The sequence below is a fragment of the Salvia miltiorrhiza genome, chromosome 3 (assembly GCF_028751815.1).
Source record: "Salvia miltiorrhiza cultivar Shanhuang (shh) chromosome 3, IMPLAD_Smil_shh, whole genome shotgun sequence".
NCBI classification, from domain to species: domain Eukaryota; kingdom Viridiplantae; phylum Streptophyta; class Magnoliopsida; order Lamiales; family Lamiaceae; genus Salvia; species Salvia miltiorrhiza.
Window position 1 is genome coordinate 18,506,764 of NC_080389.1, and position 72,089 is coordinate 18,578,852.

Consider the following 72,089-nt stretch of genomic DNA (forward strand, 5'->3'; position numbering starts at 1 on the left):
ATTCAAAAACACATGTGCATACTCTGTTTATATTTTTATGCTTGCATACGTGGGTGTCGGTGTTAAAAGGAAAAGTAGAAAGGTAGAGTTTTGAGTTGGTTTTGGCTGTGTTGGGTCTGAGGTGCCGAGTCGGAGGGGATTGTTGCTGTCGGCGACGACCTCTTCGTCTGTCGCCGGAGTAAGAGAGAATCAGAGGTAGAGTAAGGGCGGTGGTGGCTGAATTTGGGGATCTAAGGCTCGGCGGAGGCGTGGCCTGTGGGTTGCATTTTCGTCAGATCTCGAGGAGAGGAGAGTGAGGGTAGCGGTCGTGGCTTGCTGCGGTCGCTGAAAACAGAGAAAAGTGACGGTGCTTCGCCGTTGCCAAGAAGGTGATCGGCGTGAGCTGTACTGGTGGGCTGAGAAAGGAGAGCAGAGTAGGAAGATGAGAGCAGAGTAGGGAGAAGAAAGCAGAGCAGAGATGAGTAGAGAAGAGTAGAGAGCAGAGCAGAGATGAGTAGAGAGCTGCAGAGCAGAGCGAGAGGGGCAGAGCAGAGCTGGAGGGGCAGAGCAGAGCGAGAGGGCAGACCAGAGCTGGAGGGGCAGAGCAGAGCGAGAAGGCAGAGCAGAGCTGGAGGGGCAGAGCAGAGCTGACTAGCAGAGCTGAAGAACAGAGCTGACTAGCAGAGCTGAAGTGCAGAGCTGACTAGCAGAGCTAAAGAGCAGAGCTGAGATGCCAGAGCTGAAAGATCAGAGTTGAATGCCAGAGCTGAAAGATCAGAGCTGAATACCCGAGCTGTAGAGCAGAACTGGGATAGCAGAGCTGAGATGCTAGAGCAGAGAGACCAGAGCTGGGAGACCAGAGCTGGTTGACCAGAGCAAAGCCGAGCGTAGTATACCAGAGCAGGGCATAACGTAGCAGAGCAGAACAGAGTAGAGCACTTGTGCATTTTAAGTAAACACTTATATGCTTAAGTATGAAATGAGTCATGCATTGCATCATGATTTAATTGGTTATTTATAATTTCTAATTACAAAAGAAAGATAAGTAAGAATATTGTTGGTGTTCTTAACGCAAGAGAATTATTTTCAATTATTTATTAATTAAATTTTGAAAACCCGGCTAAGTGAATCATTGAATGTTAAGCACTTTACCGTGACTTGAGTTTAGATTTAAGAGACCTATTGAGAATAGATTTCTTGTAGGCCTTGAACATCAGGAGGATTAGCACTGTTATTCCGATTCAGAGATAAGATATAAACGACAGACATTGCCTATTCAGGTGGGCTTATTTTCCAAATGTATGATTGAGCTAATGAGCTTAAATGTTTCATAAAATACAAACTGTTTATCCAATAAATATTTTTGTGCACTCTGCCATGTTTAAGGCTCGTACAGTTAATCAATTGAGGTTCTCTTATGACTTAACACGTTGTTTGAGAATTATGTACACTTGTTAGCTGACTCGGTGGGTTGATCTCCATCGGGCACTAACCAGAGGCGTTATAAGGGTGCTTGGCTGGATGTGTTCCGGAGCATGAGAAATATGAGGCCTGTCTGGGTAGCATCCCGAGGTCAAAGTAAACTTGTCTGGGTTACGTCCTCAGTTCAAGTAAGTGGGAGACAGAGATTCGTCGGTGGCTAAAAGGTCCGGGATCACAGCGAGTAACATAATAAAGTGTGCAAACACGCGTAAAATAATTAGGTATTATATGAAATGTTTTAACATGCTTAGAAGTTATTTCACTTCAAAACCTTCTAAGTCATGTCAGTATGATTGGATAAACTGTTCTTCAGATTATGAAATGTTTTAAAAGTTGCAGCCCACTAAGTACATTAGTACTTAGCCCAAAAATCTTCAAATGTTTTTCAGGTTAATGGCTGGTGCTGACGGGATGAGCTGAGGCTAGAATTCAACTCCTTATTTTGACTTCCGCTGTAGAACTAGCCAGTATATGTCTTTTGTTTCCTTAACTTAAGACCTTTATGTTGTGACTCTAAACAATATATTTTGCTGAGCCGACACTATTATTTTGCAAGTATTTCATTCTATAAATGTTGGTTATCTGAAGCATGACACTAAACTTGTGATCCTGAAGTTATTATGCTTGTTGATTGATTTGTATCACTTGAATACCTGTCTTTCTTCATCCAAATGGGCTAAGCCCGATTGTTATCTCTTTTATTCGGATTTAACAAGGTTTTTCCCTTGTTCATTTTAAAGGATGAGTCGTACCCCAGTTATAGTTATTGTTTCAAGTATTGGGGTGTGACAATTTTTCCACTCTTCCGCTCATATTTTCAGCTCCTGCTTCCATAGATCTTCCTCTCCTTGTTGCTTACTTTATCATGGATTCCATGTCTGCAATTTCACCAGCAAATCCAGCTGTGAATCTTCCCCAAATTCATCCGATAAGTGTCAAATTGGATCGAAGCAATTACAGCTTCTGGAAAGCGCAGATCGCAACAACTGTTCGCGCTTTTGGTTTTGATGATGTTTTGCAGAACAATTCTGCTCCATCACAATACCTCGACTCCGCATCTTCAGAAAATGTTCAAAATCCATCATATCTCGTTTGGCTTAGACGAAATCAGTTTGTTTTCAGCTGGATTCTAACTTTCATATCACCATCTATGATTGGTTATGTTGGAAGATGCACCTTTTCTGCTGAAATCTTGCTTGCCTTTGAAAAGTTCTTTCAATCGCAATCCAAAGCCAGAGCAATTCAACTACGTTTTCAACTTCAAACAATGAAGAAATGAAACTTTTCCTCTGATGATTATATTCTAAAGTTCAGAGATATCTTGGATCAGTTATACAACATTGGTCAACCGATTTCTAAGTCTGATCTAGTAACACATGTTCTAGCTGGACTAGGTCAAGAGTTTGAAAGTATAAGTGTCTTTCTACAATCCACATGTGAAGAGTTAACACTACATGAGCTTCAGTTTGCTCTCCAAACTCATGAAATTCGCATCCATAATCAAGCTATTGCTAGTGGAAATCTATCTCAATCTGTTTTCTCATCTCAAGCTAATACTGATATGAATAACCTGCTGATATGAATGACTGGTGGGAAAAGCTAAAGGAATGCTATACCAAGTGGATAGTCTTTGTGAATCTGGATCGGACTCCTGATTTCCAAAGACAGGCCTGGAGATACTTCATGATCAATTGGGTTGAAAGAGGCTTGATCGAAAGACTTTGGGCTGCTCAGAAGGAAGCAATGATTCAAATGATTCCCTATCCACTAAAGAAGATTATATGCTCTCCGAGAGTCAAAAATGGTGTCAACAGAGACATCATCAAAAGGAAAGTAAATTCTATACGCAGGATATGGAATGTTACCAAGGACAATAACCCAAATGACTATCAAGAGATCTACAAGACAGTCTTCTCTTTGTATGGTCAGATATCTTAGCTGTTAGGGTTGTCTTCTCCTGTAAATTCTGTTTTGTAATGTAACTGATTCTCATCAGTTCTCATGAAATGAAATGAACTTCTCTTGTTCTCAACCTGAAGACAATATCTTTTTGTCCAGACTCTAATTATTTACTTCAGTTATGTCTACGTTTTGTTCTTTTGAACTGTTGTGTGTTTTTCCTTCGAATGCAAGTTAATAGGTTATCTTGTTAATGGGGGAATAGTATTTACCCTATTTAGTAACTTATTGTTCGTGTTCAGTCTTTTCTTGTCTTAGAACTGTTCTGTGGTTTTGGCATCATCAAAAAGGGGGAAATTATTGGGAACTTAATGAAATATCCTAATCCTAGTTTTTATGATACCAAAATCAATAGGTTTCACTTGTAATAGACTAGAACTGTTCGAACTCAAGTGTTAGAGTTCTTTTCTAGTTTAGTTGTTGTTCTGAAGACTGAAGCTGGAGGACTGAAGACTGAAGTTGCTGACTGTTGACGAATTAAGGGAAAGTTAAATACTGATATTTTACTGAACAGTCCAAGAATCAGTTACGACCAATGTTTTAAAAATCGTTTGAGGCGTACGAACTGAGGCGCGCCTCAGTTCTAATCCTTAGAAAATCGCATCTGAGGCGCCGCCTCAGTTGATTGAAAAGAAACTTACGCCTCAGTTAATTGAGGCGCACTGAGGCGGTGAGTAAGAACCTGTTCGTTTGAGGCTTAAGCCTCGGTTAGAATTTGATTTTTCAGTCCAAATTGAGTGGGCTTTGTAAATTTTAACCTAATTACTAATGGGCTTTATTAATTTAGGCCCAATTTAAGTAAAGTCCTACATATTATTATTAATTAATACCTAATAGTCTAATATACTATGGAATACAAAAAGTCACGTAGGAAATATAACAAAGAATCAGAACGTCCCTTCATCACTTCACTACAACTCGCCAGTATGAACTTATTATATTTATGAACCTATAATTTTTCTTAAAGGCTTGCGCCTTGAATCGGTTCCTACGCCTCGATTCGAACTGGTTCCTACGCCTCATGGTACTATAAGAAAATGCCTCGATTCCCGATTTAGTTTTTTAAAACATTGGTTACGACTGATTACTTAATGCGAGCCACGTGGATTCAGCGGACTGATACTAAAGTCAAGTATCAGTTAAACATTCTTCGTCGGACTGAAGCTCCAAAGCTTAAAGGAAGACACGCATTCCAAACAGTACAACCGCATTAAATGCAGAGATTTTGAGGATCGTCCTTTCTCTGCAGAGCCTTCTTTTTTGGTGATTAACTTTTTCAGAGATGTCCAATCTCCTGCTCTCAAAGTAGCCGTTCTCACCAAACAAAGGAACCTCGAAGATTGAAGACTCAGCAAAGTTCAAATCTATCTCCAACGGATGAATTCTTGAAGACCATTTCAGCCAACAGATCTATTCAAGACCTCTCCTATAAATAGAGCTCGATGATCACTTCAATCTTCACCGATTCAACTACATAAGTTGAAACGCTACCGAATTCGTCACTCCGCAATTCAAAGCCCACAATCAAGGGGTTAAGCCAGTGATACCATTATAAAGTTTGAATCGAAGAAGAGAATCACAAAGCCAAAAATCAGTCACTGCTGATTACATACATTCTCTTAGAACTTAGGCAAATATTGTATATCCAAAGCCTCGGTATAACTGATTACAGAGAACTTGTTCTTTGTAATCTAGTTGGCAAGTTTTCGAACCTCCTTTCAACCGACCGAATTGAGAGTTTGAGTTGTAAGGAGTTCAGACCAGTGTTCTGACTCCAAGAGATCTTAGTCTTTGCGGAAAGGCATAGTTTTGTCTCAGTGGAGCTAAGAGTGAGAAATCCAACCCAGTGTGTTGGTACTGAAGATTAGATATTCGGTTGTTTAGGTTTGCTGTGCACCCGTAAGCACAAGTCCAGTGAAGTTGTCAGTCTGATCAACTGACCGTGGATGTAGGAAGTGTTTTCCGAACCACGTAAAAATCCCCTTTGTTGTTTATCGCTTTCAGTTATTACTTTTCTTATATGTGCACAAACGTTTTATCAACTGAAACTGATTAATAGCAAAGTGAAACATAAACCTTGACAACTTGCTTAATCACAAAGGCTATTTCGAAAGAAAAGTTTTCCGCTGCCAATAATATTAGTCGAACTGATAAATCTTCGGATAGTCAGTGAGATTCATATTACTCATCTGTTTTACAAACTCGACTGAAGCCTAACGTGTATCAGTTTAAGTCTTACTGAAGAGTATTCAGTATCAGTCGCCAACCTATGTCTTACTAAACTCTTTTAACAAAAAAAGGTTGTGTTAGTTTGTTTTCGTTTGAAAAATAGCCTATAGGTGTATTTCCCCCCCCCCATACACCTATTCGAGACCCCAAAGGACCTAACAGTATCACTATGCTCTATTATTATATTTATTATTTAATTTCTTATAGAAATAAAATTTGACATCTACCACTCTAAAAAGTTGACTTGAGGGGTGACCGCGCCTACCGCACCTAAAACTTTCCTACTTATTTTGAATTGCTAAGTTTGCTAACTTTAATAGACGTGCATCATTTGAGCTTTTCAATAGCGACAAAACTTGGAATCTTGATTTCTCAAACATTTGTTTCTTCTGTAAAATATTTTGAAACTTCCAATTAGTGTTCACTTCTACCAGCAGGAATGCGAGCCTAAACATTTTCCTAAACCAGATTAACTAGATCGTGACGGGTTTGGACTACATTAATATTCAAAAACCGATAATTAATCTAAATTTATATATGATGCAAGTCGAAAATTAGCTAAACATTTGTCGCCTCGCGAATTGAAAATGACGACCGACTCTATAGACACTAGTATCTTTTTTTAATCATTTAAATTTGAAGAAGCTCACCCCACACTCACCAACTCCCCACTCCAAGGCCCTATATATTTGACTCCACACATACGTAATCTACATCACACGATACTACTAGCTTCCTTCTAGTAAGACTACTCAATTTTGTAACATATCAACTAGTAGCAACTTACTAATTATGGCCTCTACATCAAAATTGAGGGCCATTTTCTTGTGCCTCCTCATCTCCGCCGCAGCAGCCTCCGCGCCCCGCGGCCGGAAACCCCACAACCGACAACCCTGTCAGCAGCTCGTCTTTTATTTCCACGACATTCTTTACAATGGGCAAAATTACAACAACGCCACTTCCGCGATCATTGGATCCCCACAGTGGGGCAACAAGACCACGGTGGCGACGCCCTACAACTTCGGCGACTTGGTGGCGTTCGACGACCCCATAACCCTAGATAACAATTTGCACTCGCCTCCGGTGGGCCGCGCACAGGGCATGTATTTGTACGACCAGAGGAGCATATACGGCGCATTGCTCAGCTTCTCGTTTCTCTTCAACTCCACCGACCATGTCGGCACGTTGAACTTCGCCGGCGCCGACCCGTTGATGAACAAGACAAGGGACATTTCAGTCATCGGAGGCACCGGTGATTTCTTCATGGCTCGAGGCGTCGCTACTTTGTCCACGGATTCATTTGAGGGAGATGTTTACTTTAGGCTTCGTGTTGAAATCAATTTGTATGAGTGTTGGTAGATTTGAGCTGTCTTTCTCGTAAGTGATTTAATTTAGCCGTGTTTTTATTGTATGCCTAGCTAAAGAATAACAAGCTATGGTTTTCGAATTTTATTGGGTTTTTTTTTTTTTTTTTTGGTTGGTGTCGAAGTTGTTAGGATGATGAATGGTTTTCATCCGTGCATGTATTTTCCTAGTGGCATGCACATGCGTAGTGTTGTTACATGTCGATTTTCGTTTTCTAGTAAGGTTTTCAATGTATACTATACTTTGGTTTCTTATGTGACTAATTTGCTATTTTTATGTAATGTTGGTTGTTATGTGACTAATTATTGACAAGGTACGTGCTACGTACGCCTCCTTTGTGTAAGGGCCAAATATCAACAATTATGACATAGATTAATTAATAATAAAAATATTTTTCGCTAAGTTAATATTATTTTATTTGAAATAGTGTATAATATAAATATTATCAACTCTCAATGAGTATAATATTAAACATCGTATAATTCTTATTAAATTATAAAGAACAAAATAAAATTACAATAACATTAACACAATCAAAATTTATATATATATATATATATATATATATATATAGGGGGTCGCATTCAATGGAGATCACTCCCTTAGATAAAGAATAAAGATTAAATCAAGGCCATTCATCTCACTCCAATCAATGATTCATATAATTTCCTGATTTGATTTTTCATGTAATTAAATATTGGTTTATTATATTTATTTAATTCGAAAAGGGCATATATGCCCACTCAAATCCACTGAAATCTGGGATCACGTTGAACAAATCTCGAAAATTCCTCTCTTCCCATTCTAAGACCTAATCCGTCAATGAACATAACAGGTGAACATTAGTATGTTCATTTGTTTTCTTACGAACATTAGTATGTTCATTTATTTTTCTACGAACATATCGACGGACATTAATATGTTCATTTATTTTTCTACGACCATATCGACGAACATTAGTATGTTCATTAGTATTTTCTACGAACACTAAGTCGATATGCAGATCTGCAGATCCGCCGCCGGCGCGGCAGTCACCACCACAAGTGTCCATGTGACTGCCCTGGACGGCCTGGTGAACGTGAACTCCCTCTTCACCAACGCCGTCGTCGTCGGCCGCTCCTTGGCGACGCCGGGGCAGCACAGCCTGGAGAACTCCTCCGCCTGCAACGTCGGCGGAGATTGGGGAGGGAGGGAGGCGAGGGAAGGGGCGGCGACGACGACTGCCAAATCTGGAAAAGAGAGGCGGCGACTGTGTGAGAGAGAAAGAGAGTGTGAGTTGGGAGAGAGAGAGAGAGAGAAAGCGTGAGTTGTGAGAGAGAGTGATAGAACGTGAGAAAGAGAGGGAGAAAGAAAATACAAATGACAAACCTAACCTTTATTATATAAAATAAATGAAATAAAATCATAATTAAAGATTAAATTATTACCCTTAGATTAAGCAAGATCAACGCACAGGATTTGGTCTTTATTCTTTATCTAAGAAGTGGTCTCCATTGAACTTTCCCCTATATAGATCTTCTTTTGACCTATTTAGGGTTCCCAACTTTAGTTTTAAGGTCTATAGCTTTTATTTTTCATTATTTTTCAGTTTTTAGAGCTTGGATTGGATTTCTACAAGGATTGAAGATTTAAGATCATTCTTCCAGTTTTATATATATAATTCAGTTTTTTCAATTGCTGTCTTGTTAGTTATGTTTATGTTTTCTTTTACTATGTCTAAATAAGTTTTTAATCTGATTCTAAGGGTTTGTAAATAGTTAATTAGATTCATGTGATTAATTTGTTAATGTCTATTTGCCTTCCAGTTTATGATTCATAATTCCTGGTGCTTGATTTCTTTTGGATTATCTGGCCAATAATTTGCATGTGTAGCTATTCGATTTGAGACCTGACGGAGATAACTGTTTAGCGGATTCAGGAATGCAAGATATGACGATTTTAACCTCGAGACCTGATGGAGATAGGTGGATCATAGGGAGCTATTCTTAGGAGCTATTACGAGTTAGTAGATTATCTTGAGACCTGACGGAGATAGATAATTTATTAATCTATGATTTTTCTGCTCTGACAAGAGTATTTGATTAAATGTGTGATCTCTCATCATAACTGGTTTAAACTGGTAAATAGGATTAATAGGTTGATTGTCAGGATTTAGTTAACGACTTTACTACCCTATAATCAGTTGCTTTATCAAATGATTTTTTTACCTGAATTTTATTTGTTGTTATTTGAGTTTAGTTTTATTTAAAACCTTTAATCTTTTGCTTTGCCTGAGTATTACTAGAGTTTACTTAGGATTACTTAGAGTGATTCGTTATAATAGTCCATGTGGATTCGATACTCTGCTTGCTGTTTTCGTGCTACAATTAAACTGTTTAGTTGCAGTTTTGTAGCTAGTTAAAATAGTGATCATTAAATCTGCAGTGAAGTCCGTTGGTGCAGAAAATTATAGTAGTGTTGATAAACAGGTGGAGCTGCAAGTCAATCCTGATGAGAGTGAATCACAACTCCAAGGTGGAGAAGATCAATATACTAGACCTGATCTTGCACATGTTGTTAGTGTTGTCAGCAGGTTCATGGGACGACCTGGAAAGGAACATTGGCAAGCTGTGAAGAGGATTTTCCGTTATCCCAGAGGTACGTCTGATGTTGGTCTCATTTATGGAAGTGATACTCATTGTTCTGTGACTGGTTATTCTGATTCTGACTATGCTGGAGATGTTGATAGTAGGAGATCTATGACTGGTTATGTTTTCACTTTTGGTGGTTCTGTTGTTAGTTGGAAGGCAACTTTGCAAGCTATAGTTACTCTGTCTACAACTGAAGCAGAGTATATGGCATTGACAAAAGCTGCTAAAGAGGGAATTTGGTTGAAAAGACTTGTAGGTGATGTTGGTCTACATCATGATCAAGTTATTGTGTTTTGTGACAGTCAGAGTGCAATCTGTTTGACCAAGGATCAAGTCCATCATGAGAGAACCAAGCATATTGATGTGATGTATCATTTTCTGAGGAATGAGCAAAGAATCAAGGTGATGAAAGTAGGAACTGCTGATAATCCTGCTAATATGTTCATCAAGCCGGTCCTACTTAGCAAGTTTCAACGTTGTTTGGACTTACTAAACATCAGAAGTTGTTAGTTGCCCAAGGAGGGGCAAATCTGAGGCAGAAAGGAGGAGTATGTTCATCTGGCATTGTAATGATGCAGCTACAGGGAAAATTCAATTCAAGGTGGAGATTTGCTGTTATGTCTTGAATTTCTCGCTTCGCGGTACGGGACTTTAAGCCTGATTTGGGTGTTTTATCTCAGTACTATATATACTTGAGATCTGTAATATGTAACTCTAGCCGCATAATAAAATCTGTTCTCCTCTCTGTTCGTGAATGTAGCCAAATTGGTGAACCACATAAATCTGTGTCTTTTTTACGTTTTCTGTTTAATTGTGCTCTTTAATCCTATTATGTTGTGTCACAACATTTTGTTACGAGCAAATTAAGGCAAATACTTTCTATTGAAGAATGAATTTGTAAATGATGCGACTATGACGATGTTCATCCTTTTTAATTTGATTCACTTGTCAAATAGTTAATAATGGACAAGAGTGAATTACAATGTTAGATTCTTTCAATTTTTTAGTAGAAATAATATTTTAAAAGAATGTTTGATGTTAAATTTGAAGTTAAGATTTTTAACTTCATATATTAACCATTTTATTATTAAGCCAACACACAAGCTTGATGTATATTTTGTATTTTGATTCAATTATGTAAATATTAAAAGAAATGATGAGTGATCGTGGTAATTTATATATCCATGGCATCAATAATAATAAAACAATTTAAAAAGTAATTAATAGAAAATTAAAAACAACATACACCGTAAATACATATATCTCATAAAGTGAACATTACAAGAAAATAATAGATAAGCAACACACAAAACAACATGATGCATGATTCAATCAAAGCACAAAAATTGAGAATAATCATAAATTTCGAAACGCAACATTAACCATAATCAACGTATTTTCCTAAGATGATCAATGAACTTCATCATATTCTCGTAAGAAGAGCCCCCTTCACCAACACTCTCCGCAGTTATCTCCTTCAACCTCGTTGCATTTTCCTTAAAACCATCATCACAAAAAAGCATATCAATCTTCTCCATAATTTCATGCCTCAACCTAATCCCGTTCTCATCAGGATCAATCCTCAACCCAATCTCCCATTTATCACATATATACTTCTGGTTATGAAATTGGTCCGAAAAATAAGGCCAACACAAAAAGGGCAAACCCCGACTCAGTCCCTCGAGAGTCGAGTTCCACCCACAGTGCGACAAAAAACATGCGACAGAAGGATGAGAAAGAACCTCCTCCTGAGGCGCCCACTCAACAATCTTCCCAACCTCACCCACTCTCTCCACGAAACCATCCGGGAACACGGCCCGCGACCCGTTGGCGAGATCCGACCTCACGACCCACAGAAAGGCCCGGCCCGACATCTCGAGGCCGAGCGCCAGCTCATCCAGCTGCTGCTGAGAGAAAACTGCCAAGCTGCCGAAGGAAACATAGATGACGGATTTAGGTGGTTTACTATCCAACCAGGTCAAACAAGAAGGATCTTCGCGGTGGAAGTTGCAGGAGGAGGTGATGGATTTCGGGCCGTCGGGCTCGAATAGAGTCAGCGGGCCGACCGGCAGGATGTTGGGGATGAGATCGCAAGCTGCGGGCTCGAGCTCGTAGCAGGTGTTGCTTATCAACAGCTTGGCTTCGGCTGCTGCGCTCAAGACCCTTCGCGAACATTCGAAGAAGATCTTCTGCGTTTTTAGGTCGATTGCAAAACTCCATGAGAATTCATCTTTCCTCCACGCGGGTATATCGTCGGATAGGCTGGTTGTCTGCCCATTTGTTACACTTCCTGCAATTTTTCAAACTAGTTAACAAAATGTACTATTTCATCGATCATTATGTGTCACAAAATTTGTTCATTAATTCAAATTTCAATGTTTAACTCAAATATATATATATATATATATATATATATATATATATATATAGGAAGAGGTTCTAATAAAAACCTCTGTTAAAATGAGAACTAGGAACCTAATCTTGACCTTTTAAATATTAGATCTAGTGGTTAGGATTTAGTCAACAAAAGAAATTGTGCATCTATTATATTTTACTGTGCAATTAAAAAATATGCAATTTATGCAATTGAAACCAACAATGCAAAATACTCAAGCAAATCGAAATTGTGCATCTATGCAATTGAAACTGTGCATCTATGCAATCGAAATTGTGCATCTGTAGTTTAATCTCAGCCCTCTATTTTATTTAAATCAATGGTTTTAAATTGGTTCCTAGTTTTCATCTTAAGAGGGGTTTTTATATTAACCCTATATATATAGGTAATGGCTAAAATAAGATCATTTTTTAAGATATATATAAAATAAGAATCATTTTCAACCCTTAGATCATCAAGATCTACGATTGATTCGTAATCCTGTTGGATGAATTTATGGTCCTGAGTTCGAATCCCAAAGGTAGCAAAAAATTATTTTTCACAATTCATATATTTTTTCAGCGAAATCATACGTGTTCTACATAAAATTCATACATTAAAAATTGCTCTTATTTCTTATATATATATATATATATATATATATATATATATATATATATATATATATATATAATTGTGTATGGGCCAACTTTTGAAATAATTTACAAAATGCAAAAAAAAAAAAAAAAATGAAATATGAATTTTCATAAAAGTTGTAAAAAAATGCCTAATTTATACTTAGAGAGACCCCATAGTTAACCTGTATTTTAACTGGAATTGAATGTCGTTCTAAGTTTAAAAATTGAAAAAATCTGCATCTTGAATACGGTGTTCCCTATATTTAAAACCACGCCCTTTCAACTTTATTTTGATAGAGAATTTTCATCATAACGTACCAACTTCGGACTTTCTGCATCATAGTTTTAGGCCTAAATATAAGTCCATACCCTTAATTATTAGTACAACTTTCGTTCATGAATGCTCACTTGTTTATTTATTTATTTTAGTTCATGCCATAAACTACAATTATTCTAATAAAAATATGGGTTAATTGTATATACATTATCGAATCATAAAAAATCTCATCAATTTGAGCACTATAACTTCAAAATTTGTATTAAAATTATTTAACTAATATGTTTTTCTCATTTTACTATCTCGCCAATTTTCCTATCAAACTTAGTGCTAAAGTGCCATCTAAAATGATGTTATTTCACTTATTTTGTTATTTTTGCAAATTGACGACGTTTTAGATATCAACAAAGTGTTGGATTTCAAACGACCACTTCAGCATTAAGTTTGGCCGGAAAATCAGTTATATAGTAAAATGAGAAAAAATTAATAGTTGAATAATTTTAATATAAATTTTAAACTTTGTAATTTTGTATACAAAATGAGAATTTTTTGACCTGCAAAATAATACGAATTATTTTTCAAATTTAGAATTAGGCGGGGAAAATCTTACCATTTTGATCAAGAATTCCTTCTTCCAGGAGCTTAGGAATGACATTGATGACGCCTACGGCCGCCGCGGAAGGTGGCGAGAAAACGACGAATTCCGCTCCCATCTTCTCCGCAGTCTCAGAGACATAAGACATTGTGATATCGGCAATCACACAGCTGATTCTCTCATCAGGTGTGGAGGCGTTTATCGTCTCGATCAAATCCGTCAGGGATTGAGGCATCGAGCTTCTCAGCGTGTCCAGAAGCTTAAACACGTCCTCGTGGTCATCGTCCGGACCTCGCCCGTCTCCCACCGATGTCAGCACCAAGTTGCCCTCGTCCTCGTCCTCGTCCTCGTCCACGTCCACGTCCACGTCTTCTGACATTTTGGCTGAATAAGAAACTATTTTGTCATGAACAGATTCGATGTTAGCGAATGTGACCTTAATCCCGTATTTGGCGATTTGGCGCGCCAATTTCATGAGCGGCTTGACATGGCCTTGAGCCGGGAACGGCACCGCCAATACATGAGGCTTCTTGCCAATCATTACACCCATGATTTTTAATTTTATTTTTGAGTGATTCTATATATGACTTTACTACATCGATATTTATAGATAAATTTATTTATGTCTTGTTACATTCATCGCTTTGATTAATTCACACTATGTTTGTGGTGAGAGTGACTGCATGCTAGATGTTATATATGCCACAAAAAACTAGGTACGTGGTCCAATTGCTTGGAGATGGGATTATCGTATGCTCGATACATACATATTAATAGGTTAAATACTAACAACTCAACATGAAAGGGTAAATTCGAAAGATATGAGATGCTAATTCATTAAAGCCTGCAGAGGCGTGGAGCCGTTAGTGAGAGAGTGAATGGAATCTTTCGTTATATGTTATGCTCATTGTATAGTAAGTAGTTCGAGTATCGAAAAATCTAAATGAGAGAGTGACAAAAGAGTATCGCCAGTTTGTTGCTTTATGATGAACTCTTACTCCAATTAGAAAGTGATTTGTGTATTCTTCCTGACAATAGAAAAGCCCAGCAGGCACGAGGCAAATAGAATACCTATGTAAATTCTTGAAACATACCATTTGAAATATTACCTCTCTGTGTATAATTAACAAAACTTACATTAAAAATTTATAATTAATCGATCATATCAATTGAAATTATTGATATAAACTAATAAAAATAAAATATAACTAAAAAGTCCGAATAATTACCTTGGCAAACGAGATCGAAATGCCAGAAAAAGGAAGATGTAAGAAGATATGATTAAGATTATGTTTGCAACCATTCAATCATGCATCCAACTATCTTCAATATTTAATTATTTTCTCTCTTTCATATCATCAATATTGATCACAAGCCAGCCACCTTTATTTTTTGTTAGTTTATCAATGATCATCCCAACCACCAAATCACAATATTATATATAATTATTTTATTATTACTTTTAATCGTAATAATTTTAATAATATTAAATATTGCAAATAAATTAAAATGAAAAAAAATAACAAACTAATAATAATTCGGATTACAACAAATTAAAAACATAAATTACAACAATCTAAACTCGAAATTGAAAAAAAAAATATGTACTAAGCATAATTCAAAAATAGGAGAATGAGTTGGATTATCCAAGGATTCAGAATTCATAGCATATGTAAACTCTGAAAAATCGTTGGAGCTTGGAATATCATCAATATTTGGATTATATAGTCTTGGGAGATATTGAAATTTTGAAAGTTGAAGAAAAAAGTATCGTCTCAATCTATTGGAGATAAAGAAATAATAGATGTTAATGGAAGAATTTGAAAGTGTTGAAATGTAGCAAGACTACGTGGTCTCTATTTACAGAAAATGAAAAAAAAAAAAGGTAAGATAATAATTTTATCTATTTATCTAAACAAAATCTTTAAAACCAGTAAAATAGAGACAAGTGTCTCACTATTATTGGTGAATTTTAGAGGAGATAGGAAATTCATGGTGGTCTTATTTCTTGGCTGGTCGAACATCTCTAATTCTGTCCATTTAATTTTATTTTTTTAATTTTATTTGCCTCCGTGGCCATCAACTCAATTGCATCAAATGCACCGATAAACTTAGTCCAAAGAGAGAATAGGGTTTCAAGGAAAAGAAGGATAAAAAAGGCTGATATCAATGAACTTTAGAAATCTAAAATTAAAGAAAGTAGGAAAGTTAAATATACTGTACAATTGAAGTTAAAAATGTACCGTGCCGACTAACATAAATGATAAAGAGAATTAAAACTGTTAATATAAAATATAAATGTCGCTGAAGTGTTTTAAACTCGCAAAACATCCAACAGAAAGATAATCGTTTACCAATTGTGATGCAAATACCTAATTGAATATGTTACATAAAAATAAAATAAAACATGAGCTTACTAGCTACCATCGTAAAAGACTAAAAGTGCAGTACAACATTTATATTAAAAATCTATTAATCATAGAAAACGTACGACTCTATGAGAGGGAAAATGGTTTTTCTGAAAACGACAGATGTGACGAGCCTGAAAAATATCGACTAGCTATTTTCTAACATACACAAAACGTCCAATAGTGTGGTGATAATATACACAATCTCATATCCAGAATTAAGTATTACTATCTCCGTCCCCAAAAAATTTCTCTCAATCTTCTTACTTTCTACTTTTGTACATGACTTTACTCTCAACTTTATAATTACAACCCTTTAAACAGTGTTTTATACATGACCCCACCATTAAATAATTTGCTACCAATTTTTATTAAAATCCATGCTGCTTTCCTTGGGGCAAACTTTTGAGGGACTAAAGAAGTATAATTTGTATGTTACGAAATCATGTACACAATTAACTATTGTAGAATGAACTTGATAAGAAAAAAGTTTGGTAAACATTGATCAATATAGGAAAAGTAAAAGCATGTCACAAAATTTAGAGACATGTGAAGGTGTTCACTTATCAATTTTTGTAAGTAACAAATTTTAATTACATTTTTATATGTAACAAAAGTATATAGATGCATGGGTGGATGTAACTAAATTTTCACAAAAGATGTAACAACTCGTGCGATATATCTCTTGATGTCACTAAAAACTATGTCATTACTAGATAACTAGTACGCTCTCCCATGCGATGCACGGGTTACGATTACACTAAAGCATCAATATAACTAAATTAATAGCCGTCATTTAATATAATAATTTTGGCTCGTAAAAGTCCAAATCATATATTATTAAATTGTTATATAAATAAATAAATAATTTGTACACATAATTAAATTAATATATATAATATTTTAAATTCTAATTTTAAAATATATAACTAATATTTTATTTACAAATTCATATCAAAATTAATACAAATTTCCTCCTCCTTAATTGCATTAAAAATTATTGTAGTTTAAATAATTATATTTAAAAATCATGTAAACTTTTTTAAAAGGAAAAAAATGAAATATGCTTATGTTTGTCACCAATAAACGAAAATACAATGAAAATAGAGTACGATATTCAACATTATAGATAAATGAGAGCGAACAAAAATTAATTTTAATATTTTAATCAATCATAACTTAATAATCTAAATTTTATTTTTTATAATTTTTATATCAAATTAAAGATCTTTTTACAATCTTTAATTTAACATCCATTTGCATTATTTTTATAATAGAAATTAATGATTTTTTAAAAAGAATTAAAAAAAAGATATAAAATTTGAAGGGAAAGTTTATGAGGAGAGAGAAAAATTGGAGGTAAACAAACTCCTCTTTTGTACTCCCTCCGTCCCAATGAAAGCGGTGCGTATTCCTTTTTAAATCGTCCCAACGAAAGTGATGCATTTTCTTTTTTGGTAATAATTTTACACTACAAACAATGTGGCCCCACACACCTTTACACATTTTTACACTACAATCTTATTCTCCTTAAATTCCGTGGCGAAAAGAAGAGCACCGCTTTCGTTGGGACGGAGGGAGTATTATATATAGATTATTATTTCAATAATGGTGTTATTGATGAGTCGTAAGTTTATATGTGCCAAGTAATTTGAATAAATATGACAATATTTATCTTTATATGCATTTAAATTTTAATTTGTGTTGCTTTACAAACAATTTTTTTTATTTTTTTTTATCAATCGATTAGTGGAAAAACAGGGGTTGAACATGATATAATTGTCATTCATTTTTAAATAATATACATGATCTTTTTAAATTTAAATAGACGTGCTATTATAAAATTAAGCAGTTCAATTTATTTTTTATTTTTAAATAGTATCAATACTGATTCTCCAATTAATAATTTTTCAATGAGCCATTTTGATGTTTAATATATAGTAAATGAAATATAATATAATATTTAATTAAAAATAGTAGTAGTAGATATGTTAATACAAATAAATATAAAAAACAATAAAACATAATTAAAGATTTAATAAATTTAAACCATTTCTGAAATATAATTTTTAAGATGATATAATTATTATTCAGCTATAAATTTATATTAAATTAATTTAAATTCTACTCTAAAAACAATACTTTTAAATTAAAGAGCTTTGAAATGAGCTAATATGATTTAAAAAAAATACTAACGTGACTTCAATATTAAAAAAAAGAGTGGAGAGTGGAGAGAGGAAATAGGAGAGAGGAGAGAGGAGAGAGGAATAAATTAATTTTATGATTTCAAACTATTATAACTTTTTTATGTCAATTTTTTTAAATATAATTTTTATATCAAATTAAAGATATTGTCACGATCTTTAATTTAACATCCATATTGAATATTTTTCACGAATCAAATTTGATGATTTCTAGAAAATAATCAAAAGAAAAAAGAGAAGGGAGATAAAATTTGGTAAAAATCATATAATAAAGATGGTGAGAGAAACGTGTGAGATGAGGGAGTTAGGAGAGAGAAAGTGTGATAAAATGAGTGATAGAAGGAGAGAGAAAATCTGGCGGTAAAAAGTTACCGTTAAAAACTGGTGTTTCATATATATATAGATTTTGCTGAAGTATGACAAAGAAATCTATCTATTATTTAATAGGATACATATTGGAGCATTCTCCATCATTCTCTATCCTATGTGGCACTCTCACAATGTAGTATTTACTTCATTCTCAATTCTACAATATAGGACATTTTTACATTTATTTTCATCCATCCCACATTGAATTTATACCAAACTTCATCAATTCATTACCTAAATAAAAGGCTCAATCTCCATAAGTACATTAGGTCATCTAGCTTTTCCCCATTAATATTTGATTAAATTTAATCATGGGAAATCTAGATAAGAAATACTTATAATATGTATTTCAAATAAATAGTTTTTCACATTTCTTATAGTTGCAATAGTTTTTCACATTAAATTTATATTAAACATCGTAATTCAAACTCTACAAAAAATTGTAATTAGATTTCAATATTTGCAAACCTAAATAAAATATAGATGTATTTAAAATAAATAGGTTCTTCAATTGAATGTGGTCATATAATACTTAAATGTATTTTAAATAAATAAGTTATTTAATTTAATTTCGTCATATAAAATAAAGAAAATTATATTAAGATATATCATTATGGTCATAATAAGTGTAGAATTGATGAGGTTTTGTAAGAATGTGCCTCATATATGACATTTATTTCAAATTAAATTATTTCATATATATTTTTGCACTAAAAAAAAGGCTTAATCTCCATGTATATATTAGCTTTATCATCGTTCCCACATTGATGTTTTATCATTCCTGCATTGATCTTAAATTGAACTTCACCATGAAAAAAACATAAATAAAAGGATACTTTTGAGATGCATTTAAAATAAATATATTCTTCAATTTAATTTGATCATAAAAAATAATTTCAAATAAATTATCATTCCTGAATTGATCTAACACATTCTCATATATATTGAATTTATATTAAATCTCACAATTCAAAATTTAAATAAAAGGATTATTAAACTTTGCCATTTAAAAATCTAAATAAAAAGATACTTAACTTTGAAAAAATAATAAAAATATATTTAAATGTATTTGAAATAAATAGATTCCTATTGTTTGAAATTTTATCGAGATTATCAACCAATTATTGATTTATATTTTATAAATTTAAACAAATTCAAGAAATTAGTTGGTATTATTATATGGGTTTGGGACGAGAATAAATATTAATATCATCACATATATAATAAAAAATGGAATACTCCTATTTTGCATGACCATATTTTTGTATTTAATTCTCCAAAGAATTTAATATTTATTCATTTTTATTTATCTAAATCTTTTCATCCCACATTGATTTTTTTTTTATGAGATTTCACCAAAATTAAACCTATGTAAAAGGATGCTCTTACTCTTCAAACCAAAATTTCACATTTAATTGGTGGAATGATTGATCAATTTTATTTGGTTAAATAAAAAATTATTTAATTTTATTTTTTAAAATTTATACTTGTGATTTTAAATCTAATTACAATTTTTTTTAGACTTTGAATTATGAAGTTTAATATAAATTTACTGTGAAAAACTATTGCAACTATAAAAAAATATGGAAAACTATTTATTTGAAATACATATTACAAGTATTTTTTTTATCTAGATTTTTTCTTGATTAAATTTAAAAGAATATCAATGTAGGAAAGATAGATGTAGAGATGCCCAAAAAAACTGGAACTGGGAACCGAACCGTCGAACCGAACCATGGTCAACGATTTCAAAACCAAAACTGTGGTCAACGGTTCCGAACCGAAATCAGAACCGTGGCTCCACGGTTTGGTTCCAGTTCCAATTTTTCCAAACCGGCGGTTCACGGTTCCGAACCTTGGAACCGTCAATTTTTTTTTGTTTAAATTTATACTATATTTTGAAGTGTTGTATGAAATATAAATAATGTTGAACCATTTATTTAGGTTATAAATGGTTGACATTTAGTAAGAATTAGATGTGAGGATGGGAAATGAGGATTAACCATTTTATTTAGGTTGTGAATGGTTGAAATTTAGTAAAAATTCGATGTGGGAATCATGTGCATTGAAAAATCATAAGTTCATGTGCTTTTTTTATATCCTTTACTTTTATCGATCTCAAATTCTTATTCTCACATCGAATTTATAGTAAACTCCAACCCTTTACCATCTAAATAAAATGGTCAACTCTCATTCCCACATTTAATTCATACTCAATCTCAATCATTTACAACCTAAATAAATAGTTTAACATTGTGTACATTTTATAAACTTCAAATCAACACTTTAAAACATAAAATAAAATTTTAAAAAAAACGGTTTCATATTTTGGAACCGTGAACCGCCGGTTCAAGGTTCGAACCGAAACCATGAGGGGACTTTCACGGTTCGGTTCCGATTCCAAATTTTGGAACCGTGGGACCGTCGGTTCGGTTCCGGTTCGAACCGAAACCGTGGCCACCTCTAGATAGATGAGCTAATGTATTCATGGAGATTGAGCCTTTTATTTAGGTTATGAATTGATGAAGTTTTGTATAAACTCAATGTTGAATAGATGAAAACAAATGTAAAAATATCATATAGTGTATAATTGAGGGTGAAGCAAATACTAAATTGTGAGAGTGCCACGTAGGATATAGAATAGTTATGATAAATAAATATTCTCGTATAAATTGACATGATATAATTTGAATCTCATATCAATTTTTTTAAGCCTTAGACGAGATGATTCTCAAAACTTAGTTATGGTCTTTCAAACTTCAAACAAGATGATGCTTACTAGCCAATTTTATTATTTCAAACTTCAAACGAAATGATGCTTGAAATGCAGTTATGATATTTTAATTAGCTTCAAATGAGATGATGCACATAAGCCTGTTATGTTTATTCAAACTCCATACAAGATGATGTTTAGAAGTTAGTCGATCTTATAAGCTTCAGATTGTATAATCTCATAAGTCAGTCCTGATCTTTCAAGCTCCTAATGAAAATAATGTTTAGAAGTGAGTTATGATATTTAAAGCATCAGATAGTGATGTTCAAACGATTGACGCATAAAAGTTAAATATAGTGTTTCAGGGTCCAGACGAGATAATGCTTAAAAGTTTAGCGTTCAAAAGTCAAATATTGTCTTTCGAGTTTTTGATGATCCTCTAATCTTACAGAGTTTAGATGAGATGATGCTTATATGACATATGAGATCTTAAATTAACTTTTATCCGTCAATATAGAAAAAGTATTAAAAAAATTTATATAAAAGGGTATTTTTATTATTTTAACAAAAAAACTAACATTTAATCGACAAATATAGTTGAGATTAATATAATATAAATTTTATTACATCAAGTTAAATTAATTAAAAATAATTATATTATGTAAAAATAATATATATAATTTAAATCATAATTTAAAGTCCCGTCGAAATTCGACGGGTTATATACTAGTATATAATAAAAGGGTACAAATTGAAGGAGGAAGATGAACGTAAGGACGATAAATATGCCTTGCATTCTGTTATACCAAATAGATCGAGGAAGATGAATATTGCATCCCATTTCTAGTGTTCAACAATGTACTTTAATATTGATACATATAAAGGGAATGAGGACCTGCACATGCTCATTTTGGCAAAATATTTTGTATGTCTTTCTGCATGAAAAAACAGAAGACAAAAAATGAGCACCAAATCAAGAATCAAGATGCAAATGACTGAAATTAAAAACCTAGTATTTGACTCCTAGATTTCTAGCTTCTTTAGCTCATTAGTCGATAAATCATTTTTAAATTTCTGATTGCCACTGGAACGAGCAAAACAATTAACATTCAGCTTGTTTCTTGCAAACTTTTATACCTCCATTGCAAGTGGTGATGTAGCTGGAGCATATCTCTCCACAACTTTTCCTTCTTTGTTCACCAAAAACTTCGTAAAATTCCACTTGATAGCTTTGACGAACAAACCACCCTTTTCCGACTTCAAGAACTTGTAAAGGGGCGTCGTGTTCTTTCCATTGACCTCAATCTAAACGGAGTTTCAACCATTATGCATGTCAGTTTTTTACTTGAAAGGGTTATTAATAGGATTACTTTTATCTATCCATCATATACCTCAAAGTAAATGCCTCATCATGGTAAGTGAGTACAGTGTAAGATGGTTCAAAATACGCAATAATACGAAAGGAATACCTTGTCAAAGATCGGGAACTCAGCTTTAAATCTAGTACATACAGTTTCCTCGATTTCCTCATTAGTTCCCGGCTCTTGAAAAGCAAACTGATTGCAAGGAAATGCGAGTATTTCAAAGCCTGGAAGAAGACACAACATAATGACACTTACAAAACACATACGGCAACACATTTTAGCTTTGTCCTATGAACCAAAGGAAAATATTGGCAAACCTCGATCTCTATATCTCTCATACAAAATATTCAACTCCTTGTAATTTGACTGTGTTAAACCACTATAAAAGAGAAATAACAACAGAGTTAAGGGTAATGCTAAGAAACAAGTTATTACGATAACCTAAAACAACTTAGAAAAAACTAATTTATACTAACATTGGTTCAATGAGACACTAACATTTTTACCCCGAAACCCTGGCATAAATTGGAGATGGAACAAGAAACTAATAAGGAAGAACATTATTCTCCAACTTCAAATCGCAATAACAAATTTCTTCTATTTCAGATAATCTTCTGTTCATTTCAAAAACTCAAGTAACACGGACAAATTTATCAAGAACTATTTCAATAATCTCGAACCAAATCATAGACCTTGATTGATACTACAGGTACCACTTGGTTTAGAAAACTAAACGGAGTAACTTATACATGTTATGTTAGTATGTGACACATGGCAATAGTAAAACGAATGGTGCTTATAAGTGTTTATTAAATTATAACTATGTTTAATGGCATTATCCATCATCAAACCGCAAAGAATGCCAATCTACTCGGTTATCTTGTACCAGAATCATCTAGAACTAACTTCGAAGTTTGCAGATTAGGGGACAATCTGATATTTTAGAGTAACTGAGTAAATAAATACTATACCAAAAGAAGGAATCTAATGAGAGATAAAACCAGACACCATCATAATGTAGCAATGATATAAAACTAAACTTTAAAAAAATAAAATAATATACAAGAGGGGGGTAAACTTAAATCAGCAGATGTAGTCATATACCATTTCGAAGCTACATTCACAATCAGAAGAACCTTCCCCTGGTAGTTACTTAAAGGAACATCATTCCCATGAATATCCTGTATTTCAGTTAATTTAGCATATGAAACATGTGTCAACTCTCCTGGTCAATAAGTGACAACTAAAATGCATAATTTCTAAAGAGCATAATCTCCTGATTGAAGAATAAATAATCAGCAAAACAAGAAAAAGAGCTTGTCTAGTGAAACAAATATCTTGTGGATACAATAAGCAAATACATAAACATGGAGATGGAAATGCCATTATACATGATGAAAGTGAAGTTCCCAATGCATTCTCTTGTATTATCTACTCAGGGAAACATGATAGCTAGCTTCAAATTCAAGTACCCGAGGTTCGTCTTCGACATAGAAATAAAAACTGTAACATTCTTGCACAAAACAATGTTTCGGTGTCTAAGGAGTGGCTTAGGCTTAAGGCATATCACAAAAGATTCAGCTGGCAACTAATGGTCATGGTTTTTCCAAACTCCAAAATAGAATCAGTAACCACTGTATGATCCTCAATGCATCATATAAATGAATCACAAATACATTCAGTAAGCAATGAAACATATATAGGGTTATCTGCTGCTAACATATCTAGCCCACAATGCATTCATCACAGAAACAAATCCAAGAGTTTCTTGTTAGTAATTTAGCAATGCCCAAAGAATCACCCCCAATTTTGAGATTACCCTTCCAAAGATGAAACACAAATAGGACCCTTTAATGTGATTTATGACATTTAAATCTCAAGAATTAACCAATTTTATAAATAAATCTAAATAGAAGAACATCCTTACTGCATCAGTTCTCATTTCCCAATAATATTAAGATATTGAAGCTAATCAGCATGCATCCAATTTAAGAAAGCAGATGTAAAAAAAATTATCACCGGAAACATCAACTAAAACTCCGAAAAAAAAAAATTGAAAAATCTTTGATAGAAATAAAGCGCGTACCTTAACAGTGAAGTCGTAAACTGATTTTGGGGAATCTGCTCCTGAATCTTTGAGAGTAGGATATCTGTTATATAACCATAGCGCAAGGCAGAGGAAGAGTATAGATGCCCAGTTGATTGGTCTTAGCAAAAACATGTTATTCTGCTCCTACCTTTTTCTAGTTTTCGGATAATTATTCACAGAAAATCTGATTTGTTGAAGCAGGAGGCTCAAGTAAAGTGGATGATAAGCAACCATTTTGGAGGCCGCCATCATAAAACTACTGGGTTCTCGGTGGTTGAACAGTTAATTCTATGACAATGTTTACTATTCACTCGCACCAAGAAAATTGTTCTTCCCGTCTCAATAATCTTGGCCTGTTTTACTTTTTGATTCTCAATAATATTGACATGTTTTTATTTTGAAATATAATTAATTTCTAATTAAAACTCACTAAATTATTTAATTTATATCTACTCTACTCTAACCCTAATCATTCACTCCACTCGGCTCTGCTCTCTATGCGCCACTATCTTAGAAAACCTTAAGTCATTCGGCACTATTCCACCGGTGCCGCTTTCTGTACAGTACAACTCGGGGTGTAATCGAACCGAGTCGAATTGAATAGTGATGTATTCAAGTTTGATTTGTTTAATATCGAGTCGAATCCTGAACGTTATTTAACGAATATTTTGAGGCTCACGAACTTAATCGAGCATATACGAACTTTCTAAATTTATATTTATATTCAAAATATTGATTATTTTTTTAAAAAAATAAATTATTTCATTCAAAATAATAAATATATTAATTATTTTAATAGATAAATATAAATTGTATCTACTAATAATTTATATTTTTCAACTTGAATTACTTAACGAACGTGTTCACGAGCTAACGAGCCGATTACTACTAAGCTCAAATTTGGTTTGTTTATTTATCGAACTTCCCTAAACGAACTTAAACGAGCTTTTTTTCGAGTCGAACTCCGAATAGTTAGCAAGCAACTTGATTTGTTTACAACCCTATGTACAGCCACCTCTCTCCCTTCGCCCTTTGTACAGCTGCCTCTCGCATATACCCTTCGGCCAAATCTAAGAGAAAATTTCACAGATCTAAACCTGTGTTTTCTTCGATCGTTGAACTCGCCTCCACCGCCGTGATGAAAACCACTTGAGAGGGTTACTTGAGCGGCGAGTACGTTCTAAACTCGGAGGACTCGTTGTCAACGTGGGGTCAGCACCAAAGGTGTACTTCCCTTTCTCGACCACTTTCACAGAGGATTACGACACATTGGACACCATGGAGGAGATGGAAGCCATGTGCGAGTGGCCACAAGCCCTAGCTTCACAGATAGCCCAGAGTTCAATCTATCGCCGCCCAGTACGCTCCAATTTTGATGAAATTTTTAAATTTCCTTCTATTGTGAATTTTATGTCTAACTCTTTTGAAAATTCCTTTCTTTGTGAGGAAAATTAGGACGACGTGGTCCGTTGCGAAGGTTTGGAGGAAGATGTTATTAAGTCTTCGAGCTTGGTTGAGAAATCCCCTCGTCTTTTGGCATTCATGAAAATTCTGCTCCATTTTCCATTTTTCTGGGTGAGATCTACCAATTTACTCTCTATTCTTTATCTGTGAAGAAATCCATGAATTCAGTGGGTTGGGCAATGAATTGCTTGTTTGAGATGATGAAATTTTGCTCATTACGTGCTTATTCTGTAATTTACATCTATGATTATGTTTTGGTGTATGAGATGTTGTCATATGCGACTATATTTGTTGTTATAGGCCATGTATGGACTTGGTTATGTGATGTGGCCTTGTTGGTGTGTGCCCTGAGTTTTGCCACTATATGAATGAATGTGCTCACCATTTTATTGTTGAATTTTTGCAACAGACCATAGACAGACTCACGGTCTATCGAGAAACACCGAACTTGACGATCGCTTCATGAATCTTGTCCTGTTTTGACTTCTCAGTTTTACTATCTTGAAGAAGAAATTGGACTATGGAGTTCCTCATGCCTATTGTTAAGTGTTTGCGCCTCATTTTTAGTTATTTATTTATTTTTTATTTTTTTTGAAGTGTTTTGGTGAAAGATAGGAATTGGCAGTTGTAATTTGAGATTGTGATGTTGTGTCTCATTTTATAGAATCTGGGAGTGTGATGTATGGTGAGAAATTCGAAATCTGCCCAAAACTTGAAATGAAATTTGAAATTTCAACCTTTTCACTTTCATTGAGTTTTTGTTGATTTTCATTTTGTTGAAGTTGGCGCAAGGTAAATATTGAAGGTTGCTTTCAAAAAAATCAGATGGCACAGAACATTTAATGTTGTTTTTCATTTTTTATTGTGAAGTCAAACACATTAAAAAGTCTAACAACTTTAGGCAAATTCTTCTGTCAGACCAAGTGTATGGAACAGATGGATTGGATCGGGGCGGGTCGTTGGACCCAACATATAAATAAATAAACAACCATTGTTCTCATTCCAAGCCCTAGCCACCTCTCTCTCTCTCTCTCTCCAAGCAGACTGCTCTGGCACCGCCGTCGTGCTTCCTCCTCTGATTTCATCCGGCAGGCAGCATTCATAGACCGCCTTCTCCTTCCTCTCTCGATTTGGCCAAAAGTAGGTCGCAGGATTCCTAACACTAGCATACATTCAAGATATCTTTCTCCCTTTTTTTCCTTCTTTCTCCCTCTCTCTTTCTCTAACTGCATTGCTCCGGTGCCACCGTCGCACTTCCTCTTCTGACTTCATTCGACAAGCAGCTACATTAGGCCGCCTTCCCTTCCCTCTCTCGATTCGTCCACTCGCAGGTCGTTGGAGCCCTAGCATTAGCAGACACTCAAGCCTCCTGCCCGCTTTCGCTCGCGACGCCGCCAATTCCACACGCTGCTTTCGCCTCCCTGAATTAGGTTTCTGATTTTTAATTTTTTTGTGTGGATTAATTGTACTCCCTTTGTTCACGAAATATTGGCCTAAGGAGGGAGGAGGCACGCATTTTAAGAAAAAATATATTATTTTATTTATTGAATCGAGAAAGGGGTCCATAAATAAAGAAAAGTAAAAAAGTTAATTAAGTTAGTAAGTGGAGAATGTGACCTATATGTTAGTGAGTGGAGAGAAAGATTCATAAATTATTACTAAAAATAAATTAGGATAATTTTTTGTAGATGAATTAAAATACTAGTAAATTAGGACAATATTTCATGACGGAAGGAGTATAATTTTATGAGTGGATTTTGAAAATAGCCTATTTCTTTTAGTAAACTTATAAATTACCCACTAAGATAAAAACTTACAAAAATACTCACACTTACCATTTTACCCCTTCAAACGCCACCCTTTAAAAAATTCCCGCATTTCACAACTCAGTAGAATTCACAACCAGAATTTTTTGGTTGTGAATTCAACAACCAGTCGAATTCACAACCAATAATTTATTTTGGTTGTGAATTTGAGTTTTAAAGTTTGAATTCACAACTAAAAACATTAGTTGCGAATTCAAAACTTACATTAGAGTTTGTTGTGAATTCGAGATTTAAAACTTGAATTCACAACTAACACTAGCAATTCAACGTGAATTCATTATTTTGGATAGAGCTACGAATAAAATCAATGTGCATTCAATCATTCTATAAATCAATTAAAAAATTAAATAATTTGCTTTCAATCATTCTGTGAGCAAGACTTCCCAAATTATTCTTCCTCTTTCTAAATTCAATTTCCATCTTATAAACTTTATATCCATATAGAAAAAAGAAATAAAGAAATTGGGGGTGGGCTACAAACCTATCCTAGCTAGCCTGTATGTGGCTCCCCACTGCATATATTGCGACTAATTTTGCATACCAACATTGAAAACAAATGGTACATGTCGAAAGTATTCATTTAAAGTAAAGTAATAATCACAAAGCAAATTCATAAGACAAACAACATTACACAAAATACATATTGAAGCCATGAAAAAATTAAATCTGTCATGGGCAACGCCTAACAATTTTATATCCTTCACTTTCTAAGATGATCGATAAATGTCATCAAATTCTTATAAGACGAGCCCCCTTCACTAACACTCTTGGCACACGTTTCCTTGAGTTTCAATGCATTTTCCTTAAATCTACTCTCAGATAAAACCATGTCGATCTTCTTCTTGATTTCATATCTGGATCTAATCCTATTTTCATCACAATCAATTCTCAACCCAATCTCCCACTTATCACAAATGTAACTCTCATCATGGGCTTGATCCGCAAAATAAGGCCAGCAAAGATACGGCAGCCCTTTGCTGACGCCTTCGAGAGTCGAGTTCCATCCACAGTGAGACACAAAACACGCAACAGCAGGATGAGAGAGAACTTCATCCTGCGGCGCCCACTCAACGATCTTCCCAAACCTAGCCACCCTCTCCAGAAACCCGTCTGGGAACTCGGCCTGCAGCCCGTTCGCAAGGTCCCGCCTGACAACCCACAGAAAAGCCCGGCCCGAAAGCTCGAGCCCGAGGGCCAGTTCATCTAGCTGTTGCTGAGAGAAAACTGCTAAGCTGCCGAAAGAAACGTAAATCACTGAGGCAGGGGGTTTGGTGTCCAGCCAGATCAAGCAGGATGTATCCAGAGGGTAAAAGTTGCCGGAATTGGAACGAGATTTCTCCTGAGTCTTCGCCGTCTCGACTAAATGCAGCGGCCCGACGGGGAGCATATTTGGGTGTAAGTCGCAGGCTGCGGGTTCGAGTTCATAGCAAGTGTTGGAAAGCAACCACTTTGCTCTATTAGCAGCTTTGTATGATTGTTCACAGTTAAAGAAGAGCTTTTGATGTTTGAGGTCGCCGGGAATGCTCCATGGAAACTCATCATTTCTCCAGCCTGGTATTTCGTCGGAGAGCCTGATCATATCAATATTATTCTCGAGTGATCCTGTAATTGCAGTAAAATGCATAAAATATGAGAGAGTCTTATGTCATAGACTCACAATGTTGTGTCCAAATTCAAATACTATTGAAATACAATCAAAATTATATGGTCGAATCTATATATCTATATACCTATTATAAAAGAGCTTTATAAAATTTAGTTTGCCTATTATATCCCTTTTTTAAAACTATTTTGAAGACAATAATTTAACATCATTATGTGACAAGCAAACTAACGGAAAATCAGTTTCAGCATAAATCAATTCGGTTGGCATAGGATGTAGATCAACATATATAGTTGAACGAGCTACTGATGTTGAAATAGTAGAGTAGACTAGCAAGTTGTAGTTTTCCGTAGCTGATGTATCAGCTGGAGCATTGATTATTCAGCATTGTTGAATATTAAGTCTGCTGACATGAATATGCTTACTGGCGGGATTGTTGGAGGACCGATGAAGTTTGTTGCTAAAATGGTGGTTATACGACGGGAATTTTAAGTTCTATAAATAGCGATAGTCGTAGCTCATACATTTAACAAAGAGTGCAAATCATATAACAATCTTTGAGAGAAACAAAGAAAAGTTCAAGTTTGAGAGATAGAGAATTGTAAAACTATGCGATTGAAATCATTTTCTCGTTCAATCTTATAATTGTACTTTCTTATCATTGATAATGAATCTTTTTCGATGACCTCCCGTGGACGTAGATCTTTATAATTGAATTAGGTTTTTGTTAGCGTTGTATTTGTTAATTTCTTTGTGGTGTCATCAACCATTAATTAAATCTCAACAAATTATGATACTACATTCAGGAATCTAACTCTAATCACAATTTTAGATTAATTTCAACACTTCAATATTACTCACAATATTGCCAAAAAATGAATGAGACATTTGTAATAGGACGCCCCATTAAGGAAAGTGGGACATTTGTAATGAGACGGATGGAGTATTTATTTAATAAAAATATTGCATCTTTATATCTCTAAGACTTTCATATTAGTTATTATGTAAGTCGATGTTGAAATGTTGCTTATTTATACATGTATTTATTTATTATAAATAGTATAATATTGTCAAAAAATATATTAGTTAATTTTTTTAAAATAAAATTTTGAGTCCGACTAGCCCAAAAACCTAATATTTAGGGTTACGGTTGAAAATTTCTAACTCGAAAAAATGTTCAACCCGATTAGCCCGCATCCGAATAACCCGTAACCTGATAGAGCTGGCCTGAAACCCCATGGGTTGGCCCGATTGACATCCCTACATAAATTTATTTGAGAATTGTTAATCTACTAATTTTCTTAAAAAAAATTAAGAAAAATAAATATTATTATAGAAATAAAATGAAGAATTCATCAAAAATATTATAATTTCTTTTTACGTGTGAGTATAATAGGGATATCATAGATTAATCAAATTTTTCTCTAAGCAATATATTTTTATATAGATATAGACTAGCTTATAAGGTTTGTAATTATTAAATCTTAGGGTTAGTCATGCTTCGTCTACCTAACTTTACGTGTTTTCCACAAAAATATCTCCAACTTTGATTTTTTCTTCAAAACATTGTTTTATAATTTATTATTTTGACAAATTTCAATCTTACACTTACTAATGAAAACATAATTTTTTTGAAATTTGTATAACTATTGATTTTTTTTCAAAAAAATGTATTAAGAAAAATAAGCATTATTCTTAAAATAAAAATGAAGAGTCCATAAAAAATATTATAAGAAGTTCATGGTACGTGTGAGTATAAAAGAGATATAATAGGCAAATTAAAATTTCTTTAAACAGAAAAAGTGTTATAATTAATGTTGAAAGTGGTAAATTATTATAATTAGTACTCCCTCCGTCCATAATTTAAAGTCCTATTTGCCTTTAAATTTTTGTAGACAAATTAAAGTCATATTCTGCTTTTTGTACCTTTTACCCTCTCTCTTTATTTAAAATTACTATCCTTTGCCATTAATTATCCCACCCCTTTTGTTATTTTTTTTTTAGGAATATCCCACCCCTTTTGTTAACCCACTTAATTATAGAATTAATTATTCCTCTAATAAATTCTAAAATCACGCAAAATCTGCCCTCTCCCTCTTGAAATCAGCCGTCGCGGCTTCTGCTCCGGCGAAGAGTCGCCGGTCGACTGCCCTCTATCTCCCTCGCTAACACTCTCTACTGTCTCTCCCTCAAACAGAACCTACGCTCCCCTGATACACCAACACAGACAGACACAGACACAGGTGGTGCCGCCTCTTTCTCTTCCCGGCGACGAGCGCCGCCTCCTCCCTCTCTCCCTTGAGTCAGTGACAGGACACACCCTGCGCCACTCACGGCCCCCGACATCACCTTTTTCAGTTTTCTTAGTTTTCGTGCCGACATTAAAGTGGGATATTAAATCGTGGACCGAGGGAGTATTAGAAATGATGAAAGGTTGAAAAGTAAGAATAAATTATTTTGGGGACATCCAAAAAAGGAAATATATGAAGTTATTTAGGGGATGGAGGAAATACATTTTATTCGGATGTAAATTGGCTTATAAGGTTAGTACTTAATAAATCTTACATCAGCTTAATCATAATTCAAGTATTTATCATAGCAAGTTTCATGTTAAATAATGTTATCTAGACTGTATATATATCCAAAATATTTTCTAAATCATTTGCATTGTATTAATTATGGAATGTCGTATTTAACCTAATTAATATGTCACTTTTTTTAACAATATTACGGCAAACTATATACATGTAAAAATTCCTTCATCTGAACATTTTATTTTCATATTTTCTTTTATCTAGCTAGGAACACAATAAATGGAAAAATTGGATGATAAAACAACATAGTTTTAGAAAGGGGTATATTTTTAGAGTAAAATTTTGAAGTAGCCAAAATGAAGCATAAAACACAATTTATGGCCACACATTGAAAAAACACAAAATATGGCCATTTTTATTGATTTGGACGTTTTTACCCTTAATGAGGCGGACCGGGTAGAATCAGGCACGCGGGTCGCGTGCCGGGTCGGGTTAGGCACTTATGGCACTAATAGTGCCATACGTGCAGCACAAATACAGAAACAACAACATCATTTAAACCCTAAATAGAACATCTAAACCCCAAATGGATAATCTAAACCCTAAATGGAATATCTAAACCCTAGGGGGAAGTGTGCACGTATGGCACTTATGGCACTAATAGTGTCATAAGTGCCATACATGCAGCATAGATCAGATCAGATCAGATCTGTCGATGGCTGAAATCGAAGGAGACGGAGATCAGATCTGCCGAGGGAGGAGGCGGCGCAACGATCAGATTAGATCCACCGTCGCGGCCTCATCAGATCAGATCCACCGCCGCCGCCGAGGGAGGAGGGAAGCACGCCGCCAAAATTAGAATCACGATCGATTTCTACCGATTTCTGCTCTTCATCGACGCGGAAGAGAGAGAGAGAGGAGAGAAGCACGCCGCCGGAATTAGAATCACGACCGATTTCTACCGTTCATCATTGACGCGGAAGTGAGAGAGAGCACGAAAGAGAGAGCGCGAGAGAGAGAGGAGGGAAGCTTGGATCACACGTGGGTTGGAGATGGGTTGGAGATGGATTCAAATTAAAAGGGTAAGTTAGTCATACCACCCAAAAAATGGCCAAATTTTAATTTTTTTTCAATTGAGGGCTAAAAATTGAGTTTGTAAGCTCAATAGGGCCATCCGGCCCTATTGTTTCATATTTTTATGTGTTATTTGACTTTTGTCTCCATTAGATACGATCACATATAATTCTTAGTTTTACTTCTTTCCCCAAGCCATTGTGTAATACTTCAAAAAACATACACACAAATCCTTATACACAAAAATTTGGGTGTAATCGATGGCACGATTGTGTAATACTTAAAAAAATATACACACAAATCCACTGGCGGATCCAGTGTGGTGCATGGGGGTGCAACTGTATCCCAAAAAAAAGAAAATTAATAATATTAATGTTCATATATAAATTATTTTAAATTTAAAGTTTGCACTCCCAAATAAAAAGTTTTAATCCAAAATAAAAGAGAAATTTAGTTTTTAAAATCCTAAATTCCATTGGCCGCCCAACTAAAATGAGAGCCCATCATCTCTTTCTTTTTCATTCTTTTGATCGAGCCCATCATTTAATCAATCCATTACCTCAATTCTTAATTAGACAAAACAGTTGCAAGTACACATTTTGCATTTGGAATGCAAAGTTATTACTATTATATTTATATTTTAGTAAAAAAAATGTCTAAAATATATTGAATGCCTAAAAAAAAAAAAATCATGGGGGCTATTGCCCCCGAACCCCCGTAGAAGTTCACCCCCCTCAAAACAATCCTAGCTCCAGCAGTGTTTATAAGATTATTTTTTGCACCACCAATTTAAAAATCCTGGATCCGCCACTGCACAAATCTATATACACAAAAACTTGGGTGTAAGGTTACACCACTACTCAGACCCTGATTCGCATCCATCCTGATCAGAAATCACATTCTCATCCAAACCGTGTAAATGACACTATTCAGTTAAATGATATTGCCTATAATTGATACTATTCGGTTATACAAATGATACTGCCTATAATTGACACTATTCGGTTATACGAATGACACTGGCTATAATTGTCACTATTTGATTATACAAATGACACTGCCTATAATTGACACTATTCAGTTATACAAATGAAAATAGGGGTAATTGCCTGTAAATTCCTAACGTTTACTCGGAATTGGTTTTTGCACCTTTTTTTATTTTTCTTCTTTTAAATACCTAACCTTTAGTTTTTGTCTGAAATTTATCCCGATCACCGGTTTTTTCTTACACCGGCGCCGGAAATGCCACTGTGGCAGCCGGATTTCACACTGTAGCAGCCGGAATTCTCCACTTGGCTCATTTATGACATGTGGCAAAAAAATATGAAAAATTGAAATAAAAAATACATGTGGAAAAAAAAAAAAAGGAAAATCACCCCCCCACATCGTCCTTTCTCCCTTCCCCACCCCAAACCTTAACTCTCCCTCCCCCCACCCGGCGCCGCCCCCTGCCACCTCCACCACCGCCGGCGCCGCCACCCACCGCTACCACCACCAACGCTCCACCGCCTGGAGCAGCGGAGGAAGTCGATCGCCGCCGCCGTCCTCCGGAGCAGCAGACCAGCCTCCACTTCGTGGTAGTGCACGAGCAAGGCGCGCGACCAAGCGGCGGAGCTGCAGACCAGCCTTCACTTCGTGGCCGACTTCCGGCCTTCCCCTCCCCAGATCTCGTCGGTCTCCCACTCCCCAGACCGCAACGACCTTCGCCTCCCCCATCCCCAGATCCCGCCGACCTCCGCCGCCCCCTCCCCCTCTCACCTGACGTTCCCTCTCTCCCTTCACATCTCACCAGTTCCAATTTCTCCGAATTGAAGCGGCGAAGCGCGGGGGAATTGGTGGTGGCGATGGTGGTGGTGGCGCAGCAGGGGGCAGCGCGAATTGGTGGAGAATTGCGGATCTAGGGCACGAATTGTTGCCCTTTGTGCGCTGCCGTCTGTGCTTGCGAATGTGGTGAGAACGGTGTGGGGTGGTGCCGGCAATGGTGGCAGCATGGGCGGTGGTGGGTTGGGGACTGGGGAGAGGCAGACGGGATTTGGGGATGGGGGAGGAACAGGTCGTTGCGGTCTGGAGAGTGGGAGACCGACGAGATCTGGGGATGGGAGAGGGCCGATGGGTCTGGGAATGGGGGAAGGGGTGGCCGGCGCTGGCGTATGGTGGCGGCGGGCGGCGCCGGCGGGTGGGGGGAAAGGGGGAAGAGGTGAATAAGGTTGGGGAAGATGATGAGTTGGAAATTTTCTTCTTTTTTTTTAAATTTTTTTTGCCACATGTAAAAATTATGTTTAGGTGTCAATTCCGGTTGCCATCTCATCTATTCCGGCAGCCACAGTGGCATTTTCGGCGCCGGCGTTAGAAAAAATCGGTGATCGGACAAATTCGAGACAAAAACGAAAGGTTAGGTATTTAAAAGTAGAAAAATAAAAAAAGGTGCAAAAACTAATTACGTGTAAACGTTAGGAATTTACAGGCAATTACCCCATAAAAATATTATAATGTCATTTGTATAACTGAATAGTGTCAATTATAGACAATTTCATTTGTATAACCGTATAGTGTAATTTATACGGTTAGTGCCATTTGTATAACCGAATAGTGTCAATTACAGACAGTGTCATTTGTATAATCGAATAGTGTCATTTAGACGGTTCGGGTTATGATACAAGTTCGGGTCAAGGTGCGGGTGCAACCCAATTGCACTATGCAATCGGTTGCACTCAAGATCACCTCATCCATATATTATATTAAACAAATAGATAAATAATACTTTGAAATTATTTTCAACTTTCGTTTTAGCAGATAACATTAATTCTTTTTTTAACTGGAAATGATCCAAAAAATTTGCTTTTAAATTGTAAGTTGTCGATTATTTATTTTCGAATTCACATTAAATCTCTCTCTCTCTCATCACGAAAGTTAACTATTCGTATAGACTTGGTTCCACATGTATATATGACTGGAAATGATCCAAAAAATTTGCTTTTAAATTGTAAGTTGTCAATTATTTATTTTCGAATTCACATTAAATTTAGTGATGTATTCAAAGTTTTGAACTCAAAAATGGCCGTCTTTCGTTGCAAAATTTAATTAAATTTCTTTCAATCGAAAATTTGAAAGTGATGTGCTGCTATGAGAGAATTTAATTTTAAGTGTGAGATTGGAACATTTTGATTAATGTTCTTAAATTCATAATCAGATTTATGAATTCACTATTTAATGCTCTTGAATTTACAACCAAATCTATGAATTCACAACTAAAATTAGAATTCACAAGTAGCTCGATGAATTCACAACTGAATTGTTAGTGTTAGTTGTGAATTTAAGTTTAAAATTAAAGCTCGAATTAATTTACAATTAGTTGTTTTGGTTGTGAATTCGAGTTGTAAAACTATAATTCACAGGCAGTTTGTTGAATTCACAATTGAATTGCTAGTGTTAGTTGTGAATTCGAGTTTTAAAGCTCGAATTCACAATCAACTCTATTGTTGGTTGTGAATTCAAATTTTAAAGTTTGAATTCACAATTAGAAATAATACTAGTCATGAATTTGAGTTCTTAAATCTTGAATTCACGACTAACAATATTTCTAGTTGTGAATTCAAACTTTAAAACTTGAATTATGACTAACACTATTTCTAATTATGAATTCAAACTTTAAAACTCGAATTCACAATCAACACTAGTTATTCATATATGAATTAGAATTTTAAAACTTGAATTCACAACTAAAATTAGTACTAGTTGTGAATCAACTTGGTTGTGAATTCGTGGATAATTTTTAAATTTTTTATGTGAGCGGTAAAATGATAAGTGTGACCAATTTTTAAATTTTTTTATCCTAACGGCCAATTTTTAAATTTACTATTCTAAAGTGGCTATTTTCAAAATCTACTCAAAATTTTATTGACTACTCAAACTTTACAATATGATAATGATTAAATTACAATAATTAATTTCTACAAATTGTGAACTTTACTCGTAATTTTTGTTCGCGAACTTTAATTTGTAACACTAATAACATGAACTCACAATTTGTTGCAATAATATCTATACTATATTAGAAAGGCAGTTTTCAATTTGAAATTGATTATAAATTGATTTGAATGACAATTTTTGTAAATTAAAAAAAATTATAGTTATTTATGAAAAAATCAAATAACTACATTTATTAAGTTAGCCGTTAATTACCATTAATTAATTATGTGAAAAAAAAAACAGTTTGTCATTTCCATTAGCTAGGTAAGAGCATCCACATCACTTACACGATAGCGGCCTACTCGTGTAAGGCTGCTATCGTGTAAGCCGATGCAACCCTCACTTACACGAGGGCTACACGATAGAACGTGTAGCCCTATCGACCGTTGAAAATAAGCGCGTGTTTACACGCGCCTTTAAAAAAAATCAAATTTTGAATTTGACTGCATCGATTTGCGCGATTTTTTGACCGTTTCTTTTTTTTTTTTTCTATTCTTTTTAGGTTTTTATTTTAATGGCAATTTTTGTAAATTAAAAAAAATTATAGTTATTTATGAAAAAAATCAAATAACTACATTTATTAAGTTAGCCGTTAATTACCATTAATTAATTGTGTGAAAAAAAAACCGTTTGTCATTTCCATTAGCTAGGTAAGAGCATCCACATCGCTTACACGATAGCGGCCTACTCGTGTAAGGCTGCTATCGTGTAAGTCGATGCAGCCCTCACTTACACGAGGGCTACACGTTCTATCGTGTAGCCCTATCGACCGTTGAAAATAAGCGCGTGTTTACACGCGCCTTTAAAAAAAAATCAAATTTTGAATTTGACTGCATCGATTTGCACGATTTTTTGACCGTTTTTTTTTTCTATTCTTTTTAGATTTTTATTTTAATGGAATTTTAATTATTAGTAAAATGTGTTATTTAAATTTGAGCAATTAAATTTAAGTGAAAAGCATAAAAATCAAAACTAAAAAAATTATGTAGGCTATTATGTAACCCCAATGCAGCCTCTTTACACCATGTGGTCCCCCCTCATAAAGTAAACTATCATGTAACACCAATGCGGATGTTCTAACTACCATGAACTTTTTTTGTAGGACCACTACAATCTTCCATTGTACTTATTTCCATGTAAATATATGGCTAAATATAAGACATAAATTTTAAAATTAAAGATGAATAAAATTTTAATAGATTTAATAGTTGGTTTGAAATTATATATTTTATCAAAATTCAAAATTTTTATAATTTTAGGTTTCTTACACGATTACACAATTCATATTTTATTAAGTTCCTTGCATACACATTACACAATTCATATATATATATATATATATATGTGGGCTAGAATAAAAACACTCTTAAGTGTATAAAATATAAATGATTTTCAGCCCTTAGATCATCGATCAAGATCTACGGTTGATTCGTAACCCTGTTGGATGAATTCGTGGTCCTAAGTTCGAATCCCAAAGGTAACAAAAATTTATTTTTCGCAATTCGTAACTCTGTTGGATGAATTCGTAACCCTGTTGGATAAAATTCGTACATTAAAAAACGTTTATATTTATATTTTAAGAAGTGTTTTCACTGTAGCCCTCCCCTATATATATATATATATATATATATATATAATTTAAAATTTTAAAAATATAAAATATTTTTCATGTATGACATTAATGGCAAATCTAATTAACCTAAAATAAAAGTTCGGCAAAATTAAATTTCTGAAAATATTGTAGCAGTAGGATAAAAAACCTTCGACTCTTCGCGACTACATATATGATGTTAGCGCGCTACATTGGAATTTGGGATATCTCATTTTTTTTTCTTTTGATAATTTTGATTATTTTAGCTAATTTTGATTGATTCATACCCTTTTTTAGGGGTTTAATTAATTGCATAAATCCTAATAACAATGATTATTGAAGATATATAAAAATATTTTGTCATATATACTCTCTCCGTCCCATATATATAGGCTTATTTTTATTTTTTGAATGTCCCATTTATATAGGCTTATTTCCATAAAAAGTAATCTTTTTTTACTCATTTACTATTATATCTCTATTTAATTTTTTAATTTTTACTCCCACTTTAATATATCATTAAATAATAAATATGGGCATACTAGGAAATTTACTTATATATTTTTATTTCCAATGATTTTTCTTAATCCTTGTGAAAACATCAATCACCCTATCCATATGGGACGGAGGGAGTATATAATTACAAAAAATAATACTCCTTCATTCGTTCCAATAAAGTGACCTATATCCTACTTTGGGTGTTCCATAATAAGTGACATGTTTTTATAAATGAACAAATTTAATCCATAAAAAGACTAGGCCTACCACTTTTAATTAATTTACACTTTTTTCTTAATTTACGTATCTAAAAGTTTTGTGCCATTTATAATGGGACCGATGAAGTATATGTTTTCCGTTTGAAAGAAAAAAATAAAAAAAAAGGAAGGAAAAAAGTAAAGTAAAAGATTGTACCGTTTGCATCAATATATCCTTGTTGAATGAGGTTAGGAAGGTGAAGCAGTATGGCAAAGGTCGCAAAGGAAGGGGGTGAAAAGCCTACAGTTTGAGCTCCCATTTTCTCCGCTATCTCCAAAACCCACCCAAACGAGAGATCAGCTATCACACAGCTGATTTTCTCGTTTGGATTCTCACCATTGATCCTCTCAATCAATTCCGGTAAGGTTTCCGGCATCGTCTTTGGGAGAGTTTGAAGCAGCTTATAGAGGCTGTTGGGATCGTCGTCCGGCGTTAGCCCGTCGGGCACAGTTTCCATCACAAAGTTGCCGTCGGAATCAGCTTCCTCTGCAGCAGATGAAGAAACTATTTTGTTATGTATAGTTTGGGCATTAACAAGGGTGACCTTAATGCCGTGTTTGGCTATTTGGCGACATAGACTCATCATCGGCTTCACATGGCCTTGGGCAGGGATTGCCACGGCCAACACATGGGGTTTGTTGCCAGAAATCGCAGCCATAGATTAAGCTTTGATGAATGCTACAAATGTGTAAGAGCAAGAGCTACTTAAGAAGTTCAGTAATGATACGTGAAATAAATAAAGGTTTTCTATTGTGAAAGAGACCTTGCACCAAATGTGATCTCAAGGAGAACAAGTTTAAGATATGATGTGATGGAAATATATCACCCTTTCCTCTATATATAACATATAAATACATTAACAATTACATTAGTTGATTTTCAATCCTATATATATGTTATATATATCTAATTGTTCATAATCTAAATTTCATGTATTTTATTTGTTTAATTCAAAATTACAAAGACTCCCAATTATGAATTATAGCAAAAACTTTACTAATTCACAGCTCAGAAAACTCGAAGTTGTGAATTATGACCAAAAAACACTAATTCACAAGTGAAAATATTTTTAGTTGTGAATTATTACAATAATTAAAAAAATCACTAATTCACCTATTTGGAGTTGAGAATCACTAATAAGTGTAGTGTAGTTTCTTCAAAAAAAAAAAAAGTTTAGTTTTTTTTTTATTATTATTAATAGATAATTCTTTTATCTTTACTATATATGTTTATTTGATGAATATTTTAATAATTCACTCTAAAATTAATGATAACGTGATGTGAACGCGTATGCGTGATTATATGGACTCAACTGTTGTGTAGTGTAGTGTAGTACACCAATTAAATTAATGACAACTGGTGATGGACGTGAATTCTCATGCGTGATTATGGACTCAACTGTTGCGTAAAACACCTAGCATTATATTGTACCTAGCTAAATACTCTATTATATTTCCACATTTTTCATGAGAAATGAGAATCATGCACAATTAATTTATGCTATCATTAACAATTTGGATCCGTCTCGAATTCTTTTGTTTACGCGCTACATGAAAACACTGTTCTCTTCTTCCACCATAGCAGACAGCAAAGCTCTGCGACAAGCCCCATTAACCAAAAAACAAATTAAACTCAGCCCAATGCATAATCCATGAAAGATCCCATTAACTTAAAAGAAAAATAACAAATGTAGTGAACTGCGATCCTTTTCATTGGTATATTGGCACGGTAGAAACTCAAGATTTTGAGAGCCCAAACAGAGAATTTTTCATATAAGAGGACAGACCAATTCTGTGGAGGTGATGATATTATTCAATGGATTTGCAGCAGGCTCATTCGCCGGGAACTCACTCCGTGCCGCCCCTCTTGTAATGCCCCGCTCTTTTAAATACATATTAGATTAAATATGTGCATTAGTTATAAAATTCTTTTAATTATTTATTGTGATTATTTTGTTCAGATAATATTATTTCAGCAAAAGTCTGTATAAGAGATACAGAGCTGCGATTTAATATTCAATCATGAATCAAACCAACAATTAAATTATTGGTTTAGCTACACATTGAAACTTTGCATTACCAGTTGATTGATTCAATAGTATTAGAAATTTTAGATTTATAATCGATTTCATAAATCGTGTTATTTAAATCGAATTGTTAGAATTATAACTTGAGCGTATGTGAATAATAATTTTATTATTACATGTTATGTGTGTTTAGTATTAAGTCGTGAATTAATTCCGACTTTCACGTATTAAATCCCAAGATTGAGGATTTAATTTATATAAATACGACAAGTATTTAATTAGCAGGAATTGGAAAATTATTACAGAAACGAATAAGAACTAGGAGAAACTAGATCACGGAAAATCAAAATCCTACTACACGTATGTCTCGATTTTTCATCCAACACATCAATTCCTACACTATTCCACCTTCTCCTTCAACGCAACATCATACTGCAACAAGTTTTTCAAGGTCTCAATATCTTCCATGCAATCCAAAAAGCCAAGATATGAGGAAAAGAAGATCACGAAAGAAACAAAATTTTCAAAGATTGCATGCTCAACCTTCCCCTCCAATTCAAGATTTCTGACTTCAAAGATTTGCAGATTTCTAGCAAATCTTATTTTTTTCAAAAGTGTAGATTTGCAGCTGACTTTCCTTCCAACTCCCTACACAAATTTCAACCTTCATAATTTCCATTGTCTACGGAATCCACTTATAAATACATAGCATATCAGTTAACACACAGCTCACTCCACTAGCAATAACCACACCCGTGCAGAGAAAGTGAAGCCAACAAGCTTCAAAACAAACTTTGCATACTTCTTAAGCTCAAGTGAGCTCCCTTCGCCAGGCTATTTCTTCGCCGACCGGCCACTAGGCTCTGAACCGAGAAAGGCCAAAGCCTTCTCTATATTTTCCTGACCAAAGGCCGCAATATCCTTCGGAGGCCAACGTCGAATTCCCGACTTAGCCACCGGCCAACTTACGGCTTTCGTTTCTCACTATCCTTACGACGAAAAAGGATTGAGAAAACACCGTTGTGTAGCCTGATCTACCTCGCACGAGGAAGACTAAGTCGTAGACCTTCGCGGCTAAACACCATCGCGGAACGACGACCAGAAAACCCCCGACGAACAACTTCCATTAGTGCTCACTTGGACAAGGGTAAGTTGACGCCCTTATTTCGATGCATTCCCGTTTCTATTATATTATGGGAAATTTCTGGGGTATATATGGGAGCGTGGTAAATATTTGTACAAAGTTTCATGTTATTTGAACTTCGTTTACCACCCTTTTAAAATTTGAGAAGTCTACTGCCCGTATCTGTTGAAACTGTCGTGAGGCAGATGATTAGGTTAATTATTTCAGTAACCATATGTTGATATTTAGCTCTCAAATTTTTATTGTATGAAGATATATGTGTTAGCTATCTTCATATAAAATTTTAGGTTATTCCGGTAACGTTTGCTATTTTTTCAAAAATCTGGACTTTCCGTTGGCAGAAACTGCCGAATCTGGTAGGCGATGGGAAAATCGCTATATCTCTTAAACTACTTGGAGTTTTTCAACATACTTTTTTTTCAATTAAACTAGACTCAAAGAGGTTTCTATTGATATAAAATTCGACTCCATACGAGTTCGGAGTAAAAGCAGTTTATTAGTTGAAGTTGAATCTATACAGTTTTGTTGAGATGGAAATGATTCAAAATAATTCCTATTAAGGATTTTAAAGTTTTATTGTTGATAAAATATCACTTTTAGATTATAAATGAGCTATTGATGTGTATATATATATATTGGTGATTGGCATTATTAAATGGGGAAAAGGAAAACGTTTTATGTTTATAGAATTATTCTTTATTTATAATAGATAAATAAATGAATAATATAAAATGGAATTTCCTACATCCTCAAAGGTACATGAAATATTTTGATAAAGGAAGAACGATTGTATATGAGTTAGATATAGTCGTTTAAGGAAATATGGGTAGTTAGAGAAATGAGTGAATAGTGATTCACTGCATTTGTTGTTATCTTTTCTATTATTCACTCGAACACATGTTTTCGTGTTATCAAAGGTTCAAATAAACAAAAGCGTCTGAGTAACCTATCGCGCTAAGGAAAGAGAATCATTGTCTTAAGTAGCAAAACACTGCAATCAGGTGGGCATTACTTTTACTATACGTATATAGAGATCCCCTGCGTGTCGTAGGCCTCTTATACGAATGAATGCATGAGATGATTTAACTGTTAATTTCAGTTTTATATATCTATCAAACGAATTTAATGTTACATTTAAACAAGATATTTCATTACAAAATCATTGAACTGAAAATTATTTCAATTGTTGTCTTGCCATAAATGTTTAAATTTTAGTATGATATCTATCTGCTTTGGCTTTGCCAATGATGCAATCGAATTCGGGTCCTGAGCAGTTGATAGCTATCCTGCCAGGACTAGTGTACACCAGTGACCGTGAGTCATCTAGCGGGTTGGCCGGTCAAGTGACCGTGAGAGGTGGCCACCTCTCCGGCACACAGTTCCAGATATGATAGATTACAAGAGAACTTAGTCTGCAGACGAACTTTAAGAATCACAAATGAACTTAGTAAGCTTGGGCCTTTTTAGCGAAAAACTCCCTTGCTGTACTGTTTATGATGGCATGACAATTTACAGTTTTGAAGCATGTATTTTTATACCTAGGCATACGTGCCCACTGAGTGCTTTTGTACTCAGCCCTGCATATGTTTTCTAAATGTGCAGGTTGAGCTGATGTGATGATGGTGCTGCAATGAGCGGAGTCTCCAGGGTTGTTAATAAATAGTTAACCTGTCTAGAATATGTCTTCATACATATGTCTAGCTACTTTCCGCTGCAAGATGTTGTTGATGTTATAGTATGTTATGTCATACTTTGAGTCTTAAGAGAATGGTTTCATATGATGTATAACTTGATTAATGATATTAATTAAGTTTTATGCTGTCTTTCATAGATTATTTTCAATTGAGTATTCATGAATAAAAATGACGAGTTTTATTAAGATGAGTAAGTGTTACGGCTATAAATGACGCCCCTTTTCTTCCCCTTCTTCTTTAACCCCATCCCTAGTCGTAGATCACTCGGCTTAACTATCCTTAGTTAGGGCGGGCTGTGACAAAGTGGTATCAGAGCGAAGGAAAGCTCTGAATTATAAGTCTTGAGTTTAGTCTAGAATGAGTCACTAGACTAATAGTTATTAACAACCGTGAGCTCAGCGCACCATCACACCAGACTCAACGAGGTATGTAAAATTTCAAAGTTTATTTGACATTAAATTTTGAAGAGCATGATGTTGAGGTTATATGATGAGTTATGATGTTACACTTTGAAGGTGCATAGTTTGAGTTTGAGGATGACAACATGATTAATAATGAGTTATTATGTTGTAAGAGCATATGTTGACGTTACATGATGAATCATGAGAGCGTTTATATCATATGATGTTATATGATTGAGGATGCATAATTATGAGTTATGATGTGATGTATTTGAGATGTTTTGTGATGAGAATTGTTTGAGCAATTGTGATAAGTCACGATGATTTAGATGAAGGAATCTAATGTCATTGTTAAGAGAGATTTTTTTTTACTAAGTAGAAGGATGAAATGAGAACTTAGAGCTAAAGCTTGAGAGAATTAGCAATTGCTTTAAGTACTTGTTGGTTTGAGTTATGAGCTTGAGTATAATAGCATGATTAATGATGAGTTATTAGCATGTTGCAATGAGATATTATACAATATGTTGAGTTGTTTTGTGACGCAAGTTTTGCTCACGCAACCTTAATGGTACTTGAGAAGGTATCATGAGCCATAGTCTTTGGAGATGGCTTTGAGAGAAAATTGTTGAGTTGTCTTACTGAGTCACGATGATTTAGATTAAGGGATCTAATATCATTGTTTAGAGAGATTCCCTACTGAGTAAAGATGGGACGAGATGAGAATTTAGATGTTTTGAGCTTGAGTTTTAAGATAACAGTACTACTTAGTAGGAGTTTTGCTAAGTTATGTTTTGTTTATTTCTGTTGCTGGAGCCAAGTAGAGTTAGTTCCTAGAGTCACCTTTAAGTTCTCCTTATAGGTTGGCCAGGACTGTTGGCACTGCACGAAAGTAGACTGTTGTGAGATCGAACTCAGGGAAGATCGGATACGAGGACGAGGCGTACAGTATGTGGTACAGAGATACCCTAGCAGATTTTCAAACACATGTTCATAGACTATGAAAGGATGAGAAAGAGCCAAGGAAGGCTAGGGTTGAAAGGATGAGAAGTAGCCGAGGAGGGCTAGAGTTGATGAGAATGAGAAGAGAAGCCGATGTAGGCTAGAGCTAAGGATGATCTTGAGAGTATGAGCAGTACACCCTTGTTTTTGATTAGTTTCAATTATATTGCGATGTATATAACTTACTTAGGAGATATTGATACTTGAGCTTTTGACATGCTGATAGATAAGCATGCGAATATAGTACCCTACTGATGTTAAATAGATGGATGTTCCTAGTGTGCTAAAGTAGCAACTAGATGAGTTAACTGGTAACAATTACCGTAGGAAGTCCAAACCGAGACATAGCACCATTAATGGTGTCGGTTTAGAAGGGACATTACGATAGATACTATGGTTTTTTGTAGGGTTTATATAACCCCTTTATGTAAGTCCTCTAAAAAGAGGCATTCTACTGATGGATATATTAGGTTGACCAGAGTGGTCTTTTTGTTAGCATTTCGTGAGTGCTTATTGCCTTACAGATGAATGTTAAGGTGACCGTGAAGGTTTCCTTAAAGTTGAGTTAGTAAATTGAACTTGAGTTTCGAGGATGCTTAGAGCGTTGGTCGAGTTGAGTTTTCCTTTTGTGATTTCAAAAATGCCTCAAAGATATCATCAAGAGTGTGATGTGAAGGATAGGCGGGATAATACTCCGCCACCACCACCGCAACATGAGAGGAGAGTCGAAAAATATTGAACTTTCGAAACAAGAGTCTAGAACATAGGACCCTGAGTTTAAGCTTTTAGCTTGCTGGTATCAACTTAAGTTTTGTTATGTATAGTATTATGAGGGTTTAGAAGACACAGAATTTCCAAGTTCGGGATAGTATATCCCGTGTGACTGGGGAGTGATTATGTTGGACCTGGCCAGTCCGCATGATCCAAATCTCAGTAGACGTGTTTTGGGTTTATAAACCCATGTGTTTCAACTTTCGGTTGAAAAGCCAGATGGGTTCTTACTCTAGGTCATTTTTGTTCGACCTGGTAGTTACTTCATTCTACCCTCTGGTCATTCATTTGAGTCTCTTGAAACAATTTGTTTTGATGTCATTCTAGGGTTGAACTCTTACAACTTTTGAGTTATCCTAGTAGATTCTCTTGATGTATAAGACTAGTGAGAGGCACGTCAGAGGACTTTAACACCCGAGCAACTGGTAAACTACACCTGAGAACAATTCAAGGCTACTCTTGAGAAATATGTACCGAGGAGTACAGTAAGCAGCGAGAGACTTATTATCGAAGTTTGATTCAAGGAAAGAAATCGATTGTAGAGTATAATTGAGAACTCTGTGAGCTATCACGTTCGCTCATCAGAAGATGGATACTGATGAAGAGATGTTTGAGTTTTAAGTGCTGGTTTAAGGCAGGACTTTAAGGTAGTATGGGCAAGATATTGGATGCACCAGTTAGAATCCTGTTTAATACAGGAGCCTTGCATTCTTTAAGTGTTTGAAGCATGTTACCTTCAAACTCGAACCAAAACGAGCTAGTCCCAAGTTGAGAGTAATCACTCCTGTAGGAAGAGCTACTACAGTTTCTCACATGATTTCTAAATTAGAATTTGAGTTAGGACCACTAAAGATGAAAACAAGAACCTTGCACTTAATGCCTATGTGGAACGTAGACATTATTCTAAGGATGGAGTAAATTGAGTATATGATGTCAATTGATGATTTTGATATGAGTTAGTTTAATAAAATTAGGGATATGTGTATCTATGCTCTAATTTGTAAATTGATGGGTTATATGTGAGATTAATTGGCTAAGATTGATAGATCTATGAATGGATTAAAGTATCATGTGTGTTTATTAAATTTCAAAGAGTTTACTTTAATAAAAATCAGGACTTTTTGCCTATGTGTTATTTAAGTGATTTTGGCTTAAGATATATGTATTTGAGCATGATATTAGTGTATAATTATGTTTGAGTAAGTCTTTTGTTGGCTAAGAAATTTTTGACTTAGTTTAGTTTGTATGAGTTTTTGAGTTTTCATATTTTGAGAAGTCGATGATTGATAAAATGAGGTCTAATTGCTTTATGACCATTATGTGAAAGTTTGTCATGTTTTATTAAGAGTTTTATGATGATACATGAAGTTTCATTAGAGTTTAGTTTACATGATAAAAGGGAATCTATATGTGTATAATGATTTATATGATGAATGAGATCATGTTTGAGTATTTGAGTAATTTTGAGCACGAAAATGAGAAGAGAATTTTAATGATGCGTTCGTTGAAATGTTTTACTTAAGATTTGAGGTTATGATGTAAGAAGAGAGTCAAGATTGAGTATGATGAGTATTATAATGTGCTTGAATGTTTTCAAGTGCTATATGTGTTTAAAATGAGCTTTGATTGGTTTTCATTGAAGGGATGTTGGGTTGAACATTTAAGAGTTTGAAATGAGATTTTGGTGAATTTCGTAGGCCTACAGACCTACTGTGATCGACAGTTTTTAGATGTCTAATAGCTTTGATAATTTTATAACAAATCCCTACATGAGTCTTAAGCACACCGGTAAAATTTCAAGTCATTTGGACTTCGTTTACTATTTTTATAAAATACAAAACCTAAACTGCACATTACTACCGAGAATTTCAGAGAACAGGAGAAAGAGTCATTCATTTCAGTAGCTTCCTGTGTGATCTAGATTTCAACATTTTTATGATATTAACCTTATTGGGTTAGATATATATCTACCAAAGTTGAGCCCAGTTTGACAACGTTTACTATTTTTCAAAAATCCAAGTTTTAGATTGCTCAAAACTGCCGAATATGGTAGACTGTAGTAAAACAGTCATATTTCCTACAATACTTGGAGTTTTTGACTCTACGTTTTTTTATATGAAACTAGACTCGAATACCTTTCTTTTGGTATGAGTCTCGAGTCCAGGAGGTGTCGGAGTCAGAACAGGTTAGATTTTGAAGTTGAGTCAGTATAAAAACAGAGCATGTTTTGATAATGTTTGATTGTGTTTTCTTATGGGCCTTAGGTGATTGTGTTGTCTATGTGTTTGAATGAGATTAGACGAGCCTTATATGAGAGACAAATCGAGACTTGGAACCATAATTTTCTTGAAACCTATCCTTGAACTTAAGGATTTGAGATGAGTGGAGAGTTTATATAGAGTTGAGTAAGGAGATAGAATATGAGATAGAGCATAAGTTTCCTTTCATGTCTCTGATAATCATAAGTTTTGATGTCGAGTCTAGAATAGTATCTCTAGACTTCTAAGAATGTCAGTAACCCTCAGCTCGCCGTCACACTGCCGCAACAAAGGTACGATAATAGTTTCAAAAATATACATATATGTATTTCAGATGTTATGAAAGTTTTTCAAGAAAATGTGCGCCTTATGTTTACGATGCTATGTGAATGCTTTTTGTCGTGTTTGGGACTACCCGAACCCATAACGACTCAATGAATGTATTTCGTGTTTGGGACAACCCGAGCCCTTAACGAATCAATGTATGTATGTATGTATGGTCGAGTTAGATTCCTTGAATCTTTCCGGCATAAGCAAAGTTTTCATGAAAGGGACATTAAATGTCCATATATGTTAAGGTTTCAAAAGAAACAGAAGTATGTATGTATGAAAGAATGAGAAAGCTTTATGTTGTCGTTTTAGGCTAGCTGCCTATACGATTAGAATGATGGGTCCTCTTACAAACCGTTTGAGTACCACCCAAGAATGCTTTGAGAATGTTAATCGTGATAGCACCACTTGATCGATTTAAGTAAAGACTGGTAAGATAGAAATGTTTAACATAAAGATGTTACAACATAGAGGCAATGCCTTAAGACTAAGGATTCATTTGAACTATTTCAATAGCGGTGAGATTAATTTTTTTTTTTACATAAGAACTTATGTTGCTTGTGATTATGATGTTAGTCGTGATAGCTTGGCTAGAACAACATAGAATGGACTTTCATGGTATCAATAACTTATGATGAAACACTTATTAGTAAGTGCTTTAAGTTAGAAGTTGACTTAGAGCTTTATAAGAGATAAGAAGTTGACATGATTGGGGGCGAAGCTCCCATTTGACTGAGTGATTCATTGTGCTGGGTCTGGTCAGCCCATATAACTAAGATCTCGGTGATTGTCAATTAGGATTTTGACCTTGAGTAGGGCGTCATCCCAATGTATAGACTCACACTATGTAGTTGTCACAATAAGATCTTATTTTACCACGATAAGCACAGTAATGACTAGAATGACTTAGTTTGCTGTCAGTTCTCGAAGTACTAGAAGGTGATATTCTCACAGTTAGAAAGATACACTAAGCATCAACCTATCTTTTGACCGATAGTCGGTAGAAACAAAGCAACTTCTGGAATCCCAAGTGGAGAACCAGGGCAGATAACTAGTATGATAGAGTTTTCAACAAAATTTCAGGACGTGCTCCAAATGTGGTGGACACTTATGAGAAACGCGTGAAGGAGTTCGCAAACGAATGGCGTCATGAGATATTCAATTCCCCTACCAAGCCAAAGAAATATTACGTAGGAGCAACCAACGAGCAAGACTCTCACCATCGAATCACTGCTACCAAGGGAGAATGGGAAGACTCCGACACAATCTGGATATACACCACCTCAAGATGTGGTGAAGGAAAGAAAATGGAATGAAGAAAACAACAGAAAATTTGAGAATAGAAAAAGAACTTTAGAATAAGACTTAAGATCCAACCCAACCTCAAAGCCAACAACCTCACACTAGAAGGGTGATTGTTTCGGCTAAAGTGTCAAAAGCTCCATCAATAGGAAGCAAGTATTTGTTTTAAACTTCAGAGAACTTGAGCACTATGTCTCATTAGCCCCAAAGTTGAATTACTTGACTTATGACTTAGAACTCGTTGTGGTTGTGCACGTGTTGGAAATTTGGAGATGCTATCTCTACTGAGTTAAGTGTGAGGTCCTTATAGCTGACAAGAATTTGAAATGCTTTTCGAGCAAAGAGATTTCAATGTAAGACAACAGAGACGATTCGAATTAGTGAAGAATTATGATGGTACCATCAATTGGAAATTAAGATAAGATGTTTCACCACTAAATATAAAGTACTGATTGGTGATTGCCTTATTCGGTTTAGTAATTGTTCACCATCCGGAGACAATATCAAGCTGTGTAGTTGCATCAATAGTTAAGTGTGAATTGCAAGAAAGGATTATGAAAGCACGAAATGAAAATGGATATTGGTGAGAAAATGTGTCTCGCCTCAAGAATAAGAAAAACGAAAGGATTCACGAAAGTCAGGACTAGTGCACTAATGGTTAGTGGAGGATTGTGGATGTATACACTGAATATTACGTCTCGCAGTTAAGAAAGTATGTGATTAAGAAAGATGAGATAGTCCAAGCTCAAGGCTTAAGTTATGGAGAGAAATCAGTTTAGTGACTAGATTGCAAGGTTTAAGTGTTACGAGGCAATAATATTGTTCTCGTCAAGTAGTGGAACCATCACAGGATGGAAAAGGCTACAAAAGAGATGAATGAAACGAATGACTAGTATCACAAGCTAGAATACCAGGTATGCAAATTTCGGGACGAAATTTATTTTAAGGGGGGTAGTATGTAATGCCCCGCTCTTTTAAATACATATTAGATTAAATATGTGCATTAGTTATAAAATTCTTTTAATTATTTATTGTGATTATTTTGTTCAGATAATATTATTTCAGCAAAAGTCTGTATAAGAGATACAGAGCTGCGATTTAATATTCAATCATGAATCAAACCAACAATTAAATTATTGGTTTAGCTACACATTGAAACTTTGCATTACCAGTTGATTGATTCAATAGTATTAGAAATTTTAGATTTATAATCGATTTCATAAATCGTGTTATTTAAATCGAATTGTTAGAATTATAACTTGAGCGTATGTGAATAATAATTTTATTATTACATGTTATGTGTGTTTAGTATTAAGTCGTGAATTAATTCCGACTTTCACGTATTAAATCCCAAGATTGAGGATTTAATTTATATAAATACGACAAGTATTTAATTAGCAGGAATTGGAAAATTATTACAGAAACGAATAAGAACTAGGAGAAACTAGATCACGGAAAATCAAAATCCTACTACACGTATGTCTCGATTTTTCATCCAACACATCAATTCCTACACTATTCCACCTTCTCCTTCAACGCAACATCATACTGCAACAAGTTTTTCAAGGTCTCAATATCTTCCATGCAATCCAAAAAGCCAAGATATGAGGAAAAGAAGATCACGAAAGAAACAAAATTTTCAAAGATTGCATGCTCAACCTTCCCCTCCAATTCAAGATTTCTGACTTCAAAGATTTGCAGATTTCTAGCAAATCTTATTTTTTTCAAAAGTGTAGATTTGCAGCTGACTTTCCTTCCAACTCCCTACACAAATTTCAACCTTCATAATTTCCATTGTCTACGGAATCCACTTATAAATACATAGCATATCAGTTAACACACAGCTCACTCCACTAGCAATAACCACACCCGTGCAGAGAAAGTGAAGCCAACAAGCTTCAAAACAAACTTTGCATACTTCTTAAGCTCAAGTGAGCTCCCTTCGCCAGGCTATTTCTTCGCCGACCGGCCACTAGGCTCTGAACCGAGAACGTGTACTCGTTCCTCCATCTTCAGGCTACCAAACCCAACAATCGAAAGGCCAAAGCCTTCTCTATATTTTCCTGACCAAAGGCCGCAATATCCTTCGGAGGCCAACGTCGAATTCCCGACTTAGCCACCGGCCAACTTACGGCTTTCGTTTCTCACTATCCTTACGACGAAAAAGGATTGAGAAAACACCGTTGTGTAGCCTGATCTACCTCGCACGAGGAAGACTAAGTCGTAGACCTTCGCGGCTAAACACCATCGCGGAACGACGACCAGAAAACCCCCGACGAACAACTTCCATTAGTGCTCACTTGGACAAGGGTAAGTTGACGCCCTTATTTCGATGCATTCCCGTTTCTATTATATTATGGGAAATTTCTGGGGTATATATGGGAGCGTGGTAAATATTTGTACAAAGTTTCATGTTATTTGAACTTCGTTTACCACCCTTTTAAAATTTGAGAAGTCTACTGCCCGTATCTGTTGAAACTGTCATGAGGCAGATGATTAGGTTAATTATTTCAGTAACCATATGTTGATATTTAGCTCTCAAATTTTTATTGTATGAAGATATATGTGTTAGCTATCTTCATATAAAATTTGAGGTTATTCCGGTAACGTTTGCTATTTTTTCAAAAATCTGGACTTTCAGTTGGCAGAAACTGCCGAATCTGGTAGGCGATGGGAAAATCGCTATATCTCTTAAACTACTTGGAGTTTTTCAACATACTTTTTTTTCAATTAAACTAGACTCAAAGAGGTTTCTATTGATATAAAATTCGACTCCATACGAGTTCGGAGTAAAAGCAGTTTATTAGTTGAAGTTGAATCTATACAGTTTTGTTGAGATGGAAATGATTCAAAATAATTCCTATTAAGGATTTTAAAGTTTTATTGTTGATAAAATATCACTTTTAGATTATAAATGAGCTATTGATGTGTATATATATATATTGGTGATTGGCATTATTAAATGGGGAAAAGGAAAACGTTTTATGTTTATAGAATTATTCTTTATTTATAATAGATAAATAAATGAATAATATAAAATGGAATTTCCTACATCCTCAAAGGTACATGAAATATTTTGATAAAGGAAGAACGATTGTATATGAGTTAGATATAGTCGTTTAAGGAAATATGGGTAGTTAGAGAAATGAGTGAATAGTGATTCACTGCATTTGTTGTTATCTTTTCTATTATTCACTCGAACACATGTTTTCGTGTTATCAAAGGTTCAAATAAACAAAAGCGTCTGAGTAACCTATCGCGCTAAGGAAAGAGAATCATTGTCTTAAGTAGCAAAACACTGCAATCAGGTGGGCATTACTTTTACTATACGTATATAGAGATCCCCTGCGTGTCGTAGGCCTCTTATACGAATGAATGCATGAGATGATTTAACTGTTAATTTCAGTTTTATATATCTATCAAACGAATTTAATGTTACATTTAAACAAGATATTTCATTACAAAATCATTGAACTGAAAATTATTTCAATTGTTGTCTTGCCATAAATGTTTAAATTTTAGTATGATATCTATCTGCTTTGGCTTTGCCAATGATGCAATCGAATTCGGGTCCTGAGCAGTTGATAGCTATCCTGCCAGGACTAGTGTACACCAGTGACCGTGAGTCATCTAGCGGGTTGGCCGGTCAAGTGACCGTGAGAGGTGGCCACCTCTCCGGCACACAGTTCCAGATATGATAGATTACAAGAGAACTTAGTCTGCAGACGAACTTTAAGAATCACAAATGAACTTAGTAAGCTTGGGCCTTTTTAGCGAAAAACTCCCTTGCTGTACTGTTTATGATGGCATGACAATTTACAGTTTTGAAGCATGTATTTTTATACCTAGGCATACGTGCCCACTGAGTGCTTTTGTACTCAGCCCTGCATATGTTTTCTAAATGTGCAGGTTGAGCTGATGTGATGATGGTGCTGCAATGAGCGGAGTCTCCAGGGTTGTTAATAAATAGTTAACCTGTCTAGAATATGTCTTCATACATATGTCTAGCTACTTTCCGCTGCAAGATGTTGTTGATGTTATAGTATGTTATGTCATACTTTGAGTCTTAAGAGAATGGTTTCATATGATGTATAACTTGATTAATGATATTAATTAAGTTTTATGCTGTCTTTCATAGATTATTTTCAATTGAGTATTCATGAATAAAAATGACGAGTTTTATTAAGATGAGTAAGTGTTACGGCTATAAATGACGCCCCTTTTCTTCCCCTTCTTCTTTAACCCCATCCCTAGTCGTAGATCACTCGGCTTAACTATCCTTAGTTAGGGCGGGCTGTGACACCTCTAGATTCCCCCGACGATGAAAACATAAGAAAAAGCTTTCTGGCCAGGCAATCGGCATCGTAAATGGACTCCGTCATTGATCACTAAAATCCTAGAAATATATTACCGCAACTAATATGATGAAATTATGACATATAACAAATTGAGTATCGTATCCACATAGATTGATATGACGAAAACACAATGAGTAATTCAACGCAAGCACTCACTCAATATTTAGGCAAACAAACAAAGGAATGGTGATGAACTATAACTATACTAAAGCAATTAAAAAAAATAAAATAAGATAACAAAAATTTAAGAATAAAAATACTGATCCTAGGGAATGTAATTATGTTAATTAAATGTACATTAACCTATAAATCCAAATCACCAGTTTAATTCAGTCCTAATGAAAGATCAAATAAATAAAGACACAATCTCGCTAGAGTTGCCACACCTCTATTCTTGAAGGACAAGGTGCGACCAATTCATAGAAATAACCAAGCGAAAAAGGGGTTAATGCCTAAGGTCAAAGATCTTGGGTTCAAGTCCCATGTGGCTCGGTCTTTAAATCTCTTTATTTAATATTGTTAATTTATCAAAAAAGAAAGAAAGACATATATCAAATTAGTTATACTAATCAATCAACAACATAACTAACCTTGTTTTTCATTTCAAGTGTGCGCAAACTGATAAGAGTTAGGGTGTGTGCTGAAAATAATTAATTTTAATTTTCTGCATTTGATAGTTCTAAGTCCCGGTTTGAGCAAGACGATTAGCTTATGTTCTTTTGCTGGCAGTGAAGTGTCCTGCCTTATTTTCCTTTTAGGGTTAATTGCATATAAATTACTGAACATTCAACAAATTTTCATTTTGCATACGAACTTTAAAATCATTATTAAAATTACTCAACTATTAATTTTTTTCTCATTTTGCATATTTGCCCATTTTCCATCGTGGTGACATAACATAAATATACTCACTTGGCATTGACACGCACCCGTCGTAAAAATACTTTGTGTATGCCCCAGACAGACAATACACACTCCTATGCCTACAACCTGGTGCGTCGTTTTACACCAAAAATATCCGGCAGTCAGCCGGTATGCCCACACTGCACAGACAGCAGTAAGAAAGATCGTCTCCCAAGGGATCGGCGAGAATTCTCCTAAAATTCAACCTGCAAAGAAACTCAACAAAAACGAAATTTATGGGGAAAATATGAAAATACTAAAATAGAAATAAATAAATAAAATTCAAAAGAAGTGCAATGGTTCTAATCCTAAATAAATAAATAGAAAATTTCAACAATTAATAAAGAATTCCAGCAATCAATTAAGTCCACCCTAGCTTAATTATTCTGATCATTGATGCAAATATAACTTTAATTCATGCAAGCAAACCACTTATAACCACCGAAGACACTTCTGACGTGATCTTATTTCTCCTTAATTATTCGGTAATTAGGAAGACGCTTCACTAATTACTATCCTAATCGACTGACAACCGTAAGAGACGCTCTATAGGTTTAATGAGCCGACAACATTAATATCTAGAGAAACCCGATTCAAAACCAATAAACTCTGACGCAGGATTATTGAATTAAGACTGCTTTTCCCTTGACCCTGATGTGTCAATTTACTACTAATCAAACCTAAACCACAATTACGGATGGCCGGTTCAATTGGCTGTATAATTAATTCTAACCCACTAAATATTGCGCACTACCTAATGGATTAAAACAATTAATGACGATAAACACAGAGAATCACAGATACAAGCATAAAATAAAGTATAAGAACAAATTAGATCTTACAAAATAATCTTGCTAGTGCTTCCCTAATCGTTGCTCGAATAAACGAAATTAACTAAAACTCATACAAAAATAAATAAAGAAAATAAAATAAAAAATGGCCAGAAATAAAAGAAAGGAAAAACTTAAATTATTTGCTGAAGTTCACGTCCCCAGGCTGCTCTCTAAAAAAGTATCGTGAATGTCAAGTTCATGCATTATTTATATCTCTTAAAATAATAAGTTAACCTAAATCTAAACTAAAAGTAAAAGAGGCGTGTAAGCCTGGTAAAAAAAACTAAAGCCCACTAAAGACAAAATAGCTTCAGCCCACAAAATTCTCGCCAATTCAATTTTCGGACAATTTAGACGGTATGGGCACACCGTCCAGCTTGCGCGCACAGATTCTTTCTTCACAGCTTAAGACTTCGAAACTCTTCTCAAAAGCAAGTCTTTTCTCCAAAACCTATCAATAACCATCAAAAAGATTTATTAGTTCCACAATTAACTCCAAAATATAATAATAAGCAGGAACTATGCATTAAAATCAACCAAAAACATTCAAAATATGCGTATAAAATACGCCCAATCACAACCAGACTGGTTAGTCTTAGCAGCAAGCTAGGGTCGATCCCACGGAGAGTGAGGAACCACTTTACTCTTCGGGTGCACAAATTATGTTGTCACGGTCTCACCCAGTTTATTTGCATAAGTAAACTTAAACGGAGATCAAATATAACAAGGGGTAAGATTTGAGTTAGGTCTTGACTATTGTCGATATTGGTTCGGTCATAGGCATACTAAAGATCTATCCATGCTTCATATAACCTCAAGTGCGGCCCAAAGATATTGGGGCGTTTCAAGAGATTATATTTCACACTTGGGATGCTTGAGCCACTTGTAGTCACTTGGTCCGAAAGCTCACATTCCCCGGTCACAAGGCAGTGTTTCACTTCTTCTTAGGTAGTAGTCATAACCAATACTTTCCAAGTATGACCCTCACCAACCTTCTCTCCCAAGGTCCCCGACTCCACACTTTGAGTGACACATGCCTCCCGGACACAAACATTTCCGGCTTGTAGGCCGACCGGTCATAGGCATGCTACGGCGTAGTAGTCGCTTTTCTCATTTGATAAACATGGCTTTATGCCTCATCACAGTTGATGGGTAGTTGCTAGAGAAGCCCAAGACCAAGGAAGGATAGTGTATTCCATCAATCATTTTCTTACCTTTCGGATCTACAACACCTTTTGTTGATGCTACTTAGCTACTCGGTTGTAGGTATACCGGTTGTCACGCCCTGGTATACCCTGGCCTTTGCTTGACGTGGACAGCCTTTTACCGAACGGAGATCGCCCGTTAGGCCCCTACTGTCCATGATTCGGAACAGATCCATCCGGAACCACTGGACTCAATCGAAAGCATAAATGCATCACGAAAGATTTACATATCGACAATAATCATTTCCTTCCCTCAAATCTCACCAAGAGAACTACTCGCACATAAGGAAAAATATAAATGTGAAATAGAATGAACACATAAATAAAATGAAATACAAAATAGTTGATATAAAAATACCTAAGGCAACAACCTTGGCTTTGTTCGTCACAACGAAATTGAAATACGAAAAGCAACTAAATTGTTTGGTGCGAAAAATGTAAAAGAACTAAAAGTAAATTGTTTTCTTGGTGAACTAACAAAAGTCTAAGTCTAGAAAAACACTAAAAACTAATGAGTAAGTGTAAAATTTCGTAGGTCTCTCAATGTGTTCTCTGAAAATCTGCTCTCTGCCAGCCACACACGCTGGACTTTAAATAGCAGTTTGGTAGCAGTCAAACCTTAGTTGGCAGACCATATATGACAATTGATTTCCTTCCATAATTAGCTTGATCCTTGATTTGATCCGATTGAGAATAGATCTCCAGTTGATTTGGGGTTGATTCCACACTTTTCCAAATCCTTTTATTGCTAGAATTTTCCAGAATCTTTCGGGCAATCTCCTCCACACGTCTTTCCATATATAGCTTCAGTTGTTAACTGCTTTTGACGGGCATGATCGTACTAACTGCTTTTTTTAGTTGGCCTCATACCAGGTGATACACTTCAGAGGTTCCCGTGCCTCGAATGGTTCTAAGGGGTACATCGCCGACCTCTCTTCCTGTTCATATATAGCCCATCAGTGCTGACTGCGACTAGGGTTGTAAACGAATCAAATCGAATCAAATACCATTATATTCGATTTGTATTCGTGAATGGTGAAATAAGAAACCAACACCTAAACTAGAAAGCGGTAAACGACACCGGATTTACGTGGTTCGGTCGAGAAGACCTACGTCCACGGGGGTTTTGGGGGTTTTCCCCTATAATTCAGAGAGTATTTTATAGTTTACAAGTTATGAATGAATAATGAGATGATCCCCCCACAACGTGTGCACGCACGAGTATTTATAGAGGAATACAAGCTAAGGATAAAAAAGTAATTTCGCTCCCCGAACACGCTCCTCGCATGGACGGGGGCAAAATAGTAAACTCCTATCTAAGAACATGCACTCCGCGTGGTCAGGGGCAAAAAGGTAGATTCACTGGTGAGGTGGACGATTCCTCTGGCGTAAGCCTTCCCTCTAGCAGGGACCTTTCCTCTGACTAAGTATTATTCCTCTAGCAAGTATGATTCCTCTGGCGAGTGTGATTCCTCTGGCGAGTATGATTCCTCTGGCGAAAGCTATCTCGCTGCTCCCCGTGATTCCCCTGGTAAAGTCATTCCTCTGTTCCGCATATATTACTCCTCATCAGCTACTCCCCCTAGTCTGGTTGAACCGGGTATCCTTCGTGTTCAACCAGCGAAGTATTGTGAAAGCCAGTGCTGTGCTGTTTTCCTTAATCCCTGCAAATCATGAAGACATAAGAGTTCTAATATTGTAAGAAAGCAAAGATAAGCATTTTTCCCCTGACTTTGGAATTATAATTCCAAGTTAGATTTCCTTCTTGTGAAGTGGCGTGTTTATCCTTTTAATCAAAGTGCTGAAATTTTTCTTTAGAATTTTTGCTAACTCCTCCTCTGATGATTTCGCTGACTCCTCTGATTGGATTTCTCTGATTTTGATATGGTTGATGGTTTCCTTATGACATCTTTGCATTCGTTGACTGGTGTTGCCGTAATTTCTCTGACTCTTCATTTGGCGAACCCCCTGTGTTTGCCTTTCTTGGGATTTCTCTGGTCCCGCCTTTTGGGGATTTCTCTGACTCCGCTTTTTGAGGATTTCGCTGACTCCTCTGGCGAGGACTTCGCTGATTCCTCTGGCGAGGATTTCGCTGATTCCTCTGGCGAGGATTTCGCTGATCCCTCTGGCGAGGATTTTGCTGATCCCTCTGGCGAGGATTTCGCTGATTCCTCTGGCGAGGATTTTGCTGATCCCTCTGGCGAGGATTTCGCTGATCCCTCTGGCGAGGAGGATTTTGTTGACTCCTCTGGCGAGGATTTCGCTGATCCCTCTGGCGAGGATTTTGCTGATTCCTCTGGTGAGGACTTCGCTGATTCCTCCGGCGAGGACTTCGCTGACTCCTTTGGCGAGGATTTCGCATCCAAGCATTCCTTTGCTGCTTCCCATCCAAGCATTCCTCTGCTGCTTCCCATCCAAGCAATCATTTGCTGCTTCCCATCCAAGCTTGAACACTCTGCGCGGAGCATGGAGGACCCGGGGGGTGCAACCAACTTTCGCAGCTTACGATTAAATAGTAACCCTCTACGCGGAGCATGGAAGACCAGGGGGTGCAACCAACTTTCGCGGCTTACGATTGAACAGTAACCCTCTGCGCGGAGCATGGAAGACCCGGGGGGTGCAACCAACTTTCGCGGCTTACGATTGAACAGTAATCCTCTGCGCGGAGCATGGAAGACCCGGGGGGTGCAACCAACTTTCGCGGCTTACGATTGAACAGTAACCCCCTGCACGGAGCATGGAAGACCTTGGGGGTGCAATCAACTTTCGTGGCTTACGGTTGAACAGTAACCCCCTGCACGGAGCATGGAAGACCCTGGGGGTGCGACCAACTTTCGTGGCTTACGGTTGAACAGTAACCCCCTGCACGGAGCATGGAAGACCCTGGGGGTGCGACCAACTTTCGTGGCTTACGGTTGAACAGTAACCCCCTGCACGGAGCATGGAAGACCCTGGAGGTGCGACCAACTTTCGTGGCTTACGGTTGAACAGTAACCCTCTGCGCGGAGCATGGAAAACCCGGGGGGTGCAACCAACTTTCGCGGCTTACGATTGAACAGTAACCCTCTGCGCGGAGCATGGAAGACCCGGGGGGTACAACCAACTTTTGCGGCTTACGATAGCAATGATCCCTCTGCGCGGAGCATGGAGGACCCGGGGGGTGCCACCAACTTTCACGGCTTACGATAGCAATGATCCCTCTGCGCGGAGCATGGAGGACCCTGGGGGTGCCACCAACTTTCGCGGCTTACGATAGCAATGATCCCTCTGGGCTGCTCTTGGTGCTTGCGTTTCCCTTGAATTGCTTTAAACAACAATTTTGAATTTGTTAATTAGGGACTGTGGGTATACACCCTACTCCCCCCTCTGGTGACATGTGCAATGCTCTGCATGAACATGTTAAGTAGAATATGCAATTTGAAAAAACGATAATTAAAATAAACGAGTCAACACCAGGGTGCCGAGTCAACCCCGAATGCTGCTGGCCGCATGCCCCCTCTGCTCAGGTGGCAGCATGATCCCTCTGCTCTGGTGGCAGCATGATCTCTCTGCTCAGGTGGCAGCATGATCCCTCTGCTCTGGTGGCAGCATGATCCCTCTGCTCTTCCCCTTGTTCGAGCGTTGTCCCTGGCTATTTATTTTGCCCTTAACTTGCTAAGCAACAATTTTAAATTTGTAAATTATGGGCTGTGGGTATACACCCTACTCCCCCCTCTGGTGACATGTGCAATGCTCTGCATGAACATGTTAAGTAGAGTATGGAATATGAAAAGCGATAATTAGAGTGAAAGAGACAACGCCAGAGAATTCCCTAGAACCACGTATCTGATTTTATTGATATCATGGCCCCGAACCTCGTTAAAACCCCTGTGGGGAAAAAGAGTATTCGGTCTACAATTTGTCGTGTCATCTAAGCAACATTACACGTAGAACTTTTTCAAAGTATTGATGTTCCATGGTCTAGGAAGAGCTCTGCCGTCTGGATCCGACAGAATGTACGCTCCGCCGCCCAGGACCTCGGTGATGATGAAGGGGCCCTCCCAATTGGGTTCAAATTTGCCCACTGGCTTCAGTGCATATGATATGAAACCACGAATTCAATAATGTCTTTAACCCAAAAACCCATATCACGATTAGTCTCTTTCTTGTGAGTATGTTCAGCGGCCCTGTCTTGATACACTATAACATTCCCCAAAAGTTGAGCTTAGGACCCGAGCAAGCAACTAGCGGAGCTGTCATTTGTCCCCTTTTGTCAAGAGTTCCCATGAATAAACCATATTTGGCTCAACTAGGCAATCGTAGTGTTCTCAACAGCGAGCAAATGTTGAAATACCCGTCTTGGTGATCCTGAATTCACCATGCGAAATTCGGGCTAAGTTAGTCCAACAAAATGATCGAATTAATCCCCAAAATCAGAGCAAAAATCATAGCTAAATCACTCCCAAATTCATAGTTATATCTCAACAATATCAAGTCCCAAAAACCATAATAGCATCATAGCACTATAAAGTAAAATCACAATAATATCAATCCCAACATTAGCCCCAAAATCATAGCAGAATAGCAGCAAAATCTATCAATATTGGTCCCAAAAATTCAATGACAAATATTCATCATTACAATAGATTAAAGTGTCAAACTTAGACTGACAATCAGATTATCAATCATGCAAATATTTTAAGAACACAATCTCCGTACGAGTGCGCCCTCTGCTATTCAATTCTCCCACAAATATCATGTTAAGCCCATGTCTTAGTTAATTAACATCAGCACTCAAGTGTTTAAATCAATGCCAACTAGGATAGTTGTAGGAGAAACATGATTGATTCACCAAAAAATCAACAAAGCCAAAGGAGATTAAAACTTAGCTTCATAGTGTTCATCCATGGTCTGAATCTTTGCCAACTCATTTGGTGCAATACCCCATATTGAATACTTTGCATAGGTAGGCAATATAAATGCTTTGTGTTGGATGAATCAGAAGATCATTGTAAGGATACCTGAATAACATAGGAAGTTGAGAAATATGATACTCTAATCATGTGAGAATACCCGAAATCGAGAAATATGATACTCTGATCATGTGAGAAAATCCGTCATAAATATTTGTCGAGTCTGAACAATATACCCTATTGTTGAGCGCGTGAGAAATCCAGCGTGTGAGAAGACCAATAGATAATCCGCGCGTAAGAAAACCAGCGCGCGAGAAGACCGATGGATGATAATAGTACGCCAAAAGGCGGCTTATTTCTCCCTGAGCAGCGATTAGAATATCAAAGCAACCCATAGCGCAGAGGCGCAAAATAGTGTAGCCCGTAGAGTAGAGCAGAGCATCCCGTAGAGTAATACCCAGCCCGGTCAGAGCAGAGAAATGCCTAGCCCGGTCAGAGCAGAGAAATGCCTAGCCCGGTCAGAGCAGAGAAATGCCTATCAGACCAGAGAAATGCCCGTCAGAACAGCCCGATCAGAGCAGAGAAATGCCTATCAGATCAGAGAAATGCCCGTCAGAACAGCCCGATCAGAGCAGAGAAATGCCTATCAGATCATAGAAATGCCCGTCAGAACAGCCCGGTCAGAGCAGAGAAATACCCAGCCCGGTCAGAGCAGAGAAATGCCCTTTCAGAACAGAGAAATGCCCAGTACACGGAGTTGAACACGAATAGTGAAAACGATGGAGATTTCCCCATAGGATCGACGTTAAGCTCAGGCGAGAGAACATATTACCCGGTGAATTAACCATGAAAACCCAAAAAAACACAAAAACAGAGCACCAACCAGCAGATTGTTAGCGAAACATGTTAGACATGGTATAAAACGAAGATTATACGAGAAAACATGAAAATCGCCCATAATTATCACCCTTATACGTAAAATAACCATAAATCAACAGCGAAAAACCCAGGACAACAAAAACAGAGTGTCAACCAACAATTCACTAGCACAATTCGTTAGATCCCTAAGGAAAACACAAATTATGCTAAGAAAACTGCAACCACACACAATTATTCCGACCATGCGTAAAGTAATCACAGATTTCCCAATTCGCGACTTCCACCACTTTTCCCCATGCACATGCAAGTAAAGCATAAAAAACGCAGATCTCAAAGGTTTATAGGTAGATCAGCCCGAAAAACACGATTATGGACTCGGATTCACTTGGGTAACCAGATTATCAGCTCGATCGGTGCCTGCGCACACAAATCCGACCGTAATTTCGGATCTGCATGCGCCGGCGAACAAAACTCACGTCCTAGCCCAGATTTCCCACAGACGGCGCCAGTTGGTGAAATAAGAAACCAATACCTAAACTAGAAAGCGGTAAACGACACCGGATTTACGTGGTTCGGTCGAGAAGACCTACGTCCACGGGGGTTTTGGGGGTTTTCCCCTATAATTCAGAGAGTATTTTACAGTTTACAAGTTATGAATGAATAATGAGATGATCCCCCCACAACGTGTGCACGCACGAGTATTTATAGAGGAATACAAGCTAAGGATAAGAAAGTAATTTCGCTCCCCGAACACGCTCCTCGCATGGACGGGGGCAAAATAGTAAACTCCTATCTAAGAACATGCACTCCGCGTGGTCAGGGGCAAAAAGGTAGATTCACTGGTGAGGTGGACGATTCCTCTGGCGCAAGCCTTCCCTCTGGCAGGGACCTTTCCTCTGACTAAGTATTATTCCTCTGGCAAGTATGATTCCTCTGGCGAGTGTGATTCCTCTGGCGAGTATGATTCCTCTGGCGAAAGCTATCTCGCTGCTCCCCGTGATTCCCCTGGTAAAGTCATTCCTCTGTTCCGCATATATTACTCCTCATCAGTGAAATTATTCAAGATTCGAATCAATATTTGAATACTTTTTGAATAGTAAATCAGATTCGTATTTGATTCAATTTGATATTTGAACTATTTGTATTCGATTCAAATATTCGATTCGTTTTGAAATTTTGCACAAAAATATCGAAAATAATATTTTAAATAATATAAAATTCTATAGACTAATAATAATTCACACAAATAATAATATAGTTAGAAAACGGATAATTTAATGAGCATCCAATTAATACAAAAATTCCACTATACATTCTAATCCTAAAAAACATAATTAGAATTACTAACCAAAATCATATTGGAATTGAACAACATAAGATTCATCAATTGTGAACCACAACAGTTGAATGCTTCCTTTGCTTTGCTTTCTTTATTTATCCCTATTAGTTAGATAAATATAAATAACATATTTTATATTATACTCCCTCCGTCCATGAAAGAACTTCCTAGAAGGGAGACACGGGTTTTAAAAAAAAATATTGTTGAGTGTATTGAGAGTGGATAAAAGGTAGTTGAGTGTATTGAGAGTGGTGAAAAGGTGTTATAATTAATATTGAGAGTTGTGAAAAGTGAAAAGTAAGAGGACTATAAGTGGTGGGGCATAGTCCAAAAATAGGTAGGAAGTTCTTTTGTGGACGTCCCAAAAAGGAAAGATAGGAAGTTCTTTCGTGGACGGAGGGAGTATTATATTATATTATATTATATATATATATATATATATATATATATATATAAATATTAATCGAATCGAATACTTACGAATATCGAATCGAATATTGAAATTTTCAATTTGTATTTGATAATTAATCGAATAAAAAATATGATTTATATTTGAATTCAATTCGTAAATTTTTGAATATGAATATTAAAATTCAAATACGAATACAGAATCGAACAAAATTATTTGATTCATATACAACCCTAACTGCGACTGTTGTTATGGCCTTACCAACTGCTTCATTCGGTTAGCCTCATACCAGGTGGTACACTTCGGAGGTTCCCGCGCCTCAAATGGTTCTGAGGGGTACTTCGCTGAGCTCTCTTCCTGGTGAGTTTCATTTCTGGCAGCTTGGATAGTTTTGTTCTGGTAATGCCCATTCTGACCATATTTCGTGCACATGCCCTTTTCCGAGCGTTCTTCTCTTGAATACCTGTTTTCTCCCCTAGACGACTCAAGCAAACATAAAAAAGAAAAAAGAAAAATAGGGCTAAATGGCCTTAAAGTCGAAAACGCATCAGGCATGAATATGCCTGCGTAGCATAAATATGACTGTGTGGAAAAATAAAATTGAATTGTAATGCATAGTTGGATGGAAACGACGTCATTTCAGACCTAAAGTTTGGTCAAAAAGTGAACAAATATGCAAAATGAGAAGAAATTAATAGTTGAGTAATTTTAATAAATATTTTATAGTTCATATACAAAATGAGAATTTGTTAAAAGTTTAATAATTTATATGCAATTAACCCTTCCTTTTAATAGTAAGTTTATTTTATCTCAATATCTTATTTATCTTCTGATTTCGCAATTTACTTTATGTCTAGCTCAGTTTATAAATTTGGACAAGACATAGCTGATGTGGTTATGAACTAACAAATCGTGAGGTTCAACTTGTGTGCTTAAGTAATTGCATAAATTTGTTCCCAATGTGATGGGCAAGATTACCAAATGTCTAAATCGATTTGATTAGTTAATAGAACATTAATTAATTGAATAGACTTAGATCATCAATAAATTAATATTAAAAGGTGTGTATGATCACAATGCGTTCTGGGTGTATTCGCGGGCACGAGAGGTTGAAGTGGACTACGGTCTGTCTAAGTCAATATCAGGTCTATCTAGGGCTAAATTCTTCTTGATTTAATTGCATGCTCTGAGGTGTCCTATTGCATGGTTGGTCAAGATGGTTTATTGGTATAAGATGACCATTACCTTTTAACGCAAGGGTAGATTTTATTATTTAATGAAAGTGCACGTGACAAGTGAGAATGTGGGTACATGCCATTAGTAGTATATATATAAATGATAGACATATAAGCGTGATGAATATCTTGACCAATGAGCGATAATAAGTGATTATCCACATAATCGACGTCTTGACCAGATTGTATTTTATCACTGATATTTCTGTTTAGTGTTTTCAGTCTACTTTTGTTATTTTAAGTCAAGTTGAGTTAGTCTCGACAGGTCTCTCGTGATCAGGACGATAGTCCACCCCACACCATATTCTATTTTTGTCTATGACACCTGACGCAACTACACCAACTCCCTGTGGGATCGACCCTAACTTATCACTGGCACTACGCTTGTCTTGGGCAAGGAGAATATAAATTTATTTGTATATAAGTTGGAACGAAAACTTTGATTAAAACCCGAAGTTCAGCTTCGTCAAATTGGCGTCGTTACCAGGGAGTTGCAGTTTGATTGGAGTCTCAATTTTATTTATTTTGCTATTTTGTGCATGTTCGTTCCTAACCTTGCAAGAGAAAACAGAGAATTATGGTTTGATCCAGATATCAAAAGATCCGTAAAGGCAAGGAAAAGACTAGCCAAGAGGGCAAAACAGGTGTACAAAGCTATCCTGGACGAAGGAGTTCTTGCGGACAAAGGCCGACCGACGAGTACTATCCCCCCAAAAATGCAATCATACTTCTCGATCCTGAAGAGGACGGGTTGGGTGACCAAGAAGCAGAGAATATACTTCGAGAGATGGTATTCCCAACAAATATCAGTCTTAGGTCATTGGGCATAACTTTGCCCACGATAGAAGGAAATTGAGAGCTAAAACATTCCTTCATCCAAGTGTTGCCCAAGTTCAGTAATACCTGGAGAGGATCCTCAAAGGCATCTCCAGAATTTCGAGATGGTATGTGACACAGTCCGAAATGCAAGGAACATTGGAGAGTACGTCAGACTACTGTTATTTCCATTTTCAATACATGACGGGGCAAAAGAGTGATTTTATACATTGCCAACTGGCAGTATCACAACTTGGGCACAACTGCAACATAAGTTTCTTGAGAAATACATTCCAGCCGCACGAGTCCAGAATACGAGGAAGAGAATTAATAGCATCAAAATGGACATGGCGGAGTCATTTCATGACTGTTGGGAGCATTTCAAAAAGCCACAAATGCCCTCAACACTAGATCTCGGATCATGATTTGATCCAATAATTTATTGCAGGATTGCAAGCTCATGAGAGAATGTGGCTTAACTCTGCGTGTGGAGGATCTATTCTGAACAACATCCCAAGTGAAGCATTTAGGATGTTTGCCGAGATGGTAAAAAGATCAAGAGACGAAGGGGGAGACATCACCATGAAAGTAGCGCAAACACCTTTGATGCAATGAGGAGAGCTCGACGAGATCAAGACATTGATCAAATGTCCCACCTTATATAAAGAAGAGGTGAATGTTGTAGGAGCATACAATGGATGAGGCAATAATGAGAAAGAATTATGATTCTAATGCCCAAACCTATAACCCTGGATGGAGGAATCATGAGAACTTTAGGTGGAACAACAACAATCATTATGGGGCAGGACAACAACAATTCCGGCAACAAAACAAGGTTCCTACCTTGACCGATATGGTGCAAACCTTGGTGAGAGATCTTTTCAAACCACTCAGAACCTTGCTAAGTGCTATCAAGAGTAGACAAAATTCCTCTAGGATACTGAAAAGTTTAAAGTGGAAACAAAATGAGCGATCTAAAACATCAATGCCCAGCTTGCCCACTTGAACAACACGGTTGCCCAGATGCAGAAAAGGTGATAGGCCCGTTTCTCGTGCTCTTTTGAGTACATTTTTAGGTCTAGATCGAGTAGTTTTTGTGTCTTTGTGTGTGTGTGCTTGTGTTTGGGAGGGCACATTGTAGAGCACATATGTGTGCATACACATACAGGGCAAAACAGGCTTCATTCTACAAGAGCGGCAAGTACCCGAGTTCATACAGGTTCAAAAGCATGCGCTATGCCCATATCAAGTACCGTGCGAGATCGGGCCATGTTCAGGGCGAGGCGCTCAGGAGATAGGGATGTGACCAGAGAATGAAGGATCAAGGGCAAATGAGAGGAGGCCAAGAGAGAAGCAGCAGCAGCAGGCAAAACATGGGCAAAACACGACAACCTCTGATGCGGATCTAGGAAAGGTAGGAGATCCACTTACCTTCAATGGGCGATTCTTGCAAGACCAGAGAAGATCTGCAGATACTAGGGTTTGACGCAGAAGGAAAGTTTTTTCTGCCTAACCCTAGCCCAGCTGCCGCTCAATTCCGGGCCAAAGCCCTAGCCCAATGCCTTCTCTATAATTTTATATAGATGCAGCTCCAGCCAAAAAAAGTTCGGACTTTTGGACGTTGATCACTATTTCATTAGCAACAAAAATACCGTAACTTACACGGTGTAATCATAGCATAAATAGTAAGCAGAGTATTGTATCCTCTAGGACTGATAAACCAGAAACTCTACCAATATCCAGACAAAACAATAATATAGATGGTTGAATAAGAACTAAAAACAAAACAAAGCAAATAAAATAGAAGAATAAATCAAATAATAAAAGTCTCTGATCCTAAGGATGTACTATCATTAATCAAACACATGCACTCAATCTATTGAGTCAATTACCAATTTAATCCAGCCCCGATGAAAGATCACAACACTATTCATAATCTTCTCTGACGAACAATTATAAACCCCCTTATTGCATTCAAGACTCAAATGAATAAATGAACTACAAATAGCACACAAAGAATAGCTTCCTATAGCTTCACCTATCGCATTCAAGACTCAAGACAAAACTATATCATGTATTCCTGAATCGGTTGAACAATTATCACATTCAAGACTCAAACTAGACAACTAGGCATGCAAACTATTTGTCAGATAATTCACAAGAAATCAAGTACCAGGAATCATGAATCACAAGCTAGAGGGCAAATTGGTATCAATAAATCAAATAACACATATTCAATCAACTATGTACAAACCCTAGGTTCAGATAAAAGAACTAGCCAAACGTAGCAAAATAAATCAAAAACATAATAAAGAAGAAAGCAATAATAAAAACTGAATTATATAAAACCCGATCGAAATCCAATTCAAGCTCTGAAATCTAAAAAGCAATGAAAACCTAAAGCTATGAAACTAAGAAATAAAGACTGGACCCCAAAAGAGGTCAAATAAAAGACATATACATAGGCACATGAGAAAAGTACAGTCCAGAGCTCGAAAAACACTGACAACGCATAAAATAATCAAATCCCGGACATGCAGTGGTCAGCCTGCAATCTAACTGTGGTCGCCGCTTCCTTTGAAAAATTTCTTCACGGCGCGGTGATCACCACGGCGAGCGCCGCAAGGGTGCCGCCATCATCGTATACTTGGCGGTTTGCCCGACGGTCGCCGCCTGGGCACCGCCGTCTTTGCAAAAATGCTCCTATTGGTAGCGGTCGCTGCGGTGATCGTCGCGGGGTCACCGCGACTTCGATGCTGCGCGCGACTTTCTTGTTTTGGTCATATCTCCCTTGTCCGAACTCCGAATTACAATCTGTTTGCGATCACAAACTCATATCGAGATGAACTATAACTTATATTTCAGACCGTTTTTTCAAATTCGAACTCAATATTCCTGTAAATTCCAACAATGTTTGAGCAAGTATCATATTGAGCAATATAAGCACAAAACAACTATTCAACTATCCAAAAAACTACTTGTCGTCCTGTGCAAGAATTTTGGATAGCCTTCGTGGATGGATCCGTTACAAAAGAGGGATGTGGGATCGGGGTGTATGTCGTTTTCCCGAGTTCAGAGGTGTATCAATTCGCCATTAAGTTTACTTGTAAAATGTCCAATAATGAAGCAGAATACGAGGTTGTGGTCAGAGCAGCGCACATTTTGTCAGAGCTGCGGGCTGAATGTGTCATCATCAGAACTGACTCACAATTGGTAGCTCAGCAGTTTTCGGGAGGATATCATATCAAAGAGGATCGGATGAGGGCATATCATAACAAAATCATCGAAATGAAGAAAAAATTCATGGGATTCAGAATAGAACAGATCTCCCGAGAGGAGAACACCAAGGCGGACTTATTGGCACGAGTTGCCAGTGGAACAGACATGGAGTGATGAGATTACACTGCTCTGCGATACCAGAGAAATGGGAACTTCCCAGGTTTTTGCGGTGGAAATCCGGGATGATTGGCGGGCCCCAATTATACATTTTCTCAGAACAGGAGAACGATTAAGCAAAGAATCCAATCAGAGGGCTCGATATGAGAATTATTGCTTGACCAACGATCAACTCTACAAACGTTCCTTCACCCACCCCTTATTGAAATGTTTATCTCTTGAGGAGGCTAACTTTGCTCTGACAGAGATTCACGCAGGTTGTTGTGGCGAGCATACGGTATTCAAGGATCTTATACGAAAAACCATCCGGGCAGGGTTCTATTGGCCAACCATCACTAAAGATGCCAGAGAATTCGTTCGCAAATGTGAGGCTTGTCAGAGGCATGCCGGAAAGATCAACGTTCCAGGGGAGACTATGAGAGTAATGTATGCTGCTTGCCCATTTGACAAATGGGGCAGAGATATCGTTGGGAAATTGCCTACGGCACCAGGGGGCAAATATTTTCTCATCGTGGTGGTGGATTACTTCTCCAAATGGGTAGAAGTTGAAGCTGTGTCAAAGATTGACGAAGGAACGGTAGAACGGTTCATCTGGCGAAACATATGTTGCCGATATGGAGTCCCTAGAGTCATCGTATCAGACAATGGAACCCAATTCACAGGGCACAAGATCGTCGACTTCTGTGATCGCATGGATATAACGCAACGCTTCGTTTTCGTGGCACATCCGCAAGCAAATGGACAGGTGGAGTTGGCAAACAGAACAATTTGCGAAGGAATCAAAAAGCGGCTGAATCAGAGCAGAGGGAAATGGGTCGAGGAGCTAGACAGTGTACTCTGGGCCTATCGCACTAGCCCAAAGAAAGCAACTGAGAAGCACCATTCACTCTGGTGTATGGATCCAACGCGGTGATACCAGCAAAGGCCAGACTGGAGTCGTACCGAATAACAACATACAACACAGAGCAAAATTCAGAACTCCGCAGAGCAGAGCTAGACCTAGTGGAAGCGCAGAGGGATGAAGCCCAGGCCAGAGCAGCGAAATATAAGAGCATCATCAAGGCCGGATATGACAAGAGGATCAGAGCACGAAAGTTATCCAAGGGTGACCTAGTTCTCAAGAGGGCTGACGCTTTGAAGCCAGTGGGCAAATTCGAACCCAATTGGGAGGGCCCTTTCATCGTCACAGAGGTTTTGGGTGGCAGAGCATACACATTGTCGGATCCAGACGGCAGTGCTCTCCCAAGACCATGGAATATCAATACCCTAAAGAAATTCTATGTGTAATTTTGTTTCACGAATTATCATATTGCAGACCGAATACTCTTTTTCCCCATAGAGGTTTTAACGAGGTTCGGGGCCATGTTATCAATAAAATTGGATGCATGGTTTTAGGGAATTCCACGG

General features: G+C 36.3%; 5 protein-coding genes and 2 long non-coding RNA genes across 7 annotated transcripts; 4 read left to right on the plus strand and 3 right to left on the minus strand.

Annotated features, from left to right (window-relative positions):
- The first annotated feature begins 2,326 nt into the window (after window positions 1-2,326).
- Window positions 2,327-3,043, plus strand: LOC131018491 (uncharacterized). Its single transcript, XM_057947209.1, has 2 exons — window positions 2,327-2,670; window positions 2,776-3,043. Exons 1-2 carry the CDS (start codon window positions 2,327-2,329, stop codon window positions 3,041-3,043), a joined length of 612 nt encoding a protein of 203 aa, XP_057803192.1.
- A 3,131-nt stretch (window positions 3,044-6,174) lies between these two features.
- On the plus strand, window positions 6,175-7,295 carry LOC131017974 (dirigent protein-like). Its single transcript, XM_057946741.1, has one exon. It carries the CDS (start codon window positions 6,442-6,444, stop codon window positions 7,006-7,008), a length of 567 nt encoding a protein of 188 aa, XP_057802724.1. The 5' UTR covers window positions 6,175-6,441; the 3' UTR covers window positions 7,009-7,295.
- A 3,580-nt stretch (window positions 7,296-10,875) lies between these two features.
- On the minus strand, window positions 10,876-14,107 carry LOC131017975 (UDP-glycosyltransferase 83A1-like). Its single transcript, XM_057946742.1, has 2 exons — window positions 13,544-14,107; window positions 10,876-11,934 (listed from the first exon to the last, which is right to left on the minus strand). The coding sequence occupies exons 1-2, from the start codon at window positions 14,076-14,078 to the stop codon at window positions 11,033-11,035; spliced, it is 1,437 nt and encodes a 478-aa protein (XP_057802725.1). The 5' UTR covers window positions 14,079-14,107; the 3' UTR covers window positions 10,876-11,032.
- Window positions 14,108-21,954: 7,847 nt separating this feature from the next.
- Window positions 21,955-24,997, minus strand: LOC131017977 (probable glutathione peroxidase 2). The gene is made up of 6 exons (XM_057946743.1): window positions 24,673-24,997; window positions 23,691-23,767; window positions 22,904-22,965; window positions 22,692-22,810; window positions 22,360-22,527; window positions 21,955-22,157 (listed from the first exon to the last, which is right to left on the minus strand). Exons 1-6 carry the CDS (start codon window positions 24,805-24,807, stop codon window positions 22,128-22,130), a joined length of 591 nt encoding a protein of 196 aa, XP_057802726.1. The 5' UTR covers window positions 24,808-24,997; the 3' UTR covers window positions 21,955-22,127.
- A 3,532-nt stretch (window positions 24,998-28,529) lies between these two features.
- On the minus strand, window positions 28,530-40,287 carry LOC131017978 (UDP-glycosyltransferase 83A1-like). Its single transcript, XM_057946744.1, has 2 exons — window positions 39,649-40,287; window positions 28,530-29,567 (listed from the first exon to the last, which is right to left on the minus strand). The coding sequence occupies exons 1-2, from the start codon at window positions 40,148-40,150 to the stop codon at window positions 28,666-28,668; spliced, it is 1,404 nt and encodes a 467-aa protein (XP_057802727.1). The 5' UTR covers window positions 40,151-40,287; the 3' UTR covers window positions 28,530-28,665.
- A 2,114-nt stretch (window positions 40,288-42,401) lies between these two features.
- LOC131017979 (uncharacterized) lies at window positions 42,402-44,490 on the plus strand. Its single transcript, XR_009099952.1, has 2 exons — window positions 42,402-42,665; window positions 43,580-44,490. It is a non-coding gene; the product is annotated as an uncharacterized LOC131017979 (long non-coding RNA).
- Window positions 44,491-51,587: 7,097 nt separating this feature from the next.
- On the plus strand, window positions 51,588-54,552 carry LOC131017980 (uncharacterized). Its single transcript, XR_009099953.1, has 2 exons — window positions 51,588-53,725; window positions 54,327-54,552. It is a non-coding gene; the product is annotated as an uncharacterized LOC131017980 (long non-coding RNA).
- The last annotated feature ends 17,537 nt before the right edge of the window (window positions 54,553-72,089 follow it).

What these genes read in the sequence shown, in the direction of transcription:
- LOC131018491 (XM_057947209.1), top strand. Translation starts at nt 2,327, where the DNA reads ATGGATTCCATGTCTGCAATTTCACCAGCAAATCCAGCTGTGAATCTT. An exon ending in ATCTTGCTTGCCTTTGAAAA is followed by an intron (nt 2,671 to 2,775) that starts GTTCTTTCAATC and finishes TCTAAAGTTCAG; the next exon opens with AGATATCTTGGATCAGTTAT.
- LOC131017974 (XM_057946741.1), top strand. Translation starts at nt 6,442, where the DNA reads ATGGCCTCTACATCAAAATTGAGGGCCATTTTCTTGTGCCTCCTCATC.
- LOC131017975 (XM_057946742.1), bottom strand. Translation starts at nt 14,078, where the DNA reads ATGGGTGTAATGATTGGCAAGAAGCCTCATGTATTGGCGGTGCCGTTC. An exon ending in AGGAATTCTTGATCAAAATG is followed by an intron (nt 11,935 to 13,543) that starts GTAAGATTTTCC and finishes GAAAAATTGCAG; the next exon opens with GAAGTGTAACAAATGGGCAG.
- LOC131017977 (XM_057946743.1), bottom strand. Translation starts at nt 24,807, where the DNA reads ATGTTTTTGCTAAGACCAATCAACTGGGCATCTATACTCTTCCTCTGC. An exon ending in TTTACGACTTCACTGTTAAG is followed by an intron (nt 23,768 to 24,672) that starts GTACGCGCTTTA and finishes ACTGAAATACAG; the next exon opens with GATATTCATGGGAATGATGT. An exon ending in TGAGAGATATAGAGATCGAG is followed by an intron (nt 22,811 to 22,903) that starts GTTTGCCAATAT and finishes GTCTTCTTCCAG; the next exon opens with GCTTTGAAATACTCGCATTT.
- LOC131017978 (XM_057946744.1), bottom strand. Translation starts at nt 40,150, where the DNA reads ATGGCTGCGATTTCTGGCAACAAACCCCATGTGTTGGCCGTGGCAATC. An exon ending in AGGATATATTGATGCAAACG is followed by an intron (nt 29,568 to 39,648) that starts GTACAATCTTTT and finishes CTGCAATTACAG; the next exon opens with GATCACTCGAGAATAATATT.